Source organism: Xenopus laevis, chromosome 7L (genome assembly GCF_017654675.1).
Source record: "Xenopus laevis strain J_2021 chromosome 7L, Xenopus_laevis_v10.1, whole genome shotgun sequence".
Taxonomy (NCBI): domain Eukaryota; kingdom Metazoa; phylum Chordata; class Amphibia; order Anura; family Pipidae; genus Xenopus; species Xenopus laevis.
Genome location: NC_054383.1, coordinates 32,386,247 through 32,458,335, shown reverse-complemented (window position 1 = coordinate 32,458,335; position 72,089 = coordinate 32,386,247). Strand labels below are relative to the sequence as shown.

The 72,089-nt window shown below is 40.0% G+C and overlaps 3 protein-coding genes across 3 annotated transcripts; all 3 read right to left on the bottom strand.

The window, feature by feature from the left end:
- Positions 1-15,591: 15,591 nt before the first annotated feature.
- On the bottom strand, positions 15,592-21,070 carry LOC108696977 (interferon-induced protein with tetratricopeptide repeats 5). Its single transcript, XM_018226678.2, has 2 exons — positions 20,602-21,070; positions 15,592-17,206 (listed from the first exon to the last, which is right to left on the bottom strand). Exons 1-2 carry the CDS (start codon positions 20,604-20,606, stop codon positions 15,760-15,762), a joined length of 1,452 nt encoding a protein of 483 aa, XP_018082167.1. The 5' UTR covers positions 20,607-21,070; the 3' UTR covers positions 15,592-15,759.
- A 12,290-nt stretch (positions 21,071-33,360) lies between these two features.
- LOC108696976 (interferon-induced protein with tetratricopeptide repeats 5-like) lies at positions 33,361-40,487 on the bottom strand (the record flags this gene model as incomplete). Its single annotated transcript, XM_041570002.1, has 2 exons — positions 33,361-34,321; positions 39,734-40,487. Coding segments are annotated over 2 exons (1,485 nt in total), but the record flags the coding sequence as incomplete, so codon positions are not given.
- Positions 40,488-64,748: 24,261 nt separating this feature from the next.
- Positions 64,749-70,900, bottom strand: LOC108695769 (interferon-induced protein with tetratricopeptide repeats 5). Its single transcript, XM_041568744.1, has 2 exons — positions 70,826-70,900; positions 64,749-66,624 (listed from the first exon to the last, which is right to left on the bottom strand). Exons 1-2 carry the CDS (start codon positions 70,828-70,830, stop codon positions 65,151-65,153), a joined length of 1,479 nt encoding a protein of 492 aa, XP_041424678.1. The 5' UTR covers positions 70,831-70,900; the 3' UTR covers positions 64,749-65,150.
- Between the last annotated feature and the right edge of the window lie 1,189 nt (positions 70,901-72,089).

The following is a 72,089-nucleotide window of genomic DNA, read 5'->3' as shown; positions in this document are numbered from 1 at the left end:
TAGACCCTCGGTACAAGCATAAAGTGTCAGAAATGTTACCAACATACCACAAGTCCGAAAAGATGCGGCATTTACAAACCAGCCTGCAAAACATGTTGTACAATGCTTTTAAGGGTGATGTCACTTCAGGAACTCATCAACATTCCAGGGGCAGAGGTGCCAGTAATCCTGCCACGAGCACACCTGCAAGGACAAAGCCCTTTGGCCAGTCTGTAACGTCAGACATGCAAATGTTTTTCTGTCCAAGGCAGCGCCACAACCCTTCTGGATCCACCCTCAAAGAACGCCTCGACCGGCAGGTAGCGGACTACCTGGCATTAACTGCAGATATCGACACTCTGAGGAGCGATGAACCCCTGGACTACTGGGTGCGCAGGCTTGATCTGTGGCCAGAGCTGTCACAATTTGCCATGAACCTCTTGTCTTGCCCAGCCTCAAGTGTGCTCTCAGAAAGGACCTTCAGTGCAGCAGGAGGGATTGTAACTGAGAAGAGAACTCGCCTAGGTCACAAAAGTGTCGATTACCTGACCTTTATTAAAATGAATGAGGGGTGGATCTCGGAGGGTTACTGCACGCCGGAAGACTTGTTCTGACTTCTATGCAGCTGTCCTTCTCTTCAAGCCTCATGACTCCACACACAGCTGTCCTTTAGCGTCCTCCTCCTCCCTCCGCCACCGTTACAAACTAGGGTGCAAACCCTACTGGTTTAATTTTTTCTGGCCTCTGTGCTTCAGTGGCTGCAACCAAAAAAACTGGGCAAACAATGTCTACAAGGTCAACGTATGGCAAAAAATGACTATTTTCAGCATTTATATGGCATAATTTTTCTGGCCTCTGTGCTTCAGTGGCTGCAACCAAAAATATTTATATTTTCAGCATTTATATGGCATAATTTTTCTGGCCTCTGTGCTTCAGTGGCTGCAACCAAAAAAATGCATATTTTCAGCATTTATATGGCATAATTTTTCTGGCAACTGTGCTTCAGTGGCTGCGACCAAAAAAATGACTATTTTCAGCATTTATATGGCATATTTTTTCTGGCCTCTGTGCTTCAATGGCTGCGGCCAAAAAAACTGGGCAAACAATGCCTACAAGGTCAACGACGTTGACCTTGTAGGCATTGTTTGCCCAGTTTTTTTGGCCGCAGCCACTGAAGCACAGAGGCCAGAAAAAATATGCCATATAAATGCTGAAAATAGTCATTTTTTGCCATACGTTGACTCAACGTATATGGCAAAAAATTACTATTTTCAGCATTTATATGGCATATTTTTTCTGGCAACTGTGCTTCAGTGGCTGCGACCAAAAAAACTGGGCAAACAATGCCTACAAGGTCAACGTATGGCAAAAAATGACTATTTTCAGCATTTATATGGCATATTTTTTCTGGCAACTGTGCTTCAGTGGCTGCAACCAAAAAAACTGGGCAAACAATGTCTACAAGGTCAACGTATGGCGAAAAATTACTATTTTCAGCATTTATATGGCATATTTTTTATGGCAACTGTGCTTCAGTGGCTGCGTCCAAAAAAACTGGGCAAACAATGCCTACAAGGTCAACGTATGGCAGTTGTTTAAAGAGAACAGTAGATTACTAGCCAGCAAAGCTACCTAAGCTAAAATGTCCCTCAAATCCCTGCAGACTTCTGTCCCTCCAATACAGAGCAGTATCAAGCAGATTACTAGCCAGCAAACTTACTATCATCTGTCCCTGAAATCACTAACAGCTCTCCCCCTACACTATCTCTTCCAAGCACACACAGGCAGATTTTTCAGATACATTTTTGCCCTTGATCCCCCTCTGGCATGCCACTGTCCAGGTCGTTGCACCCTTTAAACAACTTTAAAATCATTTTTCTGGCCAGAAATGTCTTTTCTAGATGTTAAAGTTCGCCTTCCCATTGAAGTCTATGGGGTTCGCGAACCGTTCGCGAACCGCTCGCATTTTTGCGCAAGTTCGCGAATATGTTCGCGAACTTTTTTTCCGACGTTCGCTACATCCCTAACTATCACCTCATAGATAAGAATATGGTTCGACTACTCAGTGTAGTTGAACACAGTATGATGATCTGACACGTTGATCTGCTTTTTCAAAAACCTTTTCTTACTAACAGGAATATGCTGCTAATAATCAGGTAAATTCTGAGAAATGGGCAAAATACCAAACTGCTCAACCTACTTCAGTATTGACTTTCATAATAATTAATAAATCAGGACCATGTCTTGCAGGTTAATTAAATGGCATTTGTAGTTTAGTACTACATCCAGGCTTTGTTTGCTTTTGTACCTGATGTTCATAATATATGTGCTGAGACCAGAGTACCTAGGATCAATGTATTGCTTTAGATGGTGGACTGAGAACATGGCTCTGTGTATTATCTATTCATAATACACAAGAGCCATGAATATCCCTTAAATGATATCCTTATAAATGTCATAATTATAACTGGTGCTTAGTGGGGTCATTTGTGTCACATGACTCACAGAAATGTGTGTATTTTAATAAATAATGTAACCCCTGCTGTAAAATATCAAGAATTTAGAAGTTGCCTTTGGCCTTGGCATTCTATATGGTCCTGGAACTTCTGGGAAACTTTAAGGAGGTCATTTACTAACAATCAAATTTCAAATTTTTCCACGAATCTCTAAAAATTTGTGGTTTTCTATTTTTTATTAAAAAAGCTCTAAACATTTGTGATTTACGAAGTGTAAAAACCACTAAAACCAACAAGTAAAAGTTCTCGAGGTTCGATAGACATCAGTGGGAGCTGCTCTGATTTTTTTGGACTGCTTTAAATCAATTTGGACTTTTAGAAGTTTTCGTGTGTTTTTTTCCTAGGAATTGTCTGAAAAATTTGATTTTTTTTAGGTTTTTAAGTTATTTGTATATTTTAGCAGAGAGTTCAGCATAATGCATACTTTTTTTTATTCCGATTTTTTAATAAATCTCATGAGTTTTAGAGTTTGTGAGTTTAGTCATAGTTTCAAAAACCACTAAAACCTCAAAAATTAAACTGTCGATAAATAGGCCCCTTAATATCCTTATATTTTACAAAAGGGCGGATATTATTCACTATAATATGTATATCCACATTTTTTCTTTAACCAAACTGTGACACTGAAACTTAAGTCCCCTCTTCACTATGGAAATGCCAAACCAGTAGTGATGGGCGAATTTGCACCGTTTCGATTCGCCGGAAAAAAACGGCAAAAAAATCGGCGCCGGCGTCTCGTTTTTTTCAGACGAATTTTCGCGAGTTTCGTGAATTTATTCGCTGGCGGCGAATCGCTCAAATTCGCCGTGAATTTGCGCCTGGCGAATAAATTCACCCATCACTACAAACCAGTAATTTGAGGTCGAATAAAGACATACCCGTATATAGTACAGGATTTAATGTCTTTAACGACATTAAATTTGCACTTAGTGATAAAGTTTCAGTATTGTGCAATTTCTTAATTAGAAATGTGCAGCACTGACTACGACAGATAAATGACAAAATGTATAAAAAATCGACAAGAATAATTTACAATAGCTTTTAATTACTAAATTAGAACATTTAGATGAGAACAAATTTACATAATTTGTAATACCTTACTTAGGGGGTTATTTATCAAAGTTCGATTTTATCTCAACATTTTCTTCTACAAAATTCCATCAAATGCATTCGGGTTTTTACACTTATTTATTATTATATTTTCCCAAAAATTAGCTTTGCGAGAAAAACGATTTCTTATGATTTTTCCCCGAAAACTTCGGGGTATTGCACGAAACCCAGCGCACATCAAAAAATCATTGGGACTTCTCCCATTGACTTATATGCAACCTAGACAGGTCTGAGATGCCGGATTTTCTGATTCAGACTTTTTTATCCTCAGGGTTTAATAAATTCCAAAAAATTCAGAGTCAGATTTTATATCACAAATTTTTTGGCATTTTTGCATTCGGAGTTTAGTAAATATCCCCCTAATATCCACCCAGTCAGATTTACTGTGTGATAGTATTTATTTTAACACTGGATAGAACACAATAATTTGTGCTATTACATGGCTAAAATTGCATTATTTTTTTATATTCTCATTATCCATAGTTTCATTCAAAGGATGTGCCAGAGACCTATACAAGCTTAACAAGACATTTTACTCATGCAATGTAATACACTCAAATAATCCTTATTATCTGGATCCAGTTCCAGTGCTTTCTCATAGTAATCAGTTGCTTGTTTAAATTCTCTCTCCTGCTGATAAATGAACCCTAACAGTCTAAATCCAGTTGCATCTGATGGGTGTTTTGTTACTTTTTGTTCAGCCAACTCTTCCAAATTATTTCTGGAATAAGATCTAACCTTTGTTTTATTTGTTATAAGTTATACTTCCTTGTAATCCCGTATGGCTTCAGCTTCACACCTAATTTTATATTGCTTAAAAAGTGCATAACCAAGTGAATCTCTTGTTTGTCTTCACATGTTAGATTTTCCAGATTTAGCAGTTTTTGAAATGTATCTTCAGCTTGACTAAACCGATATTCTCTGCCATACATGTTTGCCAAATGAATTTATGCATCAACAAATATTTTTTTCAAATGTGAGAACTTTTTCAAAATGAATTGTAGCCAAAGAAGCCAGCTCACGTTTGTCTCTTGAATTGGTGGGCTGGAACCATGACCCTTGCAGATTGGATTAATATTTTCATCTTCTGTTCATAACAAAGTCCAATCTGGTAGTGAAGAGAACATGAAGTGGGAGTTTACGGTATATTTATAGTAGAAATCTAGTAAGGCATAAAGTATAATAGAATATGCCCAGGGAAGCAGATCTATATTTAAAATCCAGCGGATGCCTTTCAAAGACATAGAGGTCCACTGTTAGCATCACATTACTTTACTTACATGATAAACATTTTCCATTACTCGCTCAGCTTTACACAGAGCTTTAGTGCCACCCACACTGCTCAAGCCATTATTCATATTTTCTGAAATGGTTTCTTGTACCTTGTGGTTGAGTTGTACCCACAGGGTCGGACTGGGGGGCCCGGGGCCCACCGGGACTGCTGTCCAGGGGCCCCCCTCCGGCCCCCCGCAGCCCTACAAAATTGCGTCTGCCCAGCAACACCGCCACTCGGCGCATGCGCAACAGCGCCGTTTGACGCGCATGCGCAACAGCGCCGTTCGCCGCGCATGCGCAGGCGGGGCTGCGCATCGCCGGAAAATTTTTTTTTTCCCGTGATTGGAAATATTTAGAGACGGGTTCTGGCCCGGCGGGGGCCCACGAGGGTCGGGGCCCACCGGGTTTTTTCCCGGTTTCCCGCCGGGCCAGTCCGACACTGTGTACCCATACAGCACTGACTTGGGTTCTGGCGAGTGTAACTGATTTAAGGTAGAGAATTTTGCAGCCTGGTAAATTATTTTTTTTTCTTTTTAAGATTTTACATAAAGGATCGTATAATGCAGCAGTGGACTGGTGGTCATTCGGCATCACCATCTGCGACCTGGCCACTGTATGGGGTGCCGTTTGTCCCCAATACATTCTGTATACAAAACTATCCCTAATACACAGAATGAATATCTCTCATGTTATATAAGTATTTGTGACCATACACAGAGAAAAAAATATACAAAAGACTTATTTCTATTAAAGAATGAGAACAAAATCTGGTTAGTGCACAAAAGGATGTCATTATATCACAAACTCCATTCTGTACAGTTTAACAAGCAATCTGTCTCACAAATGTATAACCTCCATGTAACGGAAGCACTTATGTGCAGAGTTACTTACAGAATGAATTATGTAAAAACAAAGTTGGACATAATATATAATAGTGTAACTAACTAGTGCTTGTCAAGCTAGATTTGACTGACAAAATAGATATCTGTGACAGAAAGCAAGATTTTATAGTACAGGATTCATTCTTTCCACAAAATGACAGTTTTGTTTCAAAAAACAGATAAAATAACCATTCTGTGAAGCAACACTATTAGTCACATTCCTGAACCAATAAGAACAAAGCTTATTGCCATATACAAACAAGATGAGAAGTTGCCAGCTCTGCTCCACATGGCTAAGCCAAAGTATGTGGCCTGCTATAGAGGGCGCCCTCTAATGTCCCCTGTGCTGCATAGTAATAAACATGAACAAACCTTTCCTAAAAGAGCTGCTGTTAAACACTACAGGTTCCTAAATGGAAGTTTTTACAAATGGCTGAGAAATATAATGCTGCACTTATAATGATTGAAGAGAAAGAAAAGTATGCAAAACATAAATATGATCATTTTAGGTGATATGGCTATTCTTATTGTAGTAACCTGCTTGTGTGGCCATTTTGATTAAGGGCATTCCTGCTGTTTTGCCATTATCTTATGACTCACTCCTGTTCCTCTTCCTGTCTAAGCTGAGAGCAATAATGGGACAGGCCACACCCACTTGCCATTTTGTATTAAATGTACCACAAGTTACTGTGCTTGTCTGGCTGCTTTGCCTGACTCTCAGAGACAGTTATAAGTTTTGTATATGATAGTTAGACTCCAATGTCTCCTCCTAGCTGTAATCTTGCACCAATTAGCTTGTAGTAGTCTCTTAATAATGTGCTTAGCTATAGTTCAACTACTACATAATAGCTTTAGCCAGAGACTTGGGACTGATCATGTGCACAGTCATGTGTATAGTATGATGTGTAGGTTATATGAACAGCCACTCCTGAGTACTGTGTGTAAACAAAAGGCTTCAGGACTTCAACTTCACCTCCTTTCGTGAATTCGGGTCTTTTCGCCGATTCGGGACTTCAGCTTCGTCTTTTCGGCACTTCCGCATTCGGTAATATGTGAAATGGCCGCATGGCTCGGGCGCTCGTAAAGGGGACCCGGCTCTTTGAAAAATGCAGCTCTTCTGGGCCCCCCTTCAGGCCCGGAACACTTGTCCCCCCTGTCCCCCCCCCCTGCTGGCGGCCCTGGACATGCATGTGACATGGGCGCAGTTGTGCTCTCTGCTCTAGTGTTGTGCCCCCATTGACCCACTCTGATGTGAAAGGGTTAAGCACTGGGCAGGTAAGGGGATGGCATCATTAGAGTCTTTTGTTATAAATAAATATAAAGCTTGTTGCTTCTATATAAATAGATTATGATCCCCTAAAATTGCCCCTGCCTAAATGACCCCCTTTTGTTTACACACAGTACTCAGGAGTGGCTGCTCATATAACCTACACATCATACTATACAGAATGCGTGGTCATACCTCCCAACATTTTGGAAGTAAAAAGAGGGACAAAACATTTTTTATCATGTAGCGCGGCAAATTTTTTTTGACCACACCCATAATTACCATGTTCATTTTACAAAGTTTGCAGGTTATAAAAGTTTGAAAATATTTCTCCTTATCTAAACTGTTAAAATTACTTATTTTCTTATCTCAAAATTGTTACAAAGTATCTTAGTTGCACCTGTTAGCTGTACTGGCCTCTCTGCCAAAAGCCAATTAAGTTAGACATTTTGGACACAATAAAGATCTTTACACTGAATTGGTGCCTGCTGGAAGTCTGCGTTCATTGAGTGCCTGCTCCTTTAAACATTTCGGTTCATCCGCCCCCTATGCTGAGGGCTCAGGGCAGTGCACCTGGGCCACTTCCCTTACGTGGTGAGTAATTTGTTTACCACATTAAAGTACCCATACTACAGATGACTTCTTTTTCTGGCTGTTCAGTGTAGAGAAAAGAGGGACTTTCCAGTACAAATGAGGGACTGCAGGCTGAGCTGTTAAAAGAGGGACTGTCCCTCTGAAAAAGGGACAGTTGGGAGGTATGTGTGCACATGATCAGTCCCAAGTCTCTGGCTAAAGCTATTATGTAGTAGTTGAACTATAGCTAAGCACATTATTAAGAGACTACTACAAGCTAATTGGTGCAAGATTACAGCTAGGAGGAGACATTGGAGTCTAACTATCATATACAAAACTTATAACTGTCTCTGAGAGTCAGGCAAAGCAGCCAGACAAGCACAGTAACTTCTGGTACATGTAATACAACATAGAAAGTGGGTGTGGCCTGTCCCATTATTGCTCTCAGCTTAGACAGGAAGAGGAACAGGAGTGAGTCATGAGATAATGGCAAAACAGCAGGAATGCCCTTAATCAAAATGGCCACACAAGCAGGTTACTACAATAAGAATAGCCATATCACCTAAAATGATCATATTTATGTTTTGCATACTTTTCTTTCTCTACAATCATTATAAGTGCAGCATTATATTTCTCAGTCATTTGTAAAAACTTCCATTTATGAACCTGTAGTGTTTAACAGCAGCTCTTTTAGGAAAGGTTTGTTCATGTTTATTACTATGCAGCACAGGGGACATTAGAGGGCGCCCTCTATAGCAGGCCACATACTTTGCCTAAGCCATGTGGAGCAGAGCTGGCAACTTCTCATCTTGTTTGTATATGGCAATAAGCTTTGTTCTTATTGGTTCAGGAATGTGACTAATAGTGTTGCTTCACAGAATGGTTATTTTATCTGTTTTGTGAAACAAAACTGTCATTTTGTGGAAAGAATGAATCCTGTACTATAAAATCTTGCTTTCTGTCACAGATATCTATTTTGTCATTCAAATTTAGCTTGACAAGCACTAGTTAGTTACACTATTATATATTATGTCCAACTTTGTTTTTACATAATTCATTCTGTAAGTAACTGCACATAAGTGCGTCCATTACATGGAGGTTATACATTTGTGAGACAGATTGCTTGTTAAACTGTACAGAATGGAGTTTGTGATATAATGACATCATACCTCCCAACATTTTGGAAGTAAAAAGAGGGACAAAATTTTTTTTCCCGCACATAGCGTAGGAATTTTTTAGACCACACCCCTTTCTGTGGCCATACCCCCTAATTACCATGTTTGTTTTACAAAATTTGGCAGGTTATGAAAGTTTGAAAATATTTCTCCTTATCTAAACTGTGTTTTTGTGTCTCAAAATTGTTACAAAGTATCTTATTTACACCTGTGGCTGTTCTGGGCTCTCTGCTAAAAGCCAATTAAGTGAGAAACTTTGTTTCTTTTTCTGGCTGTTTAGTGCAGAGAAAAGAGGGACTTTCCAGTACAAATGAGGGACTGCGGGTTGAGCTGTCAAAAGAGGGACTGTCCCTCTGAAAAAGGGACAGTTGGGAGGTATGTGACATCCTTTTGTGCATTAACCAGATTTTGTTTTCATTCTTTAATAGAAATAAGTCTTTTGTATATTTTTTCTCTGTGTATGGTCACAAATTCTTATATAATATGAGAGACATTAATTCTGTGTATTAGGGATAGTTTTGTATACAGAATGTATTTGGGACAAATGCACCCCATATCACTGGCAACTTACCGTTTAACAACAGCGGCAAAACCAAGTTGATTAATTCCATCAAATTCCACAAACCCAAGATACCCGATGAGCTGGATAAAGATCTGAAAGATCTTCTGAGAAGGGTAGGTAATAAGAGTGGTGTAGAAGTATTGTATTTCTGCTCCATTACTGATATTAAAACTATTGTTCATTGATCCTTTAGCTTCTTAAAAGAAAGCCTTGGACTGCGAGGAGACATCAGGAGCCATCCATTTTATCAAACCATCAATTGGGTGGTGCTGGAAGAGGAAGGATTACAACCTCCTTTCCAGCCAAGAATTGTAAGTACCTGGTTGGAGTGTATAAATTAGAAATGATTATAATTTGGGTAAATAGAATTGACTAGTGATGTTATCAGAATGCAGCAAGTTTCATTGTGGAACATTTATTAAAGTATTAAACACACAAGTCTCCATACTCACAAAGCCCTGTCAGCCAATGGAAAAACTATACACTTAAGGAAGATGTCTCTGCAAAGGCAATAATTTGACACTTTAATCTAAAGGTTCTTTAATTCCATTGTGATATTTATTGTATATTGATGTGAAATATTTGGCACGCTGAAACAGAAATTGCTATTTTTGTGGAATTAAAACCTTTCATATGGATTTCTAAAAGCAAATATATTAACTAATCTCTTTATTATAATAGATTTTGTATCATGTTGGCTAAAATAATTTTTCCCCTTTTGTGCAGCCAGCAGATAAGATATTCCAGCCGTATGATGGGAAGTGGCCACTGTCATTCCTCAATGAGGAGGAAGCAACACCAGGAGACAGAAACATCATTCCCGGCTTCTCATTTTTAAGTTCCAGCTGGCTGGAGTAAGTATAAAGGCACGTGTGTAATCCAGCCAATAGTAACAACATGCTATTCCATCTAGCGCAGGTACATAACATCAGTGGACAGTGAAATTATCTGTGGAATTCAAAATCATCTCCACCTGCTGCACAAAGGCCAGATCTTCCTCTGCAAATCCTGTTTGTACCATCAGCTCCAACTTCACCTGGGATTCCATCTTCCAGCGTATGAGACTGCCGGGTAACATCGGGTGCTGAAAAAACACAAGGGGCAGTCACTCATCTGGCAAATGCAAGGTGGTAAGTATAAGGTAGGTACCTTTATGTGTAGTGAATGGTGCGTGACTGTGTGAGTGAATGTGAGATATGAACAGGGCTGCCATTAGAAATCACGGGGCCCCGTACAACAAAATTTTTGGGGCCCCCTGGGCCCCGCCCACACTGACGACAAAGCTCCACCCCATATGCCGCCCACTCCACATCGCAGTTAAAAGACCACACAGACATCAGCGCTAAAAAAGTAACCCCCCCACACAAGTTATAAAAAGCTATTGACGGTCAGGGCCCCCTTATAAAAAAATTGGGGCCCCAAAAAAAAAATGTAAAAAAAAAATGTTTTTTTAAAAAAACATTGGTGGCAGGGGCCCCCTTATAAGTTAAAAAATACTTGGGGCCCCAACAAAATTTTTTTTAAAAAAAAACATTGGTGGCAGGGGCCCCCTTATAAGTTAAAAACAAATTGGGGCCCCAAAAAAAAATTTAAAAAAAAAAAAAAGTGGCAGGGGCCCCCTTACAAGTTAAAAAAAATTGGGGCCCCAAAAAATATTTCTTTTAAAAAAAAATTTTTAAAAAAAAAATTTGTTTTTTTTTAAAAAAAAAACATTTGTGGCAGGGGCCCCCTTATAAGTTAAAAACAAATTGGGGCCCCAAAAATTTTTTAAAAAAAGTTTTTTGAAAAAAAAAAAAAGTGGCAGGGGCCCCCATACAAGTTAAAAAAAAAAATTTTTTTTAAAAAAATGTTTTTTTAAAAAAAAATGTTTTTTTAAAAAAAATAATGATAAAAAAAAAAAACATTGGTGGCAAGGGGCCCCTTACAAGTTAAAAAAAAATTGGGGCCCCAAAAAAAAAATATTTTACAAAAAGATTGGTGGCAGGGGCCTATAGAATATTAAAATAATACATTGGTGGCCAGGGGATTAAAAAAAAAAAAAACACAAACTGGTGTTCAGTAGAATTGAACTCATGGCTTCAGTACTTCAACTTCGCCTCCTTTCGTGACTTCGGGTTTTTGCGCCGTTTCAGGACTTCGGCTTCGGCTGTTTTCGTGACTTCGGGTCTTTTCGGCGCTTCGTGGCTTCCGGTCTTTTCAGCGCTTCGGGACTTCGGCTTTTTCCGTGACTTCGGGTCTTTTTGGCGCATCGGCTTCGGCTTTTCGGCACTTCCGCATTCGGCAACGCAGAGGGAGGACGTACGGCTCGGGCGCTCGTAAGGGGGGCCCGGATCTTCAAAAAAATGCAGCGCTGCCGGGCCCCCCTTCATGCCCGGGCCTGGTACGCTTGTCCCCCCTGTCCCCCCCTGATGGCGGCCCTGGATATGAAAGGATAAGGGTGTAACGAGAAGGCAAGCAGATGGTAAGATCTCAGACTGCTTCGTCTTCCTGCACATCATGTCTATAGATCCTATAATCTGTTAGTTTTGTATATAGTTCTGATAGTTCTGTAAAAATCCAGGTCAAGGGTTTTTTCCCTGTCTGAAGTAAGATGGGGTTTTTTTTACCTTGTCCTGGTTTAAGTTTAGTTTTAGTCAAACGAGCAAAGGGTGGGACGTCATAGACACGTGCAGTTTAAACCTCGTTTGTTGTCTTTGTTTGTCACGTTTGTCTTGTCTTGTGTGAGGCGTTACACCCAGCGTGCCAGTAACAGGGTTGAAGCCTTGGCGTGGCGTTACTGCTCACATGTATAAACATGTGCTAATTCAACCAGTGGTGTGACTGTGAGTAAAGTGTTATTTCATTGTTAGAATTTTTTCTTTTTGTTGAAAACATTTATTATTCTCCCAAGCTCAGGTACTGGCGTTATTCCTAGGGCAGAGAGTGATTGCTACTGAATGGGACTAAGCTGTAGGGCTGATCTATCTCTGCACCCCCAGAAGAGGGACTGTGTTAAAATGCTGTTTTGTTGGTCTTGTAATTGTCTAGTTATTATTTCAAATTATATTAAACATGTAGTTAGGCTGTACAGTGTGTTACAATGGGGATGGAATTTGTTCTACTCTACTAAAGACCCTGGTTATACTTCTGAGCAGAAGTTATATGTTAATAGACAGGCTGATATAGCAGGGTACCTCAAAAGGTAGAGGCTTGACCACCTCACAAGAACAGTTCCATAGAAAAAATCCAATGGCACACAGGATTGATGCAAGCAAGGCTGCTTTATGTGTTTAATGCAGAGTCTCCACAGACACCGCATTAAATACGCAAGGCAGCCTTGCTTGCATCAATCCTGTTTGCCATTGGATTTTTTCTATGGCCCTGATAATGTGTGCCAAATCAAATTTGGACAGGCCGGGGTCAAAAACTAACTGATAATTGCAACTCACTAAGAGAAATATTGTTTTTTCTCTCTATATGGAGCACAAAGTATTGGACCCATCTGTAGAAACAATGCTGCAAACAAGAGGAATGGTGCATGGGCCCCTGAACAGAAAAGTATATTGTTTGTGTCTGGGGTTAGTAAATAAGCCTGTTGTATTTTAATAAACTTAACTGCTGGGGTTGAAGTCCAAGAAACGTTGTATCTTAGGGCACTCCCAGAACACATGTAGATAATATACCTTGTTCAACATTGCATTTAACACATACATCTGGATAGCCTTGATATATATTCATGCCAGCCTGTGCGGTGTATAGTAAACTCTATACACAAATTTGGTGTGGATGTATCTATCTTTTATTGAAATATTTATTTTGGGTTATGCTCGAGTATTTCCTTCCAAGATCCCTCATCCAAACCAGGTACATCCTGGCCCCATTTACCTCTAATATGCCCTATTGGATCAAAGTCCCCCTGCTGGAGGATGGTATAGAAAGCTTAGTAAACTTTACTGGCCCTTTATACTTTTATTTTGTGCTGTTGGTTTAGGGAGGAACTCCACAATGTGTTTGGAAATGCATGCGACGTGTCAGATGTTGTGAAGAAACCGGAACTGAAGGAGAATCGCATGTAAGAACTACATTTATCCGACTGTCGGATGAAAACGCAGCGCACCTTTAGTTTCTTTAGTTTCACATAGTTGTGTAGCGAGTGATGAGACCTGTTAACCTATATAGTGACTGCTGGGCCTGTGGTCTAAGTTGGCTGGTGGGTCCCTGACATCCCAGTCCTATGTGCCTGCCCTGATCACCTCCCACATCTCCCTGTCACAGCCTACATTGCAATGCTTATTTTAAGGATATCATTGTTTAATTTTCTTTAAGCACATATATATATATATATATATATATATATATATATATATATATATATATATATATATATATATATATATATATATATATATATATATATATATGGATCATTTGAAGAGCTAACACTCTTGAAAGGAATATTCAACCGTAAAAAAACCCTATCCCCTATCCCCTCCCCAGCCTAGCTGCTACCCCAGGCAAATGCACCTAAGTCTTTACTTACCCCTCGGTGCAGATTCTGTCCAGCAGACTTCACGGAGGGAGGGGGGTCGGTGTAGGGTAGGGTTTTTTTTTTTTCTACTTTAGGGTTGAATTCTCCTTTAAGGTGAAATATAAGTTATTGTTTTGGAAATGTCTAACGTTTCGGCTGCAACTCCAGCCTTTGTCAAACTAGTACAACAGATTACTAAACAACCGACTTAAAAACACTGTTTGGCTGTGACGTGTGGAAAATCGTGATGTTTTACCGGTGTAGTAAATCTCAAAACACCACCAGCCTCACAAACCTCTAAAACTCGACCTTTGATAAATAACCCCCTTAATGTATCCTAGTGACCATTGATTCAGACAATCTGATCTGTTAACCTGTACAGTACAAAAACAACCTTGTGTTCATAAAGTGTTAATAAATAGATGGACTTGATCTGCGATGGCAGTAATTCATTTCTTTATTTTAATACCGTACATGCTACAACAAATGCTTAGGTGAATTTAATCAGGAGTTCATATTTTGCAGCTCTTAAAATTGTTCAGTTGTACAATTCTCGACATAACAAAGCAAAGTGCTTATCTGATCTTTGCAAGGACAAGGGTTCTAAAATACATGTTTCTAGATATGTTTCATGTGATATGTAGGGGGGGGATTAATGGAGTAATTGGATTTTTGAGTTTCGTGCATTCTGTGAAATAATTATTCTTACATTTTAAACAATATCAGGAGAACAGTAGACTGCAAAATAAAGCTGCTTCTCCCTTTTATCATATTTTACTTTCTATAATTAAAATTATGTCAGCTTTACTCCTCTAAATGTTACAGTATAATCCATTGTGTTTCTGGTCTGAAACTCTATTGGGAAATGATTTCCACAATTCATTCAAATACTGGAGATTTTGAAATAACACAAGCAATATAGTTCTAGTACCCCATAGCAACTAATTAGCATTTATTGGTCAATACAACTAAAATAAGCTTATGATTTGTAATCAGGGGTTACTAAATTAAACCTGGAGCAAACTTTTTTTGACTTTAATGCTATTACTGCTGAAAAATCATCACAATAGAGGTAAAACTATGGGGTACACGAGTGAAGAATTCGAATGATAAAAAATTTAATTTCGAAGTATTTTTTTGGGTACTTCGACCATTGAATGGGTCAAATTCGATCGAATTCGATCGAATCGAATGATTCAAACGATTCGAAGTAAAAATCGTTCAACTATCCGACTATTCGATAGTTGAAGTACTTCGACTTCATACTTAATAGGGATGCACCGAATCCACTTTTTTGGATTCGGCCGAACCCCCGAATCCTTCACGAAAGATTCGGCCGAATACCGAACCGAATCCGAACCCTAATTTGCATATGCAAATTAGGGGTGGGAAGGGGAAAACATTTTTTACTTCCTTGTTTTCTGACAAAAAGTCACGCAATTTCCCTCCCGCCCCTAATTTGCATATGCAAATTAGGATTCGGATTCAGTTCGGCCAGGCAGAAGGATTCGGCCGAATCCGAATCCTGCTGAAAAAGGCCGAATCCCGGCCGAATCCCGAACCGAATCCTGGATTCGGTGCATCCCTAATACTTAAACCTACCGAGGTACAATGTTAGCCTATGGGGACCTTCCCCAGCACTTTTCTAACATTGTTTTGATCGAAGAAAAATCCTTAAAAAATCGCTTAAAATTGTTCGATATTCGAATTTGAAGGATTTAAATTCGAGGGTCGAATTCGAGGGTTTATTAACCCTCGAAATTCGACACTTGATAAATGTGCCCCTATGTGTTGACATGCATTCTTCATACTATAATCACTGCTAAACAAAACATTGTGCTGTTTATAGTACATTCAAACTAAAGTTCATTGTCTGTGACTTTTATAAGGACATTCAAATTATGCTTCTTAGATTCAGTCTGTACTCAAACTGAGCCTCATATAACACAATGCATAAAAATAATCCTCATTATCTGGATCAAGTTCCAGTGCTTTCTCATAGACGTCAATTGCATCCTGCTGATAAATGAACCCTAACAATCCAAATCCAGTTGCATCTGATGGGTAGTTGCTTATTTTGTTTTCAGCCAAATCTTTCAAATTATTTTTGGAATAAGATCTAACCCTTGTTTTATTTGGGATCAGTAATACCTCCTTGTAATGCCTTATGGCTTCAGATTCAGATTTAAGTTCATGTTGCTGAAAAAGAGCATAACGAAAGTGAATCTCTTGTTTCTCTTCACATGTTAGATTTCTCAGCTTCAGCGCTTTCTGAAATATATCTTCAGCTTTTTTGAACTGAGTTCCTTTAGCGTACATAAAAGCCAATTCAATGTATACATTAACCACTATTTCTTGCAATTCAATCGCTTTTTCAAAATGAAAGACAGCAGAAGAAATTGCTTTATTTATGTCACTTGTATAGGTATTGGTAGGCTGATAACATGACTTTGCAGTCTTTGCAGATTTAATTAACATTTTCATCTTTTGTTTGTAACAAAGCCCAATCTGCTGGTGAAGAGAGCTTGAAGTGGGAGTTTGGTTTAGGGCTTTTTTGAGAATAGAAATAGCATAATCAACCCTTCCTTCACTTCTGTAAAATTTGCCAGCATATCGAAGTAAATACGGTGAATCTGGAGTTTGTCTTAGAGCCTCCTCCAAAATCTTTCCTCCGATCTCAGGTTGACCCAAATATAGATATTTCAAAGCAAGAAGAGCCTTAATCACAGTATCATCTTCATTTAATGTCACAGCACGTTTTAGTAACTCTATAGATTTACATTTATTGGTTGCATAAACTCTGTTATCTTCACATTCTAAGCGATACATGACTATGGCATATCCTGAATTGAGCTCAGGATTGTCTGGATCTAGCACTAGCACTTTCTCAAAACACTTCTTAGCTCTTTCAGGGGATTTCCCATAGAGCGTTAATAGAGCCCAGGCCTGTTCTCCAAATATCTCAGTAAGAAGAACATCATGTTCTGGAGAAGATTCAAATTTCTTGTAAATGGCTTCCACTTTTTCCAAATAAGACTGAGCTTTGCTCAACTGGTTTGAATGGTAGAACAGCCAGGCATAATTACTGTAGATCACAGCTCTTTTGATATCCACATCAGCAGACTGTGTTCCTTGCAGGTGCTCTTCAGCTTTCTGAACCTGTCTGATTGCTTCTTGGCTTCCCCCTTTCAAATACCATGTATAGGCCAATAAATTATAAAGCCTATGTCTGAGTGTAGAAAGTAAATATGCAATTTGATCATGAAGCCTGTCCTCTATATTGTTTATATCAGCCACTTCTTCCGTGTCCACTGCCCATGTAAAATGGCACTCCAGTTTTAACAATTTCACTAATAGGTCACTGAAAAAAAAATCAAGACGTATGTTCATTTACCATATGCATGCAGTTATATTATTAGATACAGTTAATGCACATTTTAAAGAGGAGCAAGTGACAGCAGTTAAAGAAAAATATTATGTAACCCTTCTAAAAATCAACCTTTCTCTCACCCTGTTGTGTGATATAAAATCAGGGAACACAATTTGGGCAGGACTGGAGTGCAGTTGAGGCAGGGCAGGGGCATGACAGGCATAGCCAAGATACACCTGGGTTACTTCTGGTCCAGGTTGGCATCTCTGTTAGTGCATACCATTTTCAGTGTTGGTAAACTGTAACTTAAATGCAGCTTTGGCAATCTGTACTGTACTTATGATATCATGTCTGATTCCATGCAAATCACACATTTCTATCAAATCCTGACAAATCTTTCTGTCTCTATCAGGCCAGTCTCAGTTGTGAGACTCGCAAGGCAAGTTATTCTGCTAAGGTCTGAGTGGATGACTTTCTACCAACTAGTAGCAGTAGCTGCTGATTCTTTTTGAGAATGCCCAAAGTCCAAAAACCACTGCTTTATATCTAGTACAGGCTTTTCAGTGCAAAGGAAGATTTACTGTATATAACAGTAGTGTTTGAGGACACATCTAACTGCCATTGAAACTCACATTTTTCCAGTTGATGATGCCTGTGTGTTAATTATAATACCATGTTGAGTTCTGGGGTAAGAAAAGGATTGAAAAAAGGATTGACTGTACCCAGTAACGGTGCTGGTTTTATAGTGAGCAGTAGGGATAACTAATCAGATTACAAACCCACAACCACAACCTCACCTCTGCACACGCAGAGCTATTTTTAAAGAGATTCTATCATGATTTTTATGGTGTCGTTTTAAATTTAAATTACACTGTTTACACTGCAAATAATGTACTATTTACCATATTAATTGCATTCATATTCAAACAAGTGATTTTTTTTTAGGTGTAATATTGGTGTGTAGGCAGCCATCTCAGGTCATTTTGCCTGGTCATGTGCTTTCAGAATGAGCCAGCACTTTAGGATGGAACTGCTTTCTGACAGGCTGTTGTTTCTCCTACTCAATGTAACTGAATAGGGTTGTAGTGGGACATGGGTTTATACTTTTGAGTGCTGTTCTTAGATCTACCAGGGAGCTGTTATCTTGTGTTAGGGAGCTGATATCTGGTTACCTTCCCATTGTTCTGTTGCTAGGCTGCTGGGGGGAAATCGAGTGGGTGATATCACTCCAACTTGCAGTGCAGCAGTAAAGAGTGATTGAAGTGTATCAGAGCACAAGTCACATGACTTGGGGCAGCTGGGAAACTGACAATATGTTGAGCCCCATGTCAGATTTCAAAATTAAATATAAAAAAATTCTGACACACGATTGAGCGTTTAGCATCAACCAACAGAAATGAAAACTGCTATAATACTTAGTAACTGGTGTTGCTGTAAAGGCTCTCAACGACAATGAAAAAGATTCAGCAGCTACCGCTTTTAGTGAGTAGAATGTCATCCACTCCGCAGAATTACATGTGTGTTTCACACTGAGACTGGCCTCACATTTAGATGCAAAACTGCTTTGTTGCCACCAGGAAGACTTGTCAGGATTTATTAGAAGTTTGAGATTCGCATGGATACTGTACATGTTCTGTGTGGCAGCTGGGCAGCTGTTGAGAAGCTAAGCTTAGAGGTCATTACAAAATATCAAGCAAACATATAGGTTGTTTTATTGAGCTGAGTCTACAGGACTAATTATTACATTATGATACAAATGTCACTGGTTTGTAAGTGTAACAAGTAACTGAATTAATTACTAAAGCCAGTCCTCTTAGAATTCTTGGTACTCGCTTCTACATAAACTAAAATACCTGTGAGTAGATGTTGTAAAGGGACATTGTCATCAAAATAAAACATTTCTGTGTGCTTCAATTTGAGAACTAAAAGCTATACCAATAAATAGGTTATACAGGTATGGGATCCATTATCCGGAAAACCGTTATCCACAAAGCTCCCAATTACGGAAAAGCCGCCTCCCATAGATTCCATTATATCCAAATAATACTTTTTTCTCTGTAATAACAAAACAGTACCTTGTACTTGATCCCAACTAACATTTAGTTAATCCTTATTGGAAGCAACACCAGCCTATTGGGTTTATTTAATGTTTAAATGATTTTCTAGTAGACTTAAGGTATAAAGTTCTAAATTACAGAAAGATCCCTTATCCGGAAAACCCCAGGTCTGTTATTCTGGATAACAGGTCCCATATCTGTACCTGTAAAAGCTGTATATTATGCTCTGGGGTTCTGTACCAGCCTAAGGTGACCACAGTCCTATAACAGTGAAGATCTGTGCATTCTGATTTTTCCCCAGTAGCTCCCCATCTTCCTTTTCTCTGCAGATTTAGTTACCTGAGCTGAAGCACTGAATTAAATATACGGTATAATCTGGGTCTTCCTGCCTTAAGTCTACTAAAAATTAAATTTTAAATAAACCCAATAGGCTGGTTTTGCTTCCAATAAGGATTAATTATATCTTAGTTGGGATCAAGTACAAGCTACTGTTTTATTATTACAGAGAAAAAGGTAATCATTTTTAGAAATTTGGATTATTTTGATAAAATGGAGTCTATGGGAGACAGCCATTCCGTAATTCGGAGCTTTCTGGATATCGGGTTTCCGTATAAGGGATCCTATACCTGTATAGGTGCAGCTAAAACAACTGGACTTGCTGAGTAAAGTCCAGTTGTTTTACATTTACCTATATTAGATATACCATGACCCGGATGAATGAAAATCTTCATAGTCACTCAGCTATAAAAAAAAAAAAATTCATAGATTTTTCATGCTTCTACATTTCTATAGTGATAGGCGAATTTATTCGCCAGGCACGAATTCTCGGCGAATTTGCGCAATTCGGCGCCATCGAATAAATTCGCGAAACGCCTGTGAAAATTTGCGGCAAAAATTCGCCGGCATCAAACAATTTTTTTTTGAAAAAATTTCGCGAATTTTTTGCCGTTTCGCGAAATTCGCAAAATTTTGCGGCGAAGCGAAACGGTGCAAATTCGCCCATCACTACATTTCTACATTGAGCTATTCTCCAATTAAGTGAAAATCAAAAAAGTGGGTAAGAAGGTGCACATTTTTCTAAGCATATGAATTTGTCGCTTTGTTATAATGTGTTTGAGCAGTCTCTGTTTATATCTCAGCAACAGCACTGAGCACCGTTACAGTAGATTCAGAAAAGCTCTTTTCACTCCATTTGCCAAAGATCTTGATAAATCTAACAGTATTAGTATCATTTAGTATTAGCTTTGTTCCTGATTATGAAAACATTCAGAAATATAATAAAACTGCCCCGTAATGAATGTTAAATTCTATCTACAAATAATTATTTACCTCATGGTGTCAAGTGATTGTTTCTAGCGGATGTTTCAGCTGTGAAATCCCAACCACCGGGCAGATCTTGTGGCTTCAGGGAGTCCCTTTAAAATATATACCGTAATCACGTGACCGCTATTAGTTTCAGAAAACCAAGAAAAGGAAAGTAGATAACAAAACTTGCTGCTATAGAAGTGAATCACAGGGCTTGATGATAAAGCAAGGGCAAAGTGCAAATTTTTGCTTGCAGTATATGCACATATGGACATTAGTACAATCTTACAAATAACAGGTTTGCAGAAACTTGCAGAAGTGGCACCAATGTGCACCAATCACAGCGCAAACTGATGGTGTCATTGTACCTGTGCCGCATTGGGCCACCAGTGGGTTGCTGCCAAATGGGAAATAAAAAGACCTGCAGGAATAGGTTTAATGTTTGATTGTACCTGTAACTTCCCTAGGTTTACTACAATATGTTTTGTAGAACAATCCGGTTCCTGACTAATGGCCTGTTATTGACCACCTGGGCCTGTAAGTGATATTTGGATTGTGGCAGTCCTATACCCTTCTGATACCACTTCATTGGTCTTTGGCCTGTTCCTGTATCCCCAGTACCATACGTCTTCCAACGTCCTTACTTACTCAACTGTAAATCTCATTTAATATCAACAATTACACACTATATAACATTCCATAGATTCACTTTAGTCAATGATATTTTAATAAGCTACAATTTGGGCAACAAAAAGTGACAAAGGTACATCCTATTCACTATCAGAATAGGGAGGGCATCTTTACTTTACTTTACTAGTGAGGTTATGAAATACTGCCTACCAATCGGGGTGTTAATTTGTGGTTAATTGTCATGGTTCAACACTGGGCCAGTGTAATAATGGGTTTCCCTGGTGATCTAGTGGCTTACCCTGTGAGCAGCGGGGACACCCGCCGTACCTCTGGCGGGGACGCCCACCACGTGCCTCCTGCTCCCTTCAGCACCGGTATCTCTATGGTGCCCGGGATTATGCGCTGGCGTAATGACATCATCGCGCAATGGTGAGAAATTCAAAGTATTTAAAGGGGCTTTGAAATATAACAAACAAGGGAAAGTTGCGCTCACCACTATTTTTTAAAACCATTAGGCGGGGGTGCAATGAGGCTGTGACCACAAAATACATATAGTCAAATACAAGAGTCCTCTGCACTCAACCCATTATCAATATATTTAAGACAGCGACATTTTGTGCATACTGCTACTAAAAAATGCCTTACCCTTTAAACAAAACAGGGATTGTTTGTCCATATATTGCAATATATTTAAGCTGGCCAACTACGTCAAAGTCATCCCATATCTGGCCAGTCCTATGCTCAATTTTATCTGATTCATTAAGAATTCTATTGCTTCATTATACATTTTACAAAGGGACTAGGTATTACCTGCAACTTAACTTGCTGCTTTCAAAGTAAACCTCCATACTTGGCTGCCCTTTTATTAGACACCAGTGGGATCACCTGACTATAGCTGGGAAGGGTGGGAGCTACAACATAGAGCTGGTCACTGCTCCTGTATAAACTATAACAAACAAGGGAAAGTTGCGCTCACCACTATTTTTTAAAACCATTAGGCGGGGGTGCAATGAGGCTGTGACCACAAAATACATATAGTCAAATACAAGAGTCCTCTGCACTCAACCCATTATCAATATATTTAAGACAGCGACATTTTGTGCATACTGCTACTAAAAAATGCCTTACCCTTTAAACAAAACAGGGATTGTTTGTCCATATATTGCAATATATTTAAGCTGGCCAACTACGTCAAAGTCATCCCATATCTGGCCAGTCCTATGCTCAATTTTATCTGATTGGCCAGCTTAAATATATTGCAATATATGGACAAACAATCCCTGTTTTGTTTAAAGGGTAAGGCATTTTTTAGTAGCAGTATGCACAAAATGTCGCTGTCTTAAATATATTGATAATGGGTTGAGTGCAGAGGACTCTTGTATTTGGCTTTGAAATATAACACATTGCCCGTTGCTAGGTTCAATTAGTTTGTTCCTGGTGTTATTCCTATGTGAAACTTGTCTTCTGGTGATTGACCCTTGCTTTGCCTGATTATTCTGAACTCTGTATCCTGATATTTGCCTGGCTATTATTCTGACCGCTCCTAGCTGACCCTTGCCTGTCTGACTATTCTACGTTCTCCAATCCTGATTCCGGCCTGTCTGACTATTCTACGTTCTCCAATCCCGATTCCGGCCTGTCTGACTATTCTACGTTCTCCAATCCTGATTCCGGCCTGTCTGACTATTCTACGTTCTCCAATCCCGATTCCGGCCTGTCTGACTATTCTGCTTGTGCTGGCCGAGCCTACCTACTTCCACGCTGTCTTGTCTTCCTTCCATTATCCTTGGTGAAACGATCGCACTGCCCCTTTGCTCGTCCAGAACCTTTAGCTTTGCTCCTCTCTTAGTAAGACCTGGCGGCATCCAATTAGCCGAGGGCTCCTCCCGATGTGTAAAGCGGCTGTTAAATGCAGAAGCGAGAGCCAAGACAAGGGAGCCTAACATTGGTTCTGGACTTCGGGTACCAAACGTTACAGCCAGCTGCCAGAGTCTTTCTGGACAGAAATTGCATTTACAATTAGCTACTGATTATTAGTAGTTATTGATTTCGGGAGCATTTTTGGGTTTAGACTGTAAGTATAAATCGTTGGCTTTTCAGTTTGAAATTCTATTTGATTTCCACTGAGGCAACTTGTATCATATTATTGAGAGAGTTTAACTGTAAATACGTAAATCATGTTAGACGCAAGCTCAGTCAACTTGCCTGCAACAACTGGTTTCATTCTTACAGAAATACATTGGGGCAAATTCACTAAAGGGCGAATTTTCATCAGTGAACACTCCACCACAGTTCACGCCCCTTAGTCAGGTGCTAATTCGCTACCACTACGCTAATTCACTAAAATGCGAAGTTACATCTCAGCAGCCGAACGCTGGCAAAGTTTCTCTAATGTTAACTTGTCAGCATGAGCATTTCTTTGCGATCTTTCGCTAGCGTTAATTTCTGCCTAGTGAAAATTCGATAGTGCTCTTACGCTTAGGTCAATTTAAATAGGGTGGGTACATATAGGTTGTATAGATATCTTTATTAGAGATGTTGGTTAAAATGCTTGAAGTGGCCACTTAATACACATGTCCAAGGAAGCAAAATAAAGAATAAAGAGATCCTCTAATGTACTAGACATGAGCCCACCCTACAAGAAATGTGGCATGCCTCTCAAATTGGTTAAAAAAATGAAAATTGAAAAAAAAATGAAAATTTGAAAAGACGGCAGCGTTTTTTTTTTTTTTACATTTTTTATGACTTTCTGGCATACAGGATATGATGTCACTGACATAAGATTGAGGAAAATGAAGCTTCACCTTATCAGTTTGCCAGGTCTAAGGTAGCGAAGGAAACTCTGGTGAAAGATGTAACGTTCTGTAAAATTCGCACTTTAGTGGATTTGTGGAGTAATGATTGTTCGCCTGAGCAAAAATGCACTTGGCGACAGGGCGTGAAACTGCAGTAGCAACGTTCTCTTTTGCTAGCGAATTGTCCTCTATGCTTGTTAGTAAATTGACTATGTCCCTGCAGATGAGATTTCTGGCAAATAGTTGCTAGCGACGGCCGCTTTTTCCCTTTTGTAAATCTGCTCCATTGTTTGTTCTTTTTGCCTCTTCTCTTGCAAGGCATTGTCATAGCTTATAGAAGAACACCAGTGGAAACCTAAGTATATAAAAACATTAACTGCATAAGTGGTGGTTCATTTTAAAGGACTCAGACATAAAACGTTTTTATATTGACCTTGTGTTTGTCTTAGTTGGTCCTATCTCGTTAGGTGATCTAAACTTATTCCAGGTCTTCTTGTCATTATTAACATATGGGTGTCACATAGCTGACACATACTGCAATATAGATTTGCGGCAAGTTGTTAACTCTTATAACTGGCCATATCTTTCATGCTATGTTGTTAATGCCTAAACACATGACTATTACATTAATCCATGCTAAGGGTCCTGTTTACTATCTGTTGCAAAGCAAAAACAAATAGCGCAACCCTACAAGTTATTACTTTGGACTCCAACATAATTCCATGTGCTAAAAACCAGAACAACGTTTTTCACCAGCGTAATAGTTATCACATGGGTTGGACATTGGCAAATACATATACATCCCTCAGTTGTACATGATTCCTAGACTGCAAAATATTAGTGTTCTAAGGGAGCCCTGCACTTTGTACTGGTGAATTTCAGTGTAAGGTATACAACACTCTTGGACCTCTAAACTTAAAGGAGAAGGAAAGGCTTGGTGCACTTGGGGGTGCCAAATGTTAGGCACCCCCAAGTGATTGTATTGACTTACCTGAAACCCTGGGCCGGTGCTCCTATCAGCAGAAAACCGCACCAGCCCGGGATTATTCCAGCGAGCAGCACGGATCGATCCTCTTCCGGCTTCTTCTTTCTTCAAATTTCCCAGGGCAAACACATGTGCAGTTGAACAAAATAGCCGACTTTTTAGTTAAAGTTCAGCTTCTCGTTCTACTGCGCATGCGCAACCACGCAAAGGAGAGAGGAAGCCGGAAGAGAAGCACTCCGTGGTGCTCACTAGTATAATCCCAGGCCGGTGCAGTTTCAGGTAATTAACTACAATCACTTGGGGGTGCCTAACATTTGGCACCAGCAAGTGCACCAAGCTTTTCCTTTAACACCTTGTGCTTATCATCTCGCTCACATTACAATGAGTGTGTGAGCACTGCAGGCAAGAAATTTAAGCCCAGTCACTTTGCCTATGGTATTTTAACATATCCAGGTCCTGATCACTGAAGTCTGGAACAGCTTGAGGATAATTCACCTCTCTACTCTCTCTACTCTCTAGCATTAAGTCAGTTACCTAAGGAATTTCCTTTCTAGTCCAAGTTTCCCACTTTTATGTCCCCATCTGTTATGTAAAACAGTATGAATTAGCACAATGATATCTACTGTAACATCCTAAGTCGTCTTCCCTGATCAACTTTGATGTTTACCCCTTAGAACTGTTTGTCTGTTTCAAAACCATAAAGGTTTTTTGTTTTAAATCTTGAACATAATTTTAAAAAAAAAACTAAAAACGGCACTTCTAGTAGCGCAAGGCTTATAGGTTTTTCAAGTTTACACTCTTTGCCTTTTCTAACTATTTGCTCTACACCAGTTTCCCTGCAGTCATGTGCTCCCCAAACTGGATAAATAAGTGTATTATTACAAGATATAGATGCCTGTATATTATTAGACCTCACCTCCCTTAGATGGAATCCATAAGGATCAGGTATATCATTAACCTATTTAATCTTTCCTGAACCTTGTCCTGTGTTAAATGACTTTCAGGATTATGTGAGAACTATAACTGTCTGTGCCAAATATACTATTAAATATTTTCCACATACAAAAGAAAAATGTAATCAGATTTTTAAACACCTCTGACTAACTGGTGCTGAGTCCTGTCTGCTCCAGTGTGCAAGTCAGATGCAATTTAGCAGAAATCCACCTGGTGTCATTGTTTGCTCCAGATTCTTTCTTTAAAAAAAAAACTTGACATTATTAGTTTTGCCACAAAAAGCGCGACCAGAGTTTAGTAAATAACCCCTAAGCATTTACACTATGATGTGTATATCTATCTACACTACAAGTTATAGATTTATACTATTTGTGTCTGATCTTCAGCCTGTGACTTTCCCTTTGTTGCTGAACTACAATTCCGCCTATGCTGTGTGGGCTGCTAGGAGATGTAAGGATTTCCTGATCACTAGACACAGAAATAGGAGCAGAACGTAAACCATATACCATGTAGCACATGTGCGTCCATCTATAATAGCACCATGTAATAATGTGCCAGATGTACTGTACATACTTTGGCACATCAGGCATTTACAAAATGGTACAATATGTGTGCCTGTACCATCTGACTGATTCCACTGCTCACAATTAGTCTGTATTTCTGGGGATGAATGACAACATTCCATATTCCATATTAGTTTCATAGCCTGTTTCCCGAAGCCCCCAGCTCTGCTTATTTCTACTAAAAAATTATAAATTGTATGCCAGCATATAATTTAGCATGACGAGGCAATGCAAAAAAGGAGGGCTCCTACTGCTCAGGAAAAGCAAGTCAAATTAATGGTCTATAATCTGCTGCTTGTTTGAAATAAAACAGCTGACCCTGGGAGTTATAGTTTGACAAATCTTTAAAATACTGGCATATATATTAAAACTATTAACCAATTTTAAAATGTATTTTAACCAAGGAGATTTTTCCATAACCCAGAGGATTTTTGGGACCTAAGGGAGGCCCAGTAGTGCTGCACTTAAAAGAAGAAAAAGAGGAAATAGTGAGAAAAAGGATAAAAGTGTGACTGTGAGAAAGAAGAAGAATGTCTAAGGAGAAGTAGGACAAAAGGAAGGAAAACATTTTAGGAGCAAACTAAAGAAGCTGTAAAGTGAAAAAAAGGTAGAGAAATAAAATACAATAGAAGGAAACTAAATCAAAGTAGATATGCAGTAGAGGAGATACAATATGGAAGAAATACCAAGGAAATCATGGATTAAAAGCATATACAATAACTAATTGCTGAAGATACACCACCCAACTAGAAACAGGACATAGACATAGACAGAAGAAAACGAATGTGCCCAAACCAGATAAAATGTATATAACTTATCTAGCAAATGTATCTATTCCAGATATGTGTAAATAATGTAGCAACATGTTCCAATACTCTATTACTGTATATCTCAGTGCATACAAAGGAAATCTTATACTTTTTGATAGATTCAAAATAAAAATAATGTTAAAAAAGGTGGCCCATGAGAAACACAACATTTATACAGTATTGCAGTTTGTCCTGCAGCTGTTTGAAACGAAAGAACAGGCACTCACAAATTATTTTTAATTACTTTTTTAAAGTTCAGATTGATATCACACAGTAACAGAAAAGAGTTAGTTGGGAAAGCGGAGTTAAGCGCCGGAATGACATATTGGAGATAAAGAAAGAATAGCAGAGATACAGTTACATTGACTCAGGATGCAACAACAGTTAGACGAAAAAATTCTCCTCTTATTTACTGTTAGAAACAGGCTAGAAATACGGTATTTGTAACATTTTCTCCTAAATCACATATGGCAATCAGTTTCTGGGTGACAGGCATTTCAGGGCATTTCAGGGAATTCTTGCAGTGAGTTTTAGTGTTGTGGCAGCAAAGAACAGCTGTGTAACTGCACATTTATTTTTGTTTTGTTTACAGGTGAGTAATAAACCTAGGAGAACTATTTATAGAGAGGGCGAGATAGAGGTGTTTGTGATGTCAGGGCTCAGCTGAGAAACATGATTTGAGAAGGGCTGAATCTGGGTACACTGCCAGAAGATATAACATTCCAATTCCATTGAACAGCCACACTAGCAGAAACGACAGGATTTATATAATAAAAGGTGCACCGTTTGTGCAGGTCTTTCACTATAGCAACCTATGAGCATATAGAATATACTGGTTACCTGGATGTTAAGTAAACATCTTATTGGGTACTATGGACAATTGAGCCTGAGCAAAATTTGTGTCATTTATTACATATTGGGGTAAAGGAAGATAGTGGCAGATGTTTTGGGTAGCCGAGGATGAGTAGAGTATAACAGTGATTTATTAGCAGACTCATGCAGGCATTGCACAATAGTAACTTTCACTTTTGTTCAGGAAGTATGCACAGTATAAGTCTTGAGCACAGTGACATCTACAGGCCATTCCCCCTATAGTAGGAAAGCATTTGGACAGCTATAATAACAGCAACAATTAAACAGTATGCATTTTAAAATAATATTATACATTCTTCACATAACAAAGTCCTTGGTCCATGCAGGTAGTTTTCTGATTCTCTCAGTACACCTTATAGGTTCACTTTCTTCAGGCCAATTGCAGTTGACATCAGGAGTAGGAAAATGTCCATCAAATGGAGCTTCTCCAGTCATATCTAACAGGAGCAAGACGACTTGCATTCCATATGTGTCCATCAGACATATGTGTATGGTCCTCGCTGGCATCTCACTTCAAGTGGTGTAGTAAATCTAGTCCTTGTTTCAGTATTCCTGGTTTCTTAATTCTGATTAAAGATCCAGGCTGAAAGGCGCTTCTGTCAGTATAAGCCTTACATTTGGCTTGTTGACGTTTCAGCAGTAGATGATTTTGTAGGCACAGTATTTTGTGGAAGTTTGATGTCTCCAACATGTAACTTAGTGCACATCTGTCTGCCATGTAATAATTCAGCTGGAGATGATTGGGTTGTTGCATGGCACGTTGCTCTGTAGTTATGTAGGAACTCTGTTGTGAATACTTTCCAAGATTTCCCAGTAAGATTTGCTGTCTGTAGTGCTCAGTGGTGTAACTACCGGGGGAGCAGGGGTGCAATTGGCCCAGGGCCCCCACCTACCTAGTTCCGTCTCTGGTAGTGCTTATTTCAGACTTCTGTTGAATCGCTTGATTTCTCCATTTGCTTGTGGGTAATACACTGAAGATTTCCTATGTACAATTCAAACTCATATGAGACAAACTGTGGTCCATTGTCTGATATTAACTCCTTTGGATTACCTTCTCTGCTAAAGACTGTAGACAGAAATGTTATTACTGGAGCTGATGTTATATGAGAAACAAATGCAATTTCAGGCCATTTACTGGAATAGTCTATCAAGGTTATAGCAAATCTACAGTCTATAGGAGCATCTGTAAAAATCAATAGCAAGTTTTTCCCATGCTGAATCAGGAAATGGTACTGGTTTTACATCTGGTCTCTTGTGTACAAAGTTCTTTGCACAGCCCAGTGAAGTGTTGCTTTGTGGTGAAATTTTAGACACTGGCGGTGTGGCAGGCACTGGTGCTGTAGTAATGAGACCATCAACTAATTGTAGGTTTAATGCAGCAAAGAGATCCCTCCCAAGTATAGCAGTACCCTTATTCACAATGTAAAAGTAACATTTTGCAGTATTTGATTCAAATTGTACAGTCACTGGCAAACAACCAAGCACAGGGATTGGATCCTTTAAGTAACTGACCAGTTTCAGGGCAGGTGCAACAAGCGGATCTTTTGCAAAGTATTTCAAGAAAATATCCTTTGGTAGTATAGAAACAGCTGAACCTGTATCAATCATCAGGTTAATGGAGTGTCCCTTGTCAGCAGAAGCAGTACTGACATATAAACTTGTCTGGAATAAACGTACCAGCTTTATCCACACTTAATACTGTAACATTTGTAGTAGTGACTTCATGAACATCTTTAGCAGATCTTAGCAAAATATCCTACCTTTGTGCATTTGCGGCACTGTAAAGCTTTTGCAGGACATGTAACATGATTTGCAGTGTGTTGTGCTGAACCACAGCGAAAGCAGTATTTTCTATTTGTATTTGCTGTATGGTTTTGCAGTGTAGGTGAATCCCTCTCCTTAGCACTGTATTTTGCCTGTGACTGTGCATTATTAGGCCACAGTGTTGAATTCAGAATCTGTACATTCCCAGCAGTTCCCTGACTGAGAGTTTTAGCCTCTGCCACTGCTGTTTCAATTTGGCTAGCAACTGTAATAGCCTTTGCAAGGGTTAAATCCTGCTCTAGGAGTAGTCTCTCTCTAATGCGAGGTGAGTTTGTTTTCCCCACTATTTGGTCTCTTAGCATTTCATCTGTTAGATATTAAACTCACAGGTAACAACCAGCTCTCTCAAAGCTGCTACAAATTGTTCTGTGGATTCACCATTACGCTGTCCACGTTGGTGGAATTTATATCTTTCAGCAACCACATTTACTCTTGACACGAAAAGTTCTTTATAGTAGTAAGAGCAGTTTCATAAGTATCATCAGTTAATGGTAATATATAGAATATACGCTGTCCTTCTGCTCCCAGGCAGTGAATAAGTAAAGCACGCTTTCTAGCAGCAGAAATCTCCCCTTGGTCAGCAGCAATAATGTAATTTTGAAACATACGGATCCAAGCAGTAAAAGGTATGGTAGGCTCACCAGGGTTTGGAAAAAAAGCTGCAGAGGTAGAAGAGCCATCCTTGTCGCCATTTGTTATGATTTGGGTAGCCGAGGATGAGTAGAGTATAACAGTGCTTTATTAGCAGAGTCATGCAGGTATTACACAACAGTAACTTTCACTTTTAAGCTGTCCAGGAAGTATGCACAGTATAAGTCTTGAGCACAGTGACATCTACAGGCCATTTGTATAAACACCACAGCAGATATTGGTCTAATTTAGCAGATGATGTCCTTCATTTTATTTCTCACTAGCAGTGATGGGCGAATTTATTCGCCAGGCGCGAATTCGATTTTTTTTTCGAAAAACGGATGCCGGCGCCAAAAATCTAATGATATTGGTTCTATAGGAACAGGAAATATTTGGGAAGCCCAGGCTTGTTAGCCTTAGTCTCTCCTGCAACGTACACTGGGAAGTCCTAGGTTTTTTGGCTTTGGCTATTCATGATTTGATTTTTATTGACTTAACAAATTGCTTTACTATGATCTCTCAATTGTAGCCATTTTAGAATTTGTAAAGCGTTTGTAAAGAGTTTGTAAATGACCCCTTTTATGTACTCCATTACAAGGAGTCAACTAGTGGCCTAGAGTGCATGGTTTAATATCATTGGGCAAAAAGCAGCTAAAAAATGGCTGACAATAGATAACTGTAGGCACAGCTGCAAAAGTATAGTATGATATAGTGGCCCTCATTTCATCAATTACATAATTCATAAACTAAATGCATTATAGCTCCATTATTATAAGTATATTTATTATACCCAAATATGTCCTGCAGATAATGGATTTATCATATCTACAGTAAATGACTTTCAAATATAACTTCTAATTTATGAATACCGTTAGTCATAAAGGACATTACAAGTCTGAGGATTTCAATGATCATATAAAGATGCAAAGCCTCATACTTTGGCTAAAAATGCTTTATTTTATATACTGGATTTAAGGTACCAGTCTAGAGGTTCAGCAGCCCTATTAGAGTAATGATCCAGGCCTTCAAATTTCTCCCCAGCATATCACCATTATGGATCCTGGAATGTCAGAGATGTGCTCATTTTACTCTCGGCTGCTGCTCAGAGACTAAGCTTAGGAGAAATCCTCAAAGATTTGGTGCATCCCTTAAATCATTTCACACTGGGCAACATTCAATTTAAACTGGTTCATATTATTGGACAATGAATTTGATTTTTAGAAGCCTTTATTGCAATTCTTTGTGGTTCAATATTCAAGCATACAAATCTAAACAAATGCTGATTCTTAATTTGCAGTCAAAGAAGATTGTGTTAATAAAATGCAAGAGACATAACATTGAAATCATTTCCAATACTGTGCTAATAACCTTCATTATTTCATATGTGATTGTAGTAATTCATTGCTTTGTTTTAATATTGGATAGAGCAAATGCTTACATTAATGGGCAGATTTATCAAAGGTCGAGGTGAATTTTCGAATTCAAAAAATTCGAATTTCGAGCTATTTTTTTGTGTACTCCGACTAGGGAATAGTCCAAATTCGATTCGAATTTGAAAAAAAATTTGAAAATTCGAGTATCGAAATTTATCATGTACAGTCTCTTAAAAAATCTGACTTCGACCATTCACCATCTAAAACCTGCTGAATTGCAAATTTGGCCTATGGGGGACCTCCTAGAATCTATTTGGAGCCAATTGGTGGACTTATCGAAAATCAAAGTTTTTTTTTGGGGAAGACTTTGATTCAAATTCGAAAACTGAAAACTAACCTAGTTGGCCAAAAGAAACTTAGAATTAATTTTGGTTGGTCTTTTTGAATTCAAATTTCAAAGTTTTTCAAATTCGAAATTCGACCTCTGATAAATGTTCCCCTAATTATTTCCCTTGTGCGCAATCAGGGGCTAGTCATGCATGATGATATTTGTCAAATTCTATCAAAGTTTATAAAGGAACAGTAACACCAAAAAATGTAAGTGTTTTAAATTAATTAAAATATAATGTACTATCACCCTGCACTGGTAAAACAGGTGTGTTTGCTTTAGAAACACTACTATGGTTTATATACATATGCTGCTGTGTAGCCATGAGGTCAGTCATTCAAGGGATAAGACACTCAGCTTACATAGTAAAACCAGTACAATTAGCATTAGAATTTAATAATAAGCCCTATAGAATCAGCTTCTATGACAGGTGAATTTCATTTTATGCTTGAAAACTTGAGACGACCCCAAACCTTAGCAGCTGTTCAGTCACACTTAAGGGGTCATTTATCAAAGTCTGAATTTATCTCAATATTTTCTGCTATAAACTCCACTCGAGTTTTTTTTACACTTATTTATTATTAAATTTTCCTAAAATTTTGCTTTGCAAGAAAAAAACTGATTTTTGGATTTTTTTTTTCAGATTTTTCATCCGATTTTCAAGATTTTCTCAAATTTTTGCCACATCAAAAAATCACATCAAAAATCATTGGGACTTCTCCCATTGACTTATATGGACAGGTCTGAGATGCTGGATTTTCAGATTTGGACTTTTCCATCCTCGGGGTTTAAAAAATTCCGAAAAATGAGTGATTTTTTAGAAGTCTGATTTTATAAAAAAAACTGTATCTGCCATAGTCTACAAAATTCATAAAAATAATTTGAAAATACTATAAAAACCATAGCAATCAATAAGCATTTACTAGTATGCATATGATTGGTTACTGTTTCTTGGAATAAACTTTTTTTTTACTTTTATTACCTAACATGGTTTACATAAAACTCATAAAAACATTAGAAATATGTTTATGTTTATATGAAATATTAGATTAGAAATATGCAGTGACAAGCTTTTTACATACTATGATTACTTCTGCTAAATAAAACCATGTGTTGTTTATGATACATTCACACTACAGAAGATGGTCTGGGAGAAGATTATACGGGTATTCAAAATCTGTTTTAAGCTTCAGTCTGTAGTCAAACTGAGCCTCAGACAACAAAATGCACTCGTATAATCTTCATTATCTGGATCAAGTTCCAGTGCTTTCTCATAGTAATCAATTGCTTGTTCAACTTCTCCCTCCTGCTGATAAATGAACCCTAACAGTCCAAATCCAGTTGCATCTGATGGGTGTTTTGTTACTTTTTGTTCAGCCAACTGTTTCAAATTATCTCTGGAATAAGATCTAACCCTTGTTTTATTCGGTATGAGTAATACTTCCTTGTAATGCTTTATGGCTTCGGATTCAGATCTAACTGTTTGTTGCTTAAAAAGTGCATAACCAAAGTGAATCTCTTGTTTGTTTTCACATGTTAGATTTTTCAGATGTAGCACTCTTTGGAATGTATCTTCTGCTTTTTCAAATTCACTTGCTTTACCATACATGCTCCCCAATTCAATATATGCCTGCACAAATTTTGTTGTATTTGCAACAGCTTCTTCAAAATGAAATATAGCAGATGAAATGGCTTCATTTCTGTCCCTTGTATAGGTTTCCGCAGGCTGAGTTGATAACCTTGCAGTCTTTGCAGATTTCATTAATTTTATCTTCTTTTTGTAACAAAGCCCAATCTGGTGGTGAAGTGAACCTGAATTGGGGGTTTTGTTTAGGGCTTTTTTCAGAATGGTAATAGCATCATCAATCTTTTCTTCATTTTTGTAAAATTTGGCAGCGTATCGAAGTAAATATGGCGAGTGTCACGATCGCCGCCCGGAGCAGGACCAGGAGCTCCGGGCGGCGCAACTACTTCTTCCGACGCCGCTCCCAAAATGGCGGCGCCCATGGCCGCCACGTGGGTAGCGGCGCCGGCACAGAGACGCCTGCGCGCAAGTGCGCAGGCGCGAAGACGCCACAACGGTGCGACGGACGCAGCGCGTCGGTCGCAGACGTGCTGACGCCGACGCAAGGGCGCCAAAAAACCCCTTTAAAAGGACGCCTGAGACGCCAAGATGGCGCCCGAAAATAGGATCTTGTTCCTGAATAGATTCCTGGGTTCCCTGTTGGTGTTCCTGTTATCCCTGTGGATATTCCTGTTTGATCTCTTGTTATTGACACCCCTGCCTGGACTTTGGACTCTGTTATATTCTGCCTGCCTTTTGACCTGTTGCCTGAACTCTATTACCCCTTCTGCTGAATCCCTGGATACCGCGATCCTGATCCCTCCTGAGGGGCTTCCTCCTAAATCCGGACAACTCCCCAGAGGGAACTCCCAGTTCCCTGACATTATTTTCGGGCCATGGATTCCACTGAGGAAGCTCAGCCAGATTTCGGCAGGGTCTTTCGGGGCCTGCATTCCCGCATGGAGGCGTATGAAGCCCGGCAGAATTACGTGGGACACACGCTGGAGGCGATCTTGGAAAAGCTCTCCTTGTTGACACCAGCGACCCCCCTGCCGGCACCTCCTCCGCAAGCGGCTGCTGCCATGGCTACCCAGCCCTCCACCTCTGGTCCACATATTCCTGCTCCGCCTCTCTATGATGGCGATCCTCAAGCCTGTCGAGGATTCGTGAATCAGTGCCAGATTCGATTTGCCCTACACCCCACTTAATTTGACTCTGAACGTGCCAAGGTGGGGTTTGTGATTACTCGTCTGGCAGGGAAAGCTCTCGAGTGGGCATCTCCACACTGGGAGAAGCAGTCCCCACTGATGGATGACGCAGAAGCATTTCTCAAAGAATTTCGGATCGTTTTCGATGCTCCCGGCCGGGTGACATCCGCTGCTTCCCGTCTGTTCCAAATCCGCCAAGGGAGTCGCAGTGTAGCGGAGTATGCTATTGAATTCCGTACACTTGCTGCTGAGACTCGTTGGAACAACGACGCATACCATACTGCATTTTATAATGGTCTCTCCCTCCGCATCAAAGATGACCTGGTCTCCCGTGAATTACCCACGCAAGTTGAGGACCTTATCGCCTTGGCTGTCAAGGTGGACACTCTTCTGAGAGAGCATCAAACCCTGAGAGATCGTGTCAGGAAGTTTCAACCCATGTTGGCACCCCGCTTCCAGAGGCCTCTCCTGCAGGCTCCTGTCACCCCGCCTGCCCAAGCATCCATTTCTCTCCAGGAGGAACCCATGCAAGTGGGAAGAACTCACCTCACTGAACAAGAGAGACTCCGCAGACGGATGTCAGGCCTGTGTCTGTATTGTGGCGGACATTCCCACTTCGCCAATGCCTGTCCTGCAAAGGCTAAGAGTTTTGTACCCCGAGGTATGTCTATGGTAACTCATGTAGGGGGCACTACTCAAAAGTCTCGAGATAGGTTTCAGGAGAAGACCCAAGAAAACTCACACAGGTTTCTCCTTCCCTTCCAGATTCGTCTGACTGATAAAACCATCTTCAGGAATGCTTTCATCGATTCCGGAGCCGGGGGTAACTTCATGGACGCTCTCTTTGCTAAGTACATGGGAATTCCCTTATTTCCTTTGCATTCTCCCATGCGGATCGTCGCCATAGATGATAAACCCCTGGAGTCTGTACTCACGATGACCACTGGCGAACTTCCTGTGCAGGTTGGGGCCCTGCATAAAGAGAGACTTTCGTTCCTTATTATCTCTTGTCCCGCTGTTCCAGTTGTTTTGGGTCTCCCCTGGCTACGCCTGCACAATCCCACCATAGACTGGTCCACAGGGCAGGTTTCTCGTTGGAGCCCATTCTGCCTACAGCATTGCCTTCCTGTTAAACCTCTCAAGAAGGTAACTATCTCCTCAACCGAGTTAAAGTCTCTTCCCTCCTGTTATAAAGAATTCTCCAAAGTGTTCTGTAAGAAGTCTGCGGAATTCCTTCCTCCACATCGCTCCTACGACTGTCCTGTCGAACTCCTGCCAGGAGCCATGCCCCCCAGAGGCCGCACTTACCCTCTCTCTCCTGCTGAGACTACCGCAATGAAGGAATACATCCAAGAAAATCTCCAGCGGGGGTTTATCCGCCCTTCTACCTCTCCTGCAGGGGCTGGGTTCTTCTTCGTGGAGAAGAAGGACGGAGGCCTTCGGCCATGTATAGATTACCGGGGCCTGAATAAAATCACTGTAAAAAACAGGTACCCTCTGCCCTTGATCGTAGAGCTCTTCGACCAGCTGAAGGGGGCGAAGATATTCTCTAAGTTGGATCTCCGGGGGGCGTACAACCTCATTCGCATCCGTGAGGGTGATGAATGGAAGACGGCTTTCAACACTCGTGACGGGCACTATGAATATCTCGTTATGCCCTTCGGCCTTTGCAATGCCCCTGCCGTCTTCCAGGAGTTTGTTAACGATGTGTTCCGGGATCTCCTAGGAAGGTTCGTAGTCGTGTACCTGGACGACATCCTGATCTTTTCTAAAGACCTAGAAAGCCATCGCTCCCAGGTGAAGGAGGTACTCTCTCGTTTGAGGAAGAACTCTCTCTTCGCCAAGTTGGAGAAGTGCGTCTTCGAGGTGTCCAAGATCCCCTTCCTAGGATACATTATCTCTCCTGAGGGATTTGAGATGGATCCCGTGAAAGTGTCTGCCATCCAGGAGTGGCCTCTCCCGCTGAGTACCAAGGCAATCCAGAGATTTATCGGATTTGCTAACTACTATCGGCAGTTCATCCGGGGGTTCTCTTCCCGCATTGCACCTATCCTGGCCCTCATCCGGAAAGGGGGCAAACCCAGCTTGTGGCCTCCATCTGCCATTGAAGCTTTTCAGTCCTTGAAAGAGGCCTTCACGTCCGCTTCTGTCCTCCGACACCCCAATCCCGAACTACCCTTCTGCATCGAAGTAGATGCTTCTGAAGTCGGAGCCGGAGCCATCCTGTCTCAGAGACACCCCGCTGATGGGAAGTTGCATCCCTGTGCTTATTTCTCCAAGAAGTTCTCGTCCGCAGAGCAGAACTACGATGTCGGGAACCGAGAACTCTTGGCTGTTAAACTTGCCCTTGAAGAGTGGCGTCACCTCCTGGAGGGTTCTCTGATTCCTGTTCAGATTTACACCGATCATAAGAATCTCGAGTTCATCCAGTCCCTCAAGAGACTAAACCCCAGACAAGCAAGGTGGACTCTCTTCTTCTCTCGGTTTAATTTTATCTTGACTTATCGCCCAGGTTCCAAGAATCAGAAGGCCGATGCCTTGTCTCGTAGCTTCACTCCGGTGGACCGCTCTCCTGAGAGACAAGAACCAATCATCCCTCCAGTCAAGATTATTGCCTCCCTGTATCCACAGTTTGCCGACCAAATCCTGGCTGGTCAGTCTTCTGCTCCTTCAGATACTCCCATTGGAATGGCATTTGTTCCTCCTGAGCTGCGTCTGCCTATCCTGCAACAGACCCATTGCTCCAGGCAAGCCGGACACCCTGGTCCAGCTAAGACTCTTGAACTCTTACGACGCCTGGTCTGGTGGCCTGATATCCGCAAAGATGTGAAGGACTTTGTTGCTGCTTGTAATGTTTGTGCCACATCTAAGTCAAGCCATTCCCGCCCCAGTGGGTTACTACAGCCTTTGCCGGTTCCTTCCCATCCCTGGACCCACCTGTCCATGGACTTCATTGTCGAACTTCCTCCCTCTTGTGGGAACACTGTGATCTGGGTTGTCATTGATCGATTCTCCAAAATGGCCCATTTCATCCCTTTGAAGAAGTTGCCCTCTGCGGTGGAGTTGTCCCAGCTATTTATCCAGTACATCTTCCGCCTGCATGGTTTCCCGGTGGAGATCGTCTCCGATAGAGGCACCCAATTTACTGCCAAATTCTGGCGTTCCCTATGCAAAGACCTGGGAATTGTTCTTCAGTTTTCATCTGCATACCATCCGCAGACGAATGGGGCAGCTGAACGTGTCAACCAAGCCCTGGAACAGTTCCTGAGGAACCACGTATCCCTCTGCCAGGATGACTGGTCTGACCTCCTCCCATGGGCGGAATTCGCTCATAATAATGCTTGTCATTCCTCTACAGGAAGGTCTCCGTTCATGTCGGTGTACGGGCAGCATCCTCAAGCTTTTCCCCAAGACTTTGTACTATCTGACGTCCCGGCTGCTGACGACTCCGCAGCCCATATGTCTGCTATTTGGGCTGCTACCAAGTTGAACCTAGAGAAGAGCGCTCTTGTTCATAAGACTTTCGCGGATCGTCGTCGAAGATCCTCTCCTCCCTACAAGGTGGGTGATAATGTCTGGCTCTCTTCCAGGAATATCCGGTTGAAGATACCATCTCCCAAGTTGGGTCCAAAATTCGTGGGTCCATTCCCCATCTTGGAGATAATCAACCCTGTGGCTGTCAGACTCCAGCTTCCACCAGAGATGAGAATCCCCAACGTGTTCCACGTGTCTCTGGTGAAACCCTCCATCACCAACCGGTTCTCTGGCAGTCAATCTCCTCCTCCTGCCATCTCTGTGGAGGGTCAACTCGAGTACGAGGTGGAGAAAATCCTTGACTCAAGGATCTCCAGAGGGTCCCTTCAGTACCTCATTCAGTGGAGGGGCTTTGGCCCTGAAGAATGCTCCTGGGAAGGACACCGTGATGTTCACGCTCCTCGTCTGGTGAGGGATTTTCACGCCAAGTTTCCCCAGAAACCTTGTCCCGGTGGTCCTGAGGCCCCCCGTGAGGGGGGGGGGTACTGTCACGATCGCCACCCAGAGCAGGACCAGGAGCTCCGGGCGGCGCAACTACTTCTTCCGACGCCGCTCCCAAAATGGCGGCACCCATGGCCGCCACGTGGGTAGCGGCGACGGCGCAGAGACGCCTGCGCGCAAGTGCGCAGGCGCGAAGATGCCACAACGGTGCGACGGACGCAGGCGCAGCGCGTCGGTCGCAGACGTGCTGACGCTGACGCAAGGGCGCCAAAAAACCCCTTTAAAAGGACGCCTGAGACGCCAAGATGGCGCCCAAAAATAGGATCTTGTTCCTGAATAGATTCCTGGGTTCCCTGTTGCTGTTCCTGTTATCCCTGTGGATATTCCTGTTTGATCTCTTGTTATTGACCCCCCTGCCTGGACTTTGGACTCTGTTATATTCTGCCTGCCTTTTGACCTGTTGCCTGAACTCTATTACCCCTTCTGCTGAATCCCTGGATACCGCGATCCTGATCCCTCCTGAGGGGCTTCCTCCTAAATCCGGACAACTCCCCAGAGGGAACTCCCAGTTCCCTGACAGTGAGTCTGGTGTTTGTCTAAGAGCCTCCGCCATAATCTTTCCTCCTTCCTCAGCTTGACCCAAACTTTGATATCTCAGCGCAAGATAAGCTTTAATCACAGTATCATTTTCATTTAATTCCACAGCACGTCTCAACAGTTCTAAAGAATTATATTTACTGGTTCCATAAATCATTAAATCTTGATATTCTAAACGATACATGACTGTGGCATATCCTGAATTGAGTTCAGGATTGTCTGGATCTAGCACTAGAGCTTTCTCAAAACACTCTTTAGCTCTTTCAGGGGATTTCCCATAGAGTGTTAACAGAGCCCAGGCCTGTTCTCCATATATCTCAGTAAGAAGAACATCATGTTCTGGAGAAGATTCAAATTTCGTGTAAATGGCTTCCACTTTTTCTAAATAAGAATGAGCTTTACTCAACTGGTTTGAATGGTAGAACAGCCAGGTATAATTACTGTAGGTCACAGCTCTTTTGATATCCACATCAGCAGACTGTGTTCCTTGCAGGTGCTCTTCAGCTTTCTGAAGCTGTCTGATTGCTTCTTCATTGTCTCCTTTCAAATAACTTGTATAGGCCAATAAATGATGAAGCCTATCTCTGAGTGTAGAAGGTAAATATGCAATTTGATCATGAACCCTGCCTTCTATCTTTTCAATATCTATCTCCTCTTTGAAGACAGCCCATGTGAAATGACACTCCAGTTTAAGCAGATTGTTCTTTAATGATTGTCTTGTTATGTCACTGGAAAAAAATATTAAAAGTATTATATTTTATTGTGTATTTTCTTTATTTTTAATAAGCAACTTTATATTAAATACAGAAAACATGTGGTTGTTAAAGCAGCATGTAAAATATTGGATAAGCCTTTTTCCTTAAAAAATGGCAATACCAAGTGATTGTATTGGTACCTCTGTTTTCTCTATGAATATTTTTGCTATGCTTGCCATAATGGGAAAATATTAAATAATGATCACACTAAGAAAGGCAAACAGAAAAATAATAAGCAAAGAGGACAGGACATATTCAACAAAAATAGGGCTGATTTATCAATTTGAGGTATTTATTTTGGTAAATTATTATATCTCACACATTTTTTGGAAGAAAAAACCCAATCAAGAAAAATAAAAATGTTTGCAATAAGTCGAATAACCCATATCATCAGATGTTTGTTTTTTAAAGGAACCGTTCAGTGTAAAAATAAAAACTGGGTAAATGGATAGGCTGTGCAAAATAAATAGGGTTCCTAATATAGTTGTTTAGGCAAAAATGTAATGTATAAAGGCTGGAGTGACTGGATGTCTGACATAATGGCCAGAACACTACTTCCTGCTTTTCAGCTCTATAACTCTGTGCCAGTCAGCGACTTGAAGGTGGGCTATATGAGACACAACTATTCAGTGAGTTTGCAATTGATCCTCAGCATTCAGCTCAGATTCAAAACCAACAGGTATGACCCATGTGCAGTGCGGGCCATGCTTGCCGGGTGCCCCAGGCAACCCAGTCAGCCGTGACACCCCCTCCGCCGCACACATAGAAGGCACACACGCGCATGCGCACTGACTGGCTGAATCATCTCCTCAGGTACGCTCCCCTCACATGGCCTACCTTACATGTTTCGCACCTTACGGCGCTTAGTCATAGGTGAAAGGTATGTGCCCGGCTCCCACCAAACTTTGTGCTCTAGGCACGTGCCTACTCTGCCTACCCCTAGTTCCGGCCATGCCCATGTGGCCCCCCTTCAAGTCACTGATTGGTTACTGTCTGGTAACCAGGGTAACCAGTCAGTGGAAGCCAAGAGAGCTGAAAAGCAGGAAGTAGTGTTCTGGCTATTATGTTAGACATCCAGGCACTCCAGCCTCTATACATTACATTGCTAACTAACTATATTAGAAACATTATTTATTTTGCACAGCTTATCTGTTTAACCAGTTTTTCTTTTTATATTGAACAATTCCTTTAATGAGTAACTAATGATTCCTTGCCATAAGTTATGATTTCTAGCCATGTCTGTTCTAGCTCCTGTGCCAGCAGTCTCTGAGAACCTCTCAGCCCTGGCCTCTGGACCTGAGGACAAAAGTAATTTGGTCTCCAGACCTGCCTTTCCTGCTACTGGATCTGGTAGTTTTGTTATTCCAGACTCTGCCAGACCCTCCAGCTGCAATCTGTGGTGGTCTTTCTGCTGTCCTGGGTGATCCTCCACTTTTAATGGGTGTGAAGGGTCCTGTTGTCCCCTGCTGTCTGTGACTCTGGCAATGCTCTTATTTTGACTACTGACTATGCTCCTGACCCTAGCAACTTCTCCACTCTGGCCCCTGACCCTGGCGACTCCTCCACTCTGCCTTCTGACCCTCGCGACTCTTCTGCTCTGGCTTCTGACCCTGGACTCCTCCTCTCTGGCTCATTATCCCACCTGTTCTGCTTTTTGGTCTGCTTTGTTTAATCCTTCGTAGACTCTCCTCCCAAGTCTGCTTAGATATAGTTAGCTTGAATTGTTTCATGATATTGCTTTTTGTCTCTGTAAAATATGCTTATGGATCCGTTTCCAAGTTTCATTGTGTTGTGTATTAAAATATATTAATTATAGCCTTGTGGAATTCAGCTAAAAGTAACATGCTTGTTAAAGACCAACCTGATCCTGGGATTGCCAGAGGTCAATCCCATGGGGGTGGGGTAATATCAGGTATGGTCTAGAATTGAACTCAAGACCATGTCATAAACTGAACCTGCATTAAGCCACTGGGGACTTTCTGAGTTGGTGTGGGCATGGTCATGTTACCTTTCCCTGCTGGATTCTCACCTGCTTCTGGTGCTCGATCATTGAGCCATTCAGCCTGATCCTGCCTGTGGTTGTCATAGTTCTATGATCTCTGCTTATTTATTAGATATTCCTTGCTCGTTGCCAGTCCGTAATGTTTGCCTGTTTGTTGGACTCTTCTTGTTAGCTGCCTGCCTCTGACCACTGCCCGGGTATAAGGACTTAAGTATCTTTTCCACTGTGCACTATATCTGCTGTGCTGTTACCCTGTTTCATTCATAATAAATCACCTTTTTATTGAAAACATGTTCCTCTGCCTATCATCAAATTAAATATATGCATTCACCAGGTTACACAGCACATAGACCCCTACCTGCCAGTCATTCACCTGTGGCCAAACCTGACATTACCCCTTGAAACTGAAAACCTACAGTGCATTTTGTTAAAAAAAAAAATCTGTTTTTTAGATTTAATTAATTGATAAAAGCTGAAGTTAATAACTTAAAGTTATTGTATCAGATGTGAGTTTAAAGGGGTTGTTCAAATTTTATTTAACTTTTCTTATGTTGTAGTGAGTGATATTCTGCGACAATTTGCATTTGGTTATTATTTTATATTATTTTTTTTTTTTTTTTTTTTTGATTTTTATTCAGCAACTCTCCACTTTGCAGTTTCAGCAATCTGTTGTTAGGGTACAAATCACCCTAGCAACCATGCATTGATTTAAACAATATACTGGAATATGATTAGGAGAGGGCCTGAATATATATGAGATGAGTAATAAAAGTAAAAATAACAACAAATTTGTAGCCTTACAGAGAATTTCTTTTTTAGATGGGGTCAGTGACCCCTATTTCAAAGCTAGAAGAAGAAGGCAAGTCATTCAAAAACTATAAAAAAAGAAAAAACAAAGACTACTTGAAAAGTTGCTTACAATTGGCCATTCGATAGCATAATAAAAGTTAGCTTAAATGTGAACCATCCCTTTTAATAAATCAACTGAAGTTACTCTTTTTGTGCAAAGATTTCAAACTATAATTGTATTTGTTATACCTCATGCAGATAACCCATACAGATGTTAATGAACATAATGCAGTAACAGGCACATACTTTCCTTCAGGTCTAGTAACTAGGAATGAATACGTTTTTTAGTCTGGTATAGGTTCGCGGCTAAATTTGCATTCTCATGAGCAGCAATAATTTTTGTGAATCTGGACTTGAATTTCTCCAGGTAAAAAAAACCACAGAGCGAAGCAGATACTCAGTCATATAGTCAGAATGAGTGTGACTGCTTTGAGTATTGAAACACCAATCTGTTAGAGCTCAGTAGCAGTGCTGTGTTCTAACACCCCACTGAATCTTGATTACTTAAAAAATAGTATGTATTGCATAAAACTTAACACAATACATGTTAATGGGGATTATGGATAAGAACTTGGCAAATCTGACAGCACCGCTGTTTTTTTAGTAAGCAGGAATGTTATATGCCTTAAGATTTACTGATATATATAGTTACCTCATGGTGTTTGTTTGAATGTTTCTAGGAGATTACCGCAACTTTCAATTCCAAAAGTGTGCTCTTTGACGGCCACCAGTCCCTTATAAGCATATAAGTTAATCACGTGACCTCTTTGAGTTTTACCAGACTGAGCAAACAAAACCAAATGCAGAAAACAAAGCATATCCATTACAGGTGAAAAGTGCTAAATGTGGGTGCAGTCTGCACAAAATCGAACCTGAAAACCTGTAAATGTGGTTTCCCTTATGTGGCCACAGTCAGCACAGACTTCCCATTACAGTTATGTATTAATAGTAGTGATGGGCTAATTTATTCGGCAGGTGCGAATTTGCGCGTTTCGCCACCTGCCAATAAATTCGCAAATTTATTGTGAAAATATTCCATGAATTGTCGTCGGCATCAAAATTCCAGCTTCGCAAATGTTTCGCCTGTCTCCCGAATTTCGCTGGGAAATTTGCGTTGAAGCGAAACGGGACAAATTCGCCCATCACTAATTAATAGGGCTGCAAGCTGGCAGTACCTTTTAAATTCAGCTTTCCTTTAATTTAATGAGATGTTTCCAAAAAATTTTTTTATAGCTTTAATGACTACGATGTAGTTAGTGAACCATGAAGCAAAATGTGGCGCAGTACCCCTCTTTATCAAACCCTCCAGTGATCTCCAGGTTCTTATTCCTTAATACCACCTTTATCCAAGTAGTCTGCATGTGGGACTGTGAATCAGGCCCTTCACATTGTACTGGTACCATTTTATTGTACCCAGTGTCTGTGTGAGCCCACCATCTGTAAGCTTCACTTATTACTGATATACTGTTATTTTCCTGCATTTTGTATTATTTGTCAATATGCAGAGAGATCCCTTTGTATAAAGAGAGTTGTATTCAGATAAATGAATCCAAAAAAGCTTTCCTAACAACTGTTGCTTTATGTTTGTTGTGGGGTAATAGGAGAGTTGCTCCTGAACAACACTGATTGTTTCAGTTTCCATGAAGACAGAACAGTAATAAAGGAGATAGGAATGCAGGAAAGTGAAAGGCAACCAGTGCTTCAGGCTGGTTTAGTAAAAAATGAAACTTGAAAATGTACAAAGAGCCCAGTGGAGGAACGGCTTGTTTATTACATATATCAGCAGCCTCACATAGAAACTGAGCTTTTGTCCTGGGAGGAACAAAAAAATACAAACTGTAAAAAAAAACAAGGTTACCAATGCTACGGTCATATTTTTATTGTATCTTTATATTTATAAAGAAATAGGTGATAAAGCTCCTTTAAAGAAACACTATTTTTAAGTTACTTAAATTCTTATATATAAAACATTAATAATACCATGAAGTAAAAAGCTTTTATAGAATTCTTCAGGTCTGTAGCAGGATAAAGCAAGTATAAGAAACTTAGTGTGAGTACTACCCACACAAGCCCATCACTACTCAAACAAGACAAATGTTTGTTTATCAATCAGAATAAAATATTTGAAAACATATTCAGCACATGTCTAAAACCATACAATAATTTTGTAGATCAAATGCTCAAAATACAACACCCCAAGTAGCCCTATTGTCATATGGTACATGTTACTGCACTGTTAAAGGCCTGATCTCCTACTGGATGAAGCTTTCCTTTTGGCAAAGAATGGAATGTTAACAATAGAAGAGCCAATCCAAGCATTCCTTGGTGCTATTACAGTTATGGGACCTGTTATCCAGAATGCTCAGAACTTGGGGATTCCGTATAACAGATCTTTCCATAATTTGGATCTTCATACCTTAAGGGGCCCATTCACCAAGCTCGGGTGAATGAATAGAGGGAAAAAAACTCGAATTTCGAGTCGTTTTTTGTGCTCCTCAGCTATTGAATTGGCGTTAATTCACCTGAGTAGAATGATTCGAATAGATCGAGCGCAAAAACACTGCGACTATTCGCCCATAGTCGAAGTACTGTCTCTTTTAAAAATACTTTGACTGCCTACTTCGCCACCTAAAACCTACCGAATTGTTTTAAAAGCCTATGGGTAAGTCCCATAGGCTCGTTTTCTACGTTTTTGATCGAATAAAAAAGCATTCGATCGATCGTTCCATCGAATGAAAATCCTTTGATCGAATATTCGATCATGCGCCTATTCGCCAGGCGAATATTCGCCCATTCGACTATTCACCAGCGCGTAAATTTGCCCGAATTGCCTATTCGATTCTATTCCCCAGTTGAATTTCGAGGGATTTAACGCCTCTAAATTCGACCCTTGATACATCTGCCCCTCTACTAGAAAATCATGTAAACACTAAAGAAAACGAATAAGTTGGTTTTGCTTCCAATAAGGATTAATTATATCTTAGCTGGGATCAAACACAAGGTTATGTTTTATTACTACAGGGAAAAAGAAAATCATTTTTAAAAATTTCAGCTGGAGATGATTGGGTTGTTGCATGGCACGTTGCTCTGTAGTTATGTAGGAACTCTGTTGTAAATACTTTCCAAGATTTCCCAGTAAGATTTGCTGTCTGTAGTGCTTCTTTCAGACTTCTGTTGAATCGCTCGATTCCTCCATTTGCTTGTGGGTAATACACTGAAGATTTCCTATGCACAATATTCCTCTCTCTCAGAAAGGATTCAAACTCATATGAGACAAACTGTGGTCTGTTGTCTGATATTAACTCCTTTGGATTACCTTCTCTGCTGAAGACTGTAGACAGAAATGTTATTACTGTAGCTGATGTTATATGAGAAACAAATGCAATTTCAGGCCATTTACTGTAATAGTCTATCAAGGTTATAGCAAATCTACAGTCTATAGGAGCATCTGTAAAAGGACCGACAATATCAATAGCAAGTTTTTCCCATGCTGAATCAGAAAATGGTACTGGCTGAAGTGGTGGTGTATGTGTGATAGCTGTTTTGTCATGATTCTGACGAGTAACACAAGAATGGCAGTTACCACATCGGCATCCATTGCTGGCCACCAGTATAGTTCTCGTAGTCTCTGTTTTGTACGTACAATTCCTTGATGACTCTCATGTGCAAGTTGTATGAGCTTTTCTTGCAAGGTCTCTGGTACCAGTAAGCGGTGAGAATTCACGGACAACATAGCCATCTACTAAGGACAGTTCATGTCTAATCCTGTAGTAAGGTTGAAGATCAGGACTGAGTTTCTTCTCAGCATTTGGCCATTTGCTTTGTAAGATGTCCCGTAGTTTTACTTGAATTGGACATGTGAGGCAAACTTGCTTAAACCAGCAGCTGTAACTGTAGATGATAGTAAATCAGTCAATGCTACAACTTCTATGTCCTCATCCAGTGTATCAGAAGCTGCAGGTAAAGGTAAACGTGACAAACTATCAGCAGTAACATTTTTCAATCCTGGTTTGTATTGCATTTTGTAGTTAAAGTTCACTAACCTTGCTGACTATCTAGCTATACACATTCCAGCTCTTCCTAGTCCCTTTGTTGTAAGCAGTGTAGTTAAAGTGCTATGATCAGTGCATAAGGTAAATTCTCTACCCCATAGGTAGGTTATCCATTTTTCTGTTGCCCAAACACATGCTAGAGCTTCTTTTTCAACAGTTGAATACGTACACTGTGTCTCTATAAGTGTTCTGGATGCAAATGCAACAGTTTTCTCTGCATGATCAGCATGGATCTAGGTGCTAAACTTTCCTTAGCACTGTATTTTGCCTGTGACTGTGTATTATTCATGGATTAAAACCATATACAATATCTACCTGCTGAAGATACAACACCCAACTAGAAACAGGACATACAGTATATACCCATGGTCCGTCATCAAGTGCATTACATATATGGTGTAGATAAAACACACGCAAGTGAAGATCATAGCATATCTATAAAATCCTTGATAAAGGCCCCAATGTGGCCAAAATGTTAAATACACATATATGATTATTAAAGAAGTTTGATTTACTACATAAGGGGGCAAATTCACTAACATTCGTAGTTGCGCTAGGCGCAACTTCGCCGCGCTTCGCCACACTTTGCCAGGCGTAGTTTCGCCAGCGCTCCGCAAATTCACTAAAATCCGAAGTTGCGCACAGGGGTAGCGTAAGGTTGCGAAGTTGCGCTAGCGTTGATTCGCTATGTAAAGCGAAGTTACGTTAGCGAAGGCTAATTTGCATACGGCGCCAAATTCAAATTTCAATGGAGGAACACGTATCAGCACTACAAATGCCTAGAAAACCTTCAACTCATCAAATAAAAATTTTATTTTGCCCTACACATGTGCCCACTGTCTAGGTAAGTTGCCATGAGTCAGGAAATGTAGGGGGGAAAACATTTTTCGATCTTTTTCAGCCTATCACCCATAATGTAGAAAACACGCCAGCGTTTTTTGGGACTTAGCAAAAATTTTGACTTTTTCTGAAACAATCCCTATCTACTCTATTGCGCTTCGCCAGGTCTGAGGTGGCGAAGGAAGTCTAGCGTAAAAGGTAGCGTTCAGTACACTGCGCAAGTTAGTGAATTTGCGTAGTTACGTCGCTAGCGAAACTTCGCCAGGCGTAAGGGTGCGAAGTAACACTAGCGAAACTACGCCAGCGTTCGTTAGTGAATTTGCGCAGTAACGAAAATGACAAACGCTAGCGAAGTAACGCTAGCGTTCGGCGCTTCGGCGCTTAGTGAATTTGCCCCATGGAGTGTGGGTCATTTCAGAATCATTGCATACTACCCAGCATCCATATTTGCATAAGACTGCTCTGAGTGTGGACACCTGTCAGAGAAGTATATATAAAACTGGTAGACAGGGGAGAACTGCAATATTAGGAGACTACTATAGAGTTCAACTATACCCTAGAAACAGAACAAACGGGCAATACGCCATTCTCTGATTTCTCACTACGGAGGAGCTGTGTCTCAATGACCAATGGTGTCATCGGGGTACCATTATTTTAACAACAAGGCCAAGAACAAGACCATGACCCTTGAGCTGAACTAAAGACCTTATCTCAGTACTCCTCAACATTGCATCATAACATTTATAATCCAAGGAGAAAGTGGGTCTGGTGACAAGCACTATGGATCAGTGGAGCGAGGTTGATGGCTATTGTTATAGTTGGTAAAGAAAACTCATTTTAATTTGGTACAGGTTCCATTTCATTGGCATTATTACTCCCTGTGCTACATTGCTTTTTATAGAAACGGCTCCATTATACCAATTCCACTTCATATTACTAACCTGCACCTCAGACTACTAATAAGGGCTATAAAATGGACTGATTAACCACTAACCTAGCTCATTCATTTATTAAAAAGTTGTATCAACAATATATAACTATCATTTATGAACTTATTAATTCACCTTGAATCATCAATAGAACATTTGATTTCTTCTTTTAGGGTGCTAGGTTATCATTTGGACATTGCAGAGAAAAGACTCTCACCCTCGTTTATTATGATACACAACTATGAGTTATTTTATTTCATTTTTATCTGGATTTCGGGCCACATTAGGACCTTTCAAGGTCCTAACCAGCTATTAATCATTTATTTCCATACTGTATGCATGCTATGTACCCAAACATATCTTATAGATGCTGGGAAGGCTATGGTGAAAAGAGCCAGAACAAGACATAGGCAGAAGAGGCACATGTGCAAGGCTGGGGGGTACCAGGCACATACCTTCTCTGTCGCCTTCTCCTAGTCCAGACCCATGATTCCTCAGTAGTCAATGAGAGTTGCCTATGGTGACTGGCTGGTCCAGCCTGGCACTGATGGTGAGTTAGTTTCCAAAAGACTTACCTAAGTTGAAGTATTGTGGAATCATGTCCAAGGTTGTATGATGTATTGATGGACAAGGTAGAATTAGACCTCTCAATATACATAAAGGGAGTAGGCCTATAATAAAGCTTACCTAACCAGCCCGGTGTGTCATCAGCCCTATACATGCAGCAGCCAGGTGGTTCATAAGCTTAAAATGGAAGCAAACAGAAGTGCTTAGCCTATAGAGGCTGCATAACAGAATATAAAAGATCAAATCAGGAAATTGCAGAAATGGCAGGTTGGATGCACTGGCTGGTTCATGTTTTGATACTTAACAAATTGCTTCACTATGATCTCTCAATTGCAGCCATTTTATAGTTTGTAAAGAGTTTGTAAATGACCCCTTTTGTGTACAATACCATTACAAGGAGTCATCTAGTGGCCTAGAGTGCATGTTGTAATATCACTGGGGCACGAGCAGCTAAAAAATGGCTGACAATAGATAACTGTAGGCACAGCTGCAATATTATAATATAGTATAATAAAGTGGTACTTATTTCACCAATTACACAATTCATAAACTAAATGCATTATAGCTCCATTATTATAAGTATATATATTATATCCAAATATGTCCTGCAGATAATAGATTTATCATATCTAAATGACTTTCAAATATTACTTCTAACTTTTATCTGGCAACAGAAACGTCCAAGGATAAGTTTATTTAAATTACAGCAGACTAAAGCCTTAGGTGGGGTTAACTTTCCAAATATTCGGGAATATAATGAAGCAGCATTATTACGTTTTGCTGGGGACTGGATATATGATAGAAGCACATATACCTCAACAGAGCTTGATCAACTCCTGACAGGAGGCCTCTCCCTTAACTTTCTTTTGCATTCTCCATTAAGGGATATTCCACAAGATCTGCGCGACCATCCCTTATTTATAGACACTTATAGAACATGGATTTCAGTGAGGCACAGGTTTAAATTAACACCTTCTTACTTCACCTATTTGTCTTGGCTTGATAATCCCACATTTCCGATGGGGACACATAATAACACTTTAGTGGAATGGCATAACCGAAATTTGAAAACTGTTAAAGATATTGTCGATAACACTTTTACAGTATTACCCAAAGACAAGCTTCTCCAGAAATTCCCATTCCTAGCGAATGATTATATGTTGCTGAACCAAATTGTCCACTATGCCACGAAGGTGTTGAGGCATCTTTCAGTGACAGATAAAGATAATCCAATAAATATACTGTGGCCCAGATATAATACAGTCAGAAATATTTCCCAGATTTATCGCTTTATTAGGACCTCACTATCGATTGAAGCACAGAACAAATCTTTACTCAGATGGGCTTCTGTGATCCCACAAACTGATGCCTCCCAAATACTTCAGTATCACGCAAAAGCGATGCAAGCTATTTCCGTTAGTAAATATCAAGAAATGGCTTTACAAATATTGCATGGCTCTTATCTCACTCCTCTTAGGAGGCATCATATGGGTACCCTAAATTCGGATGAATGTCTGAGATGTCATCAACCCCGGGCTGATCTTGTGCATTGTCTTTGGCTATGCCCTACCATTCAACAATTATGGGGGAGGTGCAGATATACTGGAAGTCTCTGACTCAACGAGCAGACGTTTTTACGCTACCATGGGTGATTTTTGGGATTCCCCCTCCACACCTGAAACTTTCCCGCTCTGACAGACAGCTGGCAGAAAGATTAATGGCTGCTACTCGGAAAACTATCCTACACCATTGGCTTTCCCCATCTACGCCCCCACTATCTCTGGTCAAACAAAAGCTACACCATATATTTCACATGGATTGGGTGGAATCCACTACAAACAAAGAACAATTTACTGACAAATTTTTTTCGACATGGATGAGCTACATCCAATCACTCCCGATTCATACTAGACACCTAACGATGTATGCGTTTAGATACACTACGTGGTATGATACAGAACTTTTACTCAACAATACTAGTGTCCATGAAACAGATCAATATATTCAAAATCTCCTCCGCTCGCAGGAACAAATGTCACGAACGCCCCCCAGGAACCACCACGTAAATCAGATGTTAATAACAAGGTATTCTTAATTGCTTTTCCCTTCCTTTAACTGATCTGTATGTGGGAAATAATGTTGTGTATTATAATACCTTAATATATTCTACATTGTGTCATTAAGAGGAGATTGCTGCTCTGGCTGTCGTGTATATCCGCTCGAACTGTATAACCGATGGACTTACCCATCATTCTTTCTTTCTGTAATTCCAAATTCCTTTGTGTTTGTTTCTTTTATTTGTTATTAAAAATTTTTTCAATAAAGACATATTTGAAAAAAAAAATATTACTTCTAATTTATGAATGCCGTTAGTCTTTAAGGACATTACAAGTCCTGAGGAGTTCAATGACCATATCAAGACACAAAGGGGTATATTTATCAAAGAGTGAAGTTCCGCCACTAGAGTAAAATTCCGCCACTCTCCATTCATTTCTATGGGATTTTTATAGGCGTATTTATCAAAGGGTGAACTTTCACTTTCACCCATTGATAAATACGCCTTTCAAAATCCCATAGAAATGAATTGAGAGCTGTGGAATTTCACTCTAGTGGCGGAACTTCACTCTTTGATCAATTTATCCCAAAGCCTCATCTTTTGGCTAAAAATGCTGTATTTTATATACTGGATTTAAGGTACCAGTCTAGAGGTTCAGCAGCCCTATTACAGTAATGATCCAGGCCTTCAAATTTCTCCCCAGCATATCACCATTATGGATCCTGGAATGTCAGAGATGTGCTCATTTTACTCTCGGCTGCTACTCAGAAACTAAGCTTAGGAGAAATCATCAAAGATTTGGTGCATCCCTTAAAGGGGATCTATCGCGAAATTTAAATTCTCTGAATGGATAGTTGAGGTGGAAATAATAATATCTTCAAATATATTTCTTTAGCAGAAATGCTTACTTTTTTAATAAAATGACACATTACTACATGCAATGAGGGTGCTTTCACTGAGAGACCTTTCAAGCTACTGCTGAATGGGAGTGGCTTCTCACTAGCTATGACGTCACTTAGCAACTAGCAAAGTACCTCCCTCCTCCATGCTGAATAGCATCCTCACACCAACTGTTATTGTGGAAGCTCCTTGTGAGAAAAGTAAGCCTGTCAGGTCTGCACATTCTCTCAGTCAAGTACAGACAGAGAGATTGGTAAATAATTAGGGATGCACCGAATCCAGGATTCGGTTAAGGATTCGGCCTTTTTCAGCAGGATTCAGATTTCGGCCGAATCCTTCTGCCGGCTGAACCAAATCCAAATTTGTATATGCAAATTAGGGGCGGGAAGGGAAATTGCGTGACTTTTTGGCATAAAACAAGGAAGTAAAAAATGTTTCCCCTTCCTACCCCTAATTTGCATATGATCATTTCATTAATCATGTGCCCAAATATTACTGCTCAGTGAAAGATTCGGCCGAATACCGAACCGAATCCTAATTTGCATATTGTTGGAGTTTTCAAAAAAATATGGTCCACCCTCTGCTGTAAGAATTGGCCAAGAAAGCAGGGAGTTGGCGAGAATTAGGGAAACATTTTTTTTTATTTCTTTAAATGATATCATGGCATATAACTGGTTTGTCCAGCAGTAAAACTGTAGTTGTGAGTTATCAACCCCGTGGGAACATTATGAACCACATGACAATACAATTGTGTGACAATACGAACATAAAAGTAAAACTATTGACATAAGTGCTAACAGAGAGAGACCACATTCAAAGCTAAGGTGTTACTAGTGAGAGGTCCCCACTACCAAGGGTCCCTTTCCATTAGACTTTGTAAAAGCAGTGCCAATGAAATGTAAAATATTAAGTCCTAGGTTGACCCCTCTGAGCAGACAGGTCATAAAGCGCAAAAATCCCACAGATTGTGCAAGGGGAGATGTGCAAATTTACATCGTGTGTGCTCTGAGATAACTTTTAAAGGAAAACTATACCCAAAAAATTAACACTTGCGCAACAGTTTATATCATATTAAGTTGCATATTAAAGAATCTTACCAAACTGGTATTTATATTTAAGTAAATATTGTCCTTTTACATCGCTTGCCTTGAATCACCATTTAGTGATGGTCTCTGTGCTGCCTCAGAGATCACCTGACCAGAAATACTACAACTCTAACTGTAACAGGAAGAAGTATGGGAGCAAAATACAGAACTCCAATAAAACCATACAAATCAATGCTTTTTTTTAGCCTAGTTTAACCCTTTGCCTGCCAAGCACGTACGGCGTACGTGCTGGCAGGCAAATGCTCAGGCTGCCAAGAACGTACATTGTACGTTCTTTGGCAGCTGAGCGCTCTCTCTGCTTCGGCGGCTTTTGCCGCCTCCGCAGAGAGTGGGGAGAGAAGACAGCCCCCTAGGCAACGAGGCTGGGGGGCTGTCAAGTCGGATCTGCGACTCGATTGTCGCAGATCCGACTTCAAAGTAGCAGACGCATCGCATGGAGCGTCTGCTACTCAACTCACCTTCTTCCTGCCTGCAGAGCCGCCCACGCACTTCCTGCTGCGCAGCAACTCTGCAGACACGCTGCCAGGACTCCTCCAAAGAAGACAGCGATTCTCCTGCTCCAAAAACGGTAAGTGCACGTTTTTTTTACACACTTACCTGCACCTACACATACTTACAGTACATTTATGCATTTTAGTAAAGATTGGAATTTTTTTAAATTTTTTTTTTTTAATTTTAGCACACTTGGTCCCTTTTGTACAGTTATTTACACTTATTTACACTTATTTACATGTATTTGCACACTCAGATAACTTTTATTAGTGCACAAATATGTATACACAAACAGGTGTTTTTTTTTTTTTTACGAATTCATTATACTGTTATCTTTTGTTTTTTTTGCCTAAAAACGTGTTATTTTGGCAGCGTGACTATTGGATAATCGATTTCGGCCACTAATTACGCTGTCAGAACAATTATTTTGTTATTTCATTGATTTACGCTATTTTTGTGGTTTTATTGCAATTTTATCCCTGCATTATTGTTCCCTATGTATCTTTAGTATCGTTTTGCTGTTTGGTGCTTTGGTATAGAAAGATAGATTTTACTTAGTTTGATCCGCCAAAATATGTGCTTTCCAAAAATATATGGGTTTCTGGGGGTCTTTTTACAGTTTGGGGGTCTTACGGCACATAACGTACAGTTAGGGTTCTCTTTTCTGCAGCTTAGTTGGCTAGCGTGAAAATTCATAGTTACGTTTTTCATTTGGGGTCCATACACAACACATACTTTGGTAAATCTATACATATTGGGCATCAAACTATTTATTAGACCTCTGACGTCCATATTTAGAGAGATTTTTCTTTGTACGTAAAACATTGTGTCCGATAAATGCGGCAAACTGCAACATTTTTAGGCGATTTTCAGAAATGTTGTAAAAACCTATATGTTTAGAAAAGCTTTGCAGTTTGGTAGTTTCGTGTAGAAAGACGTCGTTATCTTTGTTGGAATCGGCAGAATGTGTACTTTCCAAAAATGTATGGTTTTGGGGGGTCATTGCTGTTAGGAGGGTCTTGAGGCAAATAATATGAAGTCAAGGGTCTATGTTCACAGAAGGTGAATCGGCAGCGGAGAAAACTCATATTCACTATTTTTATTTGGGGTCCGCACATGCCAGCTGCCTTGGTATATCTATGCATATTGGGCATCAAACTGTTCAGTAGACCCTTGGCATCAATATTTATGGTGTTTTACAATTGTATGTAAGAAATTGGGTGAGATAAATGCGGCCAATTGCAATATTTTTAGGCGATTTTCAGAAATGTAAAAACAGTTGCTTTTATCGCCAAATTTAGGAAAGGCTTGCGACTTGGTACTTTGGAGTACAAAGACATGCATACCCAATTTGGATTCGCAGGAATGTGTACTTTCCAAAAATATATGGTTTTATGGGGTGAACGCACTTTTTTCTACCTTTGCCCCCCCAAAACAATGTAAATGTGTTGATTTTGCAGTACCTGAAATGACAGACCATATGGGGGTCTTTGTTTTGGGGCCCCTATACGCCACGTGCTTGGGTACACCTATACATATTGGGCATCAAACTGTTCAGAGGACCCCAGGCTTTCATATTTGGGGTGATTTGTCTTGATACCTAAAAGTATGTGGGTAATACAATGCTGCAGGGTCGAAATTTTGAAGTCATTTTTGGAAATGTCCCCAAAATCACCAAAATTTAGGAATGGTTTGCGGCTTGGTACTTTGGAGTACAAAGACATGCATACCCAATTTAGATCCGTGGGAATGTGTACTTTCCGAAAATATATGGTTTTCTGGGGTGAACTTACTTTTTTCTACATTTGCCCCCCTCAAAACAATGTAAATGTGTTGATTTTGCAGTACCTGAAATGACAGACCATATGGGGGTCTTCGTTTTGGGGCCCCTATACGCCACGTGCTTGGGTACACCTATACATATTGGGCATCAAACTGTTCAGAGGACCCCAGGATTTCATATTTGGGGTGATTTGTCTTGATACCTAAAAGTATGTGGGTAATACGATGCTGCAGGGTCGAAATTTTGAAGTCATTTTTGGAAATGTCCCCAAAATCACCAAATTTAGGAATGGTTTGCGGCTTGGTACTTTGGAGTACAAAGACATGCATACCCAATTTAGATCCGTAGGAATGTGTACTTTCCGAAAATATATGGTTTTCTGGGGTGAACTTACTTTTTTCTACATTTGCCCCCCTCAAAACAATGTAAATGTGTTGATTTTGCAGTACCTGAAATGACAGACCATATGGGAGTCTTCGTTTTGGGGCCCCTATACGCCACGTGCTTGGGTACACCTATACATATTGGGCATCAAACTGTTCAGAGGACCCCAGGCTTTCATATTTGGGGTGATTTGTCTTGATACCTAAAAGTATGTGGGTAATACGATGCTGCAGGGTCGAAATTTTGAAGTCATTTTTGGAAATGTCCCCAAAATCACCAAATTTAGGAATGGTTTGCGGCTTGGTACTTTGTAGTAGAAAGACATGCATACCCAATTTAGATTCGTGGGAATGTGTACTTTCCGAAAATATATGGTTTTCTGGGGTGAACTTACTTTTTGCTACCTTTGCCCCCCCCAAAACGATGTAAATGTGTTGATTTTGCAGTACCTGAAATGACAGAACATACAAGGGGGGGTCTTCCTTTTAGGGCCCCTATATGCCACGTGCTTGGGTACACCTATACATATTGGGCATCAAACTGTTCAGAGGACCCTAGGCTTTCATATTTGGGGTGATTTCTCTTGATACCTAAAAGTATGTGGGTAATACAATGCTGCAGGGTCGAAATTTTGAAGTCATTTTTGGAAATGTCCCCAAAATCACCAAATTTAGGAATGGTTTGCGGCTTGGTACTTTGGAGTACAAAGACATGCATACCCAATTTAGATCCGTGGGAATGTGTACTTTCCGAAAATATATGGTTTTCTGGGGTGAACTTACTTTTTTCTACATTTGCCCCCCTCAAAACAATGTAAATGTGTTGATTTTGCAGTACCTGAAATGACAGACCATATGGGGGTCTTCGTTTTGGGGCCCCTATACGCCACGTGCTTGGGTACACCTATACATATTGGGCATCAAACTGTTCAGAGGACCCCAGGATTTCATATTTGGGGTGATTTGTCTTGATACCTAAAAGTATGTGGGTAATACGATGCTGCAGGGTCGAAATTTTGAAGTCATTTTTGGAAATGTCCCCAAAATCACCAAATTTAGGAATGGTTTGCGGCTTGGTACTTTGGAGTACAAAGACATGCATACCCAATTTAGATCCGTAGGAATGTGTACTTTCCGAAAATATATGGTTTTCTGGGGTGAACTTACTTTTTTCTACATTTGCCCCCCTCAAAACAATGTAAATGTGTTGATTTTGCAGTACCTGAAATGACAGACCATATGGGAGTCTTCGTTTTGGGGCCCCTATACGCCACGTGCTTGGGTACACCTATACATATTGGGCATCAAACTGTTCAGAGGACCCCAGGCTTTCATATTTGGGGTGATTTGTCTTGATACCTAAAAGTATGTGGGTAATACGATGCTGCAGGGTCGAAATTTTGAAGTCATTTTTGGAAATGTCCCCAAAATCACCAAATTTAGGAATGGTTTGCGGCTTGGTACTTTGTAGTAGAAAGACATGCATACCCAATTTAGATTCGTGGGAATGTGTACTTTCCGAAAATATATGGTTTTCTGGGGTGAACTTACTTTTTGCTACCTTTGCCCCCCCCAAAACGATGTAAATGTGTTGATTTTGCAGTACCTGAAATAACAGAACATACAAGGGGGGGTCTTCCTTTTAGGGCCCCTATATGCCACGTGCTTGGGTACACCTATACATATTGGGCATCAAACTGTTCAGAGGACCCTAGGCTTTCATATTTGGGGTGATTTCTCTTGATACCTAAAAGTATGTGGGTAATACGATGCTGCAGGGTAGATATTTTGAGGTGATTTTTGGAAATGTCACCTAAATCACCAAATTTAGGAATGATTTGCGGCTTGGTACTTTGGCGTAGAAAGACATGCATACCCAATTTGGATTCGTTGGAATGTGTACTTTCCGAAAATATATGGTTTTCTGGGGTGAACTTACTGTTTTCTACTTTTGCCCCCCCCAAATCGATGTAAATGTGTTGATTTTGCAGTACCTGAAATGACAGACTATATGGGGGTCTTCATTTTAGGGCCCCTATATGCCACATGCTTGGGTACACCTATACATATTGGGCATCAAACTGTTCAGAGGACCCTAGGCTTTCATATTTGGGGTGATTTGTCTTGATACCTAAAAGTATGTGTGTAATACGATGCTGCAGGGTAGATATTTTGAGGTGATTTTTGGAAATGTCACCTAAATCACCAAATTTAGGAATGATTTGCGGCTTGGTACTTTGGCGTAGAAAGACATGCATACCCAATTTGGATTCGTTGGAATGTGTACTTTCCGAAAATATATGGTTTTCTGGGGTGAACTTACTGTTTTCTACTTTTGCCCCCCCCAAATCGATGTAAATGTGTTGATTTTGCAGTACCTGAAATGACAGACTATATGGGGGTCTTCATTTTAGGGCCCCTATATGCCACATGCTTGGGTACACCTATACATATTGGGCATCAAACTGTTCAGAGGACCCTAGGCTTTCATATTTGGGGTGATTTGTCTTGATACCTAAAAGTATGTGTGTAATACGATGCTGCAGGGTAGATATTTTGAGGTGATTTTTGGAAATGTCACCTAAATCACCAAATTTAGGAATGATTTGCGGCTTGGTACTTTGGCGTAGAAAGACATGCATACCCAATTTGGATTCGTTGGAATGTGTACTTTCCGAAAAGATATGGTTTTCTGGGGTGAACTTACTGTTTTCTACTTTTGCCCCCCCCAAATCGATGTAAATGTGTTGATTTTGCAGTACCTGAAATGACAGACTATATGGGGGTCTTCCTTTTGGGGCCCCTGTATGCCACGTGCTTGGGTACACCTATACATATCGGGCATCAAACTGTTCAGAGGACCCTAGGCTTTCATATTTGGGGTGATTTCTCTTGATACCTAAAAGTATGTGGGTAATACGATGCTGCAGGGTAGATATTTTGAGGTGATTTTTGGAAATGTCACCTAAAGCACCAAATTTAGGAATGGTTTGCGGCTTGGTACTTTGGCGTAGAAAGACATGCATACCCAATTTGGATTCGTTGGAATGTGTACTTTCCGAAAATATATGGTTTTCTGGGGTGAACTTACTGTTTTCTACTTTTGCCCCCCCCAAATCGATGTAAATGTGTTGATTTTGCAGTACCTGAAATGACAGACTATATGGGGGTCTTCATTTTAGGGCCCCTATATGCCACATGCTTGGGTACACCTATACATATTGGGCATCAAACTGTTCAGAGGACCCTAGGCTTTCATATTTGGGGTGATTTGTCTTGATACCTAAAAGTATGTGTGTAATACGATGCTGCAGGGTAGATATTTTGAGGTGATTTTTGGAAATGTCACCTAAATCACCAAATTTAGGAATGATTTGCGGCTTGGTACTTTGGCGTAGAAAGACATGCATACCCAATTTGGATTCGTTGGAATGTGTACTTTCCGAAAATATATGGTTTTCTGGGGTGAACTTACTGTTTTCTACTTTTGCCCCCCCCAAATCGATGTAAATGTGTTGATTTTGCAGTACCTGAAATGACAGACTATATGGGGGTCTTCCTTTTGGGGCCCCTGTATGCCACGTGCTTGGGTACACCTATACATATTGGGCATCAAACTGTTCAGAGGACCCTAGGCTTTCATATTTGGGGTGATTTCTCTTGATACCTAAAAGTATGTGGGTAATACGATGCTGCAGGGTAGATATTTTGAGGTGATTTTTGGAAATGTCACCAAAATCACCAAATTTAGGAATGATTTGCGGCTTGGTACTTTGGCGTAGAAAGACATGCATACCCAATTTGAATTCGTGGGAATGTGTACTTTCCGAAAATATATGGTTTTCTGGGGTGAACTTACTGTTTTCTACTTTTGCCCCCCCAAAACAATGTAAATGTGTTGATTTTGCAGTACCTGAAATGTCAGACTATATGGGGGTCTTCCTTTTAGGGCCCCTATATGCCACATGCTTGGGTACACCTATACATATTGGGCATCAAACTGTTCAGAGGACCCTAGGCTTTCATATTTGGGGTGATTTGTCTTGATACCTAAAAGTATGTGGGTAATACGATGCTGCAGAGTAGATATTTTGATGTGATTTTTGGAAATGTCACCTAAATCACCAAATTTAGGAATGATTTGCGGCTTGGTACTTTGGAGTACAAAGACATGCATACCCAATTTAGATTCAGGGGAATGTGTACTTTCCGAAAATATATGGTTTTCTGGGGTGAACGTACTGTTTTCTACCTTTGCTGCCCCCCAAAACGATGTAAATGTGTTGATTTTGCAGTATCTGAAATTACAGAACAAACGGGGGGTCTTCCTTTTGGGGCCTCCTATGCCACGTGCTTGGGTACATCTATTCATATTGGGCATCAAACTGTTCAGTGGACCCAGGATTTTATATTTGGGGTGTTTTACATTGATACCTAATGATGTGTGGGAGATATGTTGCTGTAGAGTGGAAGCTTTGAGGTCATTTTTCAAAAAATTCACCAATTTCTATAAAACACTATAACTTTAGGAAACAATTGCAACTTGGTGGTTTGGAGTACAAAGATATTTCTACCCATTTTTGATTCACCAGAATCTGTTCTTTCTAGTAATGGGTAGTTTTCTTGGGTAAACCTACTGTTAGTGGAATGTTTGGCCTTGAAATCAAAAGTATGCCGTTTGGGGAGTGTTGCTTTGGAAATTTGGTTGTGTACTGCTTGTAGATTTTGAGCTATACAAGTGAGAAATCTCCATAAAACTATATATATTTGGTATTGTCGCGTTCAGGAGACATAGACCTTTCTAAATCAGCTGTGTTCTCGTACGTAAAATGAATGAAGTTTCTGATATATGTGATTGTTCTTCGTGCAACATGATTTTTTTCATTTTATTTGACACTTAGAATCCAATATTTTTTTAGAGAAGTAGAATTACACCAAAATTCTTGCATATTGTGAAAGTTCAGGTTGTCCTGAAAAAAACAATATATTGTTTTCCTGGGTTAACTAAAAGACCACCCCAGGAAAGGCCCTTAAAGTGAAAGAGTGCAAAATATCTAAAAACTGCTTGGCAGTAGATGTTCGCATCTAGGACAAAACGGCTGGCAGGGAAAGGGTTAATCAGCAGTCATAATCACTGTTTGACTATTTTAGCATGGCCAAATATGTTTTACAGACAGAAACAAGCGAACAACACCTATGCAATGCTGAAAATGCAATAAAATAGCTAAACATGCAATAAAATGGCTAAAAATGCACCAAAATCATCAAATTTGCAATATAATCACAAAAAATAACATATAAAAGGTATTGCGCAGTATTGTATGCTATTCGCAATGGCTATAAAAAAAATTTCAGGCAAAAAAAACAAATGATGCAATAAGAAAAAAAATCCACAAAATAGTGTATGTGCATATATGTGTGTACAATTCTCAAAATTACGTTATGTGCGCATGTGTGCGGGTACAAGTGTGAGTTCTGTGAGCGTGTGACCCCCCCGATCCCCAAAAATGTATGTGTTAGTGTGAATGTAAATGTGTAATCAGTGTGTGTGTGTGTAAGTGTAACACTAACCTGGAAAATGCATGACAATCCATCTGGGGTTGCAGGAGGGGGTCCCACAAAGAGAGGCAGACGTCTTCGGTGAAGATCCAGTGAGTGGGCGGTGCTGCAGGTATAGGAAGTGCAGGCAGCAGCAGGACACGTAGAATTCACGTTCCTACTGCTACCTTAGGGCCCCATGGCGATTGCGCCCCAGGGGCCACTGGATCCCCCACTCTGCTCATTGCCTAAAGGTGAGGAATGAGCAGGGATGGAGCAAGCTGCAGCCAGTCCCACCCTCCTGCAGCCAGCCCCCCTGCAGCCAGCTTCTCCCTTGAGTCAGTCCCTCTGCAGCCAGTCCCCCCTGCAGTCAGCCCCCCTGCAGCCAGCTTCTCCCTTGAGTCAGTCCCTCTGCAGCCAGTCCCCCCTGCAGCCACCTTCTCCCTGGAGTCAGTCCCCCTGCAGCCAGCCCCCCTGCAGTCAGCCCCCCTGCAGCCAGCTTCTCCCTTGAGTCAGCCCCCCTGCAGCCAGCCCCCCTGCAGCCAGCCCCCCTGCAGTCAGCCCCCCTGCAGTCAGCCCCCCTGCAGTCAGCCCCCCTGCAGCCAGCCCCCCTGCAGTCAGCCCCCCTGCAGCCACCTTCTCCCTGGAGTCAGTCCCCCTGCAGCCAGCCCCCCTGCAGCCAGTCCCCTCCTGTCTGCCTCCGTACTTTTGTAACTTTTAAAACATGGTTTCACACAAAGCTGCTGTACTTCTGCACCTCCCCCTGCCATCCGGAAAAGTGTAAAGCTAGGTAGCCTGTAACAAGCTCCTTCTCTCCCCTGACTCAGCCCCTCCCCCCTGCAGTCAGCATCGTAGTTTTTACAAGTACGTCTCCTGTTCATGAAGACTTTCACTCCTTCTCAAACTCCCCCCTCCCTCCCAGAAACGAGGCATAAAGAAATAAAGGTGGACTGGGTAACACTGTGTGAATCTCAGCCGCACATTCATTTGTATGAGACACTGAGACGCAGCCGTGTTAGATAAAGTGGAAATTCAAACTGGAGCAGCAGCACCTTCAATACTTGTGCGTCTCAGTGTCTCATACAAATGAATGTGCTGGCTGCAGGGGGTGGGGAGGGTCTGACTCAGTAGAGGATCACTCCAGCAGGGCATGAAAAACGGAGCCTTTGAAGCCATTTAGCAACGATGCTGGCTTAACACAGTTTATGAGTGACAGCACTGACAGCCAATGAGAGACAGGACAGAACTGTTATGCAGAGAAACCCGACCTGACCTCAGAGCTAGCCAGAAGCAGCTGTGTATGGATTCACTATAATGACTGTGATATTTTAAAAACTGTACATTTTTTTTAATACATTATATTTAGACATTTTAATAACTTCATGCAATGATTCTTTTTACCAATTTTTAATTTCGCGATAGATCCCCTTTAAATCTTTTCTTAGCATTTCATTTCTTAACAATTTTACATTTAAACTGGTTAATATCAATGGACAACGAGTTTGATTTTTAGAAGCCTTTATTGCAATTCTTTGTGGTTCAATATTCAAGCATACAAATCTAAACAAATTCTGATTCTTATTTTGCAGTCAAAGAAGATTGTGTTAATAAAATGCAAGTTAATACAATACTGTGCTAATAACCTTCATTATTTCATATGTGATTGTAGTAATTCATTGCTTTGCTTAAATATTGGATAGAGCAAATGCTTACATTAATGGGCAAATTTATCAAAGGTTGAGGTGAATTTTCGAATTCCAAAAATTCCAATTTCAAGCTATTTTTTTGTGTACTCTGACTAGGGAATAGTCCATATTTGTTTTGATTTTGAAAAAAAAATCGAAAATTCGAGTATCGAAATTGATCATGTACTGTCTCTTAAAAAATCTGACTTCGACCATTCACCATCTACAACCTGCTGAATTGCAAATTTGGCCTATGGGGGACCTCCTAGAATCTATTTGGAGTCAATTGGTGGACTTATCGAAAATCAAAGTTTTTTTTGCGGAATACTTTGATTCAAATTCGAAAAATGAAAACTGACCTATTTGGCCAAAAAAAACTTAGAATTAAGTTAAAAGGTTGGTCTTTTTGAATTCGAATTTCAAAGTTTTTCAAATTCGAAATTCAACCTTTGATAAATATTCCCCTGATTATTTCAAGTGTTATAAAGTGTTAAGTGTTAAATTAATTAAAATATAATGTACTATCACCCTGCACTGGTAAAACAGGTGTGTTTGCTTTAGAAACACTACTATGGTTTATATACACATGCTGCTGTGTAGCCATGAGGTCAGCCATTCAAGGGATAAGACACTCAGCTTACATAGTAAAACCAGTTCAATTAGCATTAGAATTTAATAATAAGCCCTGTAGAATCAGCTTATATGACAGGTGAATTTCATTTTCTGCTTGAAAACTTGAGACAACCCCAAAGCTTAGCAGCTGTTCAGTCACACTTAGGGGGTCATTTATCAAAGTCTGAATTTATCTCTATATTTTCTGCTATAAACTCCACTCGAGTTTTTTTTTAAACTTAGATTTTCCAAAAATTTTGCTTTGCAAGAAAAAAACAGATTTTTGGATTTTTTTTTCAGATTTTTCATCTGATTTTCAAGATTTTCTCAAATTTTTTGTCCGAAGACCAAGGGCACATCAAAAATCAATGGGACTTCTCCCATTGACTTATATGCAACCTCGACAGGTCTGAGATGCCAGATTTTCGGATTTGGACTTTTCCATCCTCGTGGGTTTAATAAATTCTGAAAAATTTGTGACATTTTAGAAGTCTGATTTTATAAGAGTTTAGTAATTAACCCCCTAGGTGTTTCTGTATCTGCCATAGTCTACAAAATTCATAAAAATACTTTGAAAATACTATAAAAACCATATCAATCAATAAGTATTTACTAGTATGCATATGATTGGTTACTGTTTCTTGGAATAAACTTTTTTTTTACTTTTATCACCTAAAAACATTAGAAATATGTTTATGTTTATATGAAATATTAGATTAGAAATATGCAGTGACAAGCTTTTTACATACTATGATTACTTCTGCTAAATAAAACCATGTGTTGTTTATGATACATTCACACTACAGAAGATGGTCTGGGAGAAGATTATACGGGTATTCAAAATCTGTTTTAAGCTTCAGTCTCTAGTCAAACTGAGCCTCAGACAACACAATGCACTCATATAATCTTCATTATCTGGATCAAGTTCCAGTGCTTTCTCATAGTAATCAATTGCTTGTTCAACTTCTCCCTCCTGCTGATAAATGAACCCTAACAGTCCAAATCCAGTTGCATCTGATGGGTGTTTTGTTACTTTTTGTTCAGCCAACTGTTTCAAATCATTTCTGGAATAAGATCTAACCCTTGTTCTATTCGGTATGAGTAATACTTCCTTGTAATGCTTTATGGCTTCAGATTCAGATCTAACTGCTTGTTGCTTAAAAAGTGCATAACCAAAATGAATCTCTTGTTTGTCTTCACATGTTAGATTTTTCAGATGTAGCACTGTCTGAAATGTAACTTCTGCTTTTTCAAATTCACCTGCTCTACCATACATGCTCCCCAATTCAATATATGCCTCCACAAAATTTTTTATATTTGCAACAGCTTCTTCAAAATGTAACGTAGCAGATGAAATGGCTTCATTTACGTCCCTTGTATAGGTGTTCTTGGGCTGATTTGATGACTTTGCAGTCTTTGCAGATTTCATTAACATATTCATCTTCTTTTTGTAACAAAGCCCAATCTGATAGTAAAGTGAACCTGAATTGGGGGTTTGGTTTAGGGCTTTTTTCAGAATGGTAATAGCATCATCAATCTTTCCTTCATTTCTGTAAAATTTGGCAGCGTATCGAAGTAAATATGGTGAGTTTGGAGTTTGTCTAAGAGCCTCCGCCATAATCTTTTCTCCTTCCTCAGCTTGACCCAAACTTTGATATCTCAGCGCAAGATAAGCTTTAATCACAGTATCATTTTCATTTAATTCCACAGCACGTCTCAACAGTTCTAAAGAATTATATTTACTGGTTCCATAAATCATTAAATCTTGATATTCTAAACGATACATGACTGTGGCATATCCTGAATTGAGCTCAGGATTGTCTGGATCTAGCTTTAGCGCTTTTTCAAAACACTCTTTAGCTCTTTCACAGTATTTTCCATAGAATGTTAACAGAGCCCAGGCCTGTTCTCCATATATCTCAGTAAGAAGAACATCATGTTCTGGAGAAGATTCAAATTTCTTGTAAATGGCTTCCACTTTTTCTAAATAAGACTGAGCATCCCTCAACTGGTTTGAATGGTAGAACAGCCAGGCATAATTACTGTAGATCACAGCTCTTTTGATATCCACATCAGCAGACTGTGTTCCTTGCAGGTGCTCTTCAGCTTTTTGAAGCTGTCTGATTGCTTCTTCATTGTCTCCTTTCAAATAACTTGTATAGGCCAATAAATTATGAAGCCTATGTCTTTGTGTAGAAGGTAAATATGCAATTTGATCATGAACCCTGCCTTCTATCTTTTCAATATCTATCTCCTCTTCGAAGACAGCCCATGTGAAATGACACTCCAGTTTAAGCAGATTGTTGTTTAATGATTGTCCTGTTATGTCACTGGAAAAAAATATTAAAAGTATTATATTTTATTGAATATTTTTTTTATTTTTAATAAGCAACTTTATATTAGATACAGAAAACATATGGTTGTTGAAGCAGCATGTAAAATATTGGATAAGCCTTTTTCCTACAAAAGCCAATACCAAGTGACTGTATTGGTACCTCTGTTTTCTCTATGTATATTTTTGCTATGCTTGGGAAAATATTAAAGTATCACACTAAGAAAGGCAAACGAAAAAATCATAAGCAAAGAGGACAGGACATTTTCAACAAAAATAGGGCTGATTTATTAATTTGAGGTATTGATTTGGGTAAATTATTTTATCTTTTGCATTCTTTGGAAGAAAAAACCCAATTAAGAAAAATAAAAATATTTGGAATGTCAAATAACCCATATCATCAGATGTTTGCTTTTTAAAAAGTAACTAATTCCTTGCTATAAGTTATAATTTCTTTTCATGTCTTTTCCAGCTCCCATGCTACGTTGCCAACAGTCCTGCCTGTTCCAGCTCTTGTGCCAGCAGTTCTGCCACCAGCCTTGGAGGACCTCTCAGTCCTGGCCTCTGGACCTGAGGACAAAAGTAATTTGGTCTCCAGAACTGTCTTCCCTGCTGCTGGGTCTGGTAGTTTTGTTACTCCAAACTCTGCCAGACCCTCCAGATGCAATCTGTGGTGGTCTTTCTGCTCTCCTGGGTGATCCTCTACTTGTAATGGGCATCTAAGATGTTCATCCACCTGTAATGGGTATGACAGGTTCTGTCTGATTTCCTGCTGTCTGTGACTCTGGCAATAATATTGTTTTGACTCCTGACTACAGAGATGCTCCTGACCCTTGCATCTGATCCACTCTGGCCCCTGACCCTTGCGACTCCTCCACTCTGCCTTCTGAGGCTTGCGACTCCTCCACTCTGGCTACTGAAATTGGACTGCTTTTTGGTATGCTTTGTTTTACCTTTCATAGACTCTCCTCCCAAGTCTACTTAAATATATTTAGCTTAATTTGTTTCTGTACAAAATGTTCTCTGGTTTATTGTCTCATTTGCTTATGGATCAAGTTTCATTGTGTTGTGTATTAAAATGTATTAATTATAAACTTGTGGAACATGCTTGTTAAAGACCCACCTGATCCTTGGTTGCCAGGGGTCAAACCCTGGGGGGGGGGGATAATATCAGGTATGGTCTAGAATTGAACTCAAGACCATGTCATAAACTGAACCTGCATTAAGCAACTGGGGACTTTCTGAGTTGGTGTGGGCATGGTCATGTTACCTTTCCCTGCTGCATTCTCACCTGCTTCTTGCAACAACTGGTGCTCGATCATTGAGCCATTCAGCCTGATCCTGCCTGTGGGTTGCCATATTCCCATGATTCCCTTTGCTGTGTTCCTGCCTGGTTCCCTATTCCATTGCCTTTGTTCCTCTGCTCCAGTTCCCCTTATCTGATTTCTTTTGGATCTCCAGGTATTTGACCTCGGCCTGTTTTCTAGACTACCCTCTGTGTTCAGGCTGCCCCTGACCTCGGCCTGTTTATTGGATACTCCTTGTTCGTAAGCTGCCAGTCCCTACCATCTGCTTGTTTATTATGTTTTTATTACTTTAAAACACTTTAATTTTTTGGTGTTACTGTTCCTTTAAAGTGATGGTATCAGATGTCAGTTTAAAGGGGTTGTTCACCTTTAAATTAACATTTATTATGTTGTAGTGCAGTGATCCCCAACCAGTAGCTCGTGAGCAACATGTTGCTCTCTAACCCCATGGATGTTGCTCTCAGTGGCCTCAAAGCAGGAGCTTATTTTTTAATTTATGGCTTGGAGGCAAGTTTTGGCTGTATAAAAACCAGGGACATTGCCAAACAGAGCCTCAATGTAGGTTCACAATCCACATAGGGGCTACCAAATAGCCAATCACAGCACTTATTTGGCACCCCAAGAACATTTTTCATGCTAGTGTTGCTCTCCAACTCCTTTTTCTTCTGAATGTTGCTCACGGGTTCAAAAGGTTGGGGATCCCTGTTGTAGTGAGTAATATTCTGAGACAATTTGGGGCACATTTACCTTAGGTCGAATATCGAGGGTTAATTAACCCTCGATATTTGACCATCGAAGTAAAATCCTTCGACTTCGAATTTCAAAGTGAAAGGATTTACCGCTATTCCTACGATCAAACGATCAAAGGAATAATCGTTCGATCAAACGATTAAATCCTTCGAATCGAACGATCCGAAGGATTTTAATCTATCGATCGAAGGATATTCCTTCGATCAGAAAATTGTTAGGAAGCCTATGGGGACCTTCCATTGGCCTAACATTGGCCTCGATAGGTTTTAGGTGGCGAACTAGGGGGTCGAAGAATTTTTTAAAGAGACAGTACTTCGACTATCGAATAGTCGAATAGTCAAACAATTTTTAGTTCAAATCATTCGATTTGAAGTCGAAGGTCAAAGTAGCCCATTCGATGGTCGAAGTAGCCATATTCGACCATTCAAAATTGGAACTATTTTTCCTCTATTCCTTCACTCGAACTAAGTAAATGGGCCCCTTTGCGTTTGGTTTTCATTTTATATTATTTGGGGTTTTTGAGCTTTTCATTCAGCAGCTCTCCAGTTTGCAGTTTTAGCAATCTGGTTGCTAGAGTCCAAATTACCCTAGCAACCATGCATTGCTTTGAACAATATACTGTAATATGATTAGTAGAGGGCCTGAATAGAAAGATTAGTAATACAAGTAGCAATAATAACAAAGCTGTAGCCTTACAGAGAATTTGTTTTTTTAGATGGAGATAGTGACCTCTATTTCAAAGCTGGGAAGAGTCAGTAGAAGACAGCACATCCTTCAAAAACGTAAAAAGTTGCTTAAAATTGGCCATTCTATAAAATACTAATGGTCAACTTAAAGGTGAACTACCCTTTAATAAATCAACTGAAGTTACTCTTTTTGTGGTAAAATTTCAAACTATAATCGTATTTGTTAAACCTCGTGCAGATAACCCATACAGATGTTTATGGACAATGCAATAACAGGCACATACTTTTCTTCAAGTCTAGGCTAAATTTGCATTTTCATGAGCCCCAATAATTTTTGTGGATCTGGACTTGAATTTCTCCAGGTACAGAGCAAAGCAGATACTCAGTCATATAGTCAACGACTGATGTGAGTCTGATGTGAGTGTGACTGATTTGAGTATTCGAACACCATTCTGTTAGAGCTCAGTAGTAGTGCTGGGTTCTAACACCCCACTGAATCTTGATTACTTAAAAAATAATGTGTATTGCATAAAAATTAACACAATGCAGCGATTTATGTTGGAGATGTAACTTGGAGAGAGGGACCTATACACATATCTGAATTGAATGTCCGAAACTTGAAGAGTATTGGAAAGAAATTGGCAAAGTTATTAGATCACTTACTAAGATTAACATATGCCACCTAGACCCAATATTTCTACTATTTCACCTAGACACATCTCCCAAGAAGATTATAAAAGATAGACTTTTCCTCCATCTTATCCAGGCAGCGAAAGCTCTTATCCAGTGTAACTGGAAATCCCCTATACCTCCCACATTCATAGAGTGGCTTAAAAAAGTTGAAGACACCCGCAAACTAGAGGAAATAGCATATATCACGAGAAATGAAAGTGACCGATACTTGGACATCTGGAGGTTAAATTATGCCCGAACTGACAAAGTTTAAGGGCTAACAGGTTAATTGAACCCCCTCATAACAATGGCTTATTTGGCGTAATGTGATCCGATTTATATTATTGCTCTATTGTACTTCAAGTGATGCTGATTTCTAGATGACAGTATTTGTTAATGGCATTTAACAAAACTTCTTTGCAATGACAATGTATGTACATCACTTCCTTCACCATGTTTTATATAATTTAAAGTTGGCATGGATATTGTAAATGCATATATTTCCGACCATTCTATGTTTCCCCTCCCCACTACCTTCCCCTCTTATAATTTTCTGTACCCCCTCCCTCCTCCTTCCTTGCTTTAAATTTGAAAAATAAAGAATATTTAAAAAAAAAAAAATGAACACAATGCATGTTAATGGGTATTGTGGATTATAAAAACCTTGTTTCATTTCAGAGCAGTTAAGAAATTGGCAAATCGGACAGCACCACTTTGTTTAGTAAGCAGGAATGTTATATGCCAAGATTTGCATATGTTAAGATTTACTGACAAATATACTTACCTCATGGTGTTTGTTAGAATGTTTCTACTAGATTCGCACAGCCTTCAATCCCAAAAGTGTGCTCTTTGACAGCCACCAGTCCCATATATATATATATATATATATATATATATATATATATATATATATTAATAACTCAATCACGTGACCTCTGAGTTTTACCTGATTTTACCAAATGCAGAAAACAAAACAAAAGAATTACAGGGTTGAATTATAAAGCAAGTGCATAGTGCAGAACATGGGTGCAGTATGACGTGCACAAAATCATACCTGAGAAACGTGTAAATGTATAAAAATAGTAAATATTCTTTAAGGGATAAAAATACATACACTGCACTTGCACAAAGTGGAGATACTGGTACAAAATCTGGTCAGCTTTAAAGGGATACTGTCACAGGAAAACACAATTTTTGCAAAACACATCAGTTAATAGTGCTGCTCCAGCAGAATTCTGCACTGAAATCCAATTCTCAAAAGAGAAAACAGATTTTTTTTATATTCAATTTTGAAATCTGACATGGGGCTAGACATATTGTCAGTTTCCCAGCTGCCCCCAGTCATGTAACCTATGCCTGCACTTTAGGATGGAACTACTTTCCGGCAGGCTGTTATTTCTCCTACTTAAAGGAATTGTTCAGTGTAAAAATTAAAACTGGGTAAATGGATAGGCTGTGCAAAATAAATAATGTTTCTAATATAGTTAGTTAGCCAAAAATGTAATGTATAAAGGCTGGAGTGATTGGAAGTCTAACATATCAGTCAGGACACTACTTCCTGCTTTTCAGCTCTCTTTTACACTGACTGGTTACCAGGCAGTAACCAATCAGAGACTTGAGGGGAGGGCACATGGGTCATATCTGTTGCTTTTGAATCAGAGCTGAATGCTGAGGATCAATTGCAAACTCACTGAACAGAAATGTACCATGTGGCCCCCCTTCAAGTCGCTGACTAACTCAGAGTTATAGAGCTGAAAAGCAGGAAGTAGTGTTCTGGCTATTATGTTACACATCCAGTCATTCCAGCCTTTATACATTACATTTTTGGCTAACTAACTATATTAGAAACATGTTTTATTTTGCACAGACTATCTATTTACCCAGTTTTTATTTTTACACTGAACAATTCCTTTAATGTAACTGAATCAGTCTTAGTGGGACTTGGCTTTTACTATTGATTGTTGTTCTTAGATCTATCAGGGAGCTGTTGTCTTGTGTTAGGGAGCTGTTATCTGATTACTTTGCCATTGTTCTTTTGTTAGGCTGCT